A 72,089-nucleotide genomic window follows, 5' to 3' on the forward strand; every position below is an offset into this window, starting at 1 on the left:
GTTAACATAATGTTTTTAAGGTTCATCCTTGTGGTAGCACGTGACAGGGCTTTCCTTACGGCTGCATAATATCCCATTGTGTAGGATATGCTGCATTTGTCTGTTAGTTTCTGGGTTGCTTCCACTTTTTGGCTATTGTGATAGTGCTGCTGTGGACCCTTTTGCACAAATTCATTTGAAGATCTGTTTTGAGTTCTTTTGGGTATATACCTAGGAGTGGAATCATATGGTAATTTCTGAGTCATACAGTGATTCTATTTTAACTTATTAAAGACATACCAAGCTATTTTCCACACTGGCTATACCATTTTACATTCCTACTGACAAGGTGTGAGAGCTCCACTCTGGGCACACATGTAGCCTTCTAGATTCCCAGGTGTATGTAGAAGATTTTTGAAACTCTTATTCCTCAAAGTATCTCACTTCCCAGCCTTTCTCTCAGGCTTTTTTTTTCCCCCAACAAAAGTGACTCAACTTTACTGCAGGGACACTAGGGAAGAGCAGAGCTAGTGAGGGTCTCAGCAGGAACTCCCATCACTGAGCAAGACTGCCAGACCCCAGGTCTGTCTGGAAGGCAGAAAAGGATTAGTGTCCTGCCCTCTTTGGTCCATCTTGGGTCCAGGGGTCCACGCCCTTGCCCTCACTACTTAGGGCAGAGGTAGGAAACAGCCTTTCCTGTTTTCCCCATGGTCTCCAGCAGAGTGTCTATGCTGTGCTCAGAGTTTATGCAAACCTTGTTGGGCAGGGGAATGTCAGACTCAACTCCTCCCAGCTAGTTGAGCGCCTGACTGACTGCATTAGAGTAACCTTCACAGGTCACATCCACAGACAACTCGTGCTTCAGCAAGACTGTGGATGTGGTGGTGGAGGCAGCGGCTGCAATGACGCCTCTGCCAGTTCCAAACACAGGTGCGGCTCTCTCCCAGGCTTTGTGGAGTGTCAGTTGTTTGCCTCAACTGATATCCTTAGTGCCAGAAAGTAATAATTCTGCCTGTAAGTGTTTTTGAAAAACCCCTCCATGTTGCAGCTTCTTTGCCCTTGAGAGAGTTCTAAGTTAAGCAAAGGAAAGGCAAACTTTTGTCTAGACCTTCAAGAACAACCACAATTCTTTGAGAACAAGGTCAGCTCTGCTCCCTCCATGGGCTGAGTCCTCCAGAGCACCACCGAGCAGGGGAAGTGGGGCAGTTTTACCTCAGGGGCAAGGGTAGGTTAGAAATGCCACAAAGATTTCCTACCAGGTTTCAGTTGTTTTTTCTTGATTAAGTGTTTGCTTGGTTGCTGTAAGCCACTGACTGATTTCCAGAGTTCCTATAAAGTTCATTCTGACATTTTTGGTCAGTTTTCAGTGTTTCTGTTGAGGGTCAGGGCCTTGAAGTTCCTTACCGTGCCATTATCCCTGATAGAATACAATAGAAATAGAATCACATGGGGGCTTTCCATAAGTTACAAAGAGTTATTATAAAGCCAGAGTAATGAGAGAGTGTGGTTTTATTTTAGGGTTGGTCCAATTGATCAGTAGAAAAGAAAAGAAAGTGCATAGGTGAGCGTTAGTGATATTGTTAATGCTCCACTTTTTAGTTTTGTCGATGGGTGCTGACTCTTACGTAGAGTCTATCGAATGTATCAGATATTACATCATGAAATGTGTTTACATTCCAACCACTTGGACACTGAGAAATACACTTTTAAATAATCAGTGGATTTCAAAACAAATTATGAACTGTTTAGACAGCAATACAAGGAGACCACTTTACATCAAATCCTATGATGGGCACCTGGGTGGCTCAGTCAGTTAAGCATCCACCTCATGATCTCAGCTCAGGTCTTGATCTCAGGATCATGAGTTCAAGCCCAGCACTGGGCTCTGTGCTGGGCATGGAGACTACTTAAAAACAAAACAAAACAAAACAAAACAAAACAAAACAAAACAACAACCTATGAGACACTGCTGCAAAAGCCACAGTAAGGAATGAAAGTATAAACCTTAAATACTTTCATTATTAAAGAAGAAATAACAAAAAAGGAGTAGATTCTTAGCATACATCTTAAGAATATTAAAAAGTTCAGCAAAATTAACAAGAAGCACTAGAAAGATGGGATTTTAAGGTTAGGAAAGAAAAAATTAATAAATGTAAAGCTAAAAGTTTTTCAAAGGACAAATCTTTCAAAATAGAAAAGATCAATGAAATTAAATTCCTCTTGAGTCTAATTGAGAAAAAATAACATAGATAAATCAGGTTATGCTCAATTCTAATAAGTAAGCAAACAAGGTACTGTGATGAAAAATTAACTCACTTGAACTAATAATGATAGCATGGTGGTGGGGGGGGGCAGTTTTCCTAATTGAAGGATGAGAAGGACTCAAATGGTTTAGGACATTTGGGAATGGCAATGGGAAGATTTCTAGACTGTTCTCAAGGTTAGATAAGAGCATGGTATGCTGAACTCAGTTTCCATATCCAGGACTCAGTAAACCAGGAGTAGTACACGGGGTAGTACAATGCCCAAGAGAACGAATGATGTTACAGAATCTTTGTTTGCAAATAGCCACAGGTTGGTAATAAGATGGAAAAATAAGAAATACATTTCATTGTTAAGATATATACTATTAAAATATTGTATGTAGATACAACTGGATAATCAAACCCTGGAAAATACCCGAAAACTTATTCCAAAGGGGAAAATTTTTTCTTTATTCCTTGTAAGTTTTCAAATCAGGGAAATTCTACTTGCTTTGCTTATTTCTTCGTGGACCTTAACCCCTGTGTTAGTCACTTCCTGTGTGTCCCATCAACTGAGTAGATAAATTGGATCCCCAGCAACCAGGAAGTATATGAATAATTTCTGTGAAGCTCTTACCACACATTAGCAATTTGAATACTAATTAGTGTTTGTAAAGTAGGAGGAGAAATACAAGTGAAGTGGTGGTTGATTTTCATTACCTGATAGTAATGAACATATCATAACATTATTGTAAAGAATAACATCCTACTGTCCTTTAATCTTACCAATTTAAAGAAAATGTCTTTACCTACTCTACACAGAAAGATTTGGAACAGACAAGGATCATTAAAATGTGGCCTTCAAAAGGCATAAATATAATAGTCAAACCTATACTTCCACTCCTAATATTTTCCTAACTGTCAAACCCGCATATATAAGGACTTATTCAGTAGATTCTGCTAGATGTCCACAACTCAAACATGTTCAAAATGCTAGCCATCATCCTACTCTCAGCTCATCAAGTGCACCACGGAATTCTCCCTCTTGCCCTCCAAATGCACTCTTCCATGTTTTCTATCTTCATATTCAACACAAACATCTACCTGCTTCCCCAATTCAGAAATCTGGGAGTCATCTTATCTCTTCAACTCTTGCCACATCCATAAAAATTAAATCTCCCTGTCCTGTTGATTCTTTAAGTCCCATATTTCCTCCATCTCTACTGCCACTACTTCAGTTCAGTTCAGGGGCTCATAACAGCTTTCAGATTCCTGTGATAACCTCTTAATTGTCTCCTGACTCAACTCTTACCCTTATCCAATGTATTTGGTACATATTCGTGCCAAGTGATTCTTATAAAATGTAAATCTCATTGCCTTTCTCCCTGGTTTAAACTGCATCATTGTTCCTATAGTATGTTGGATTATATATAAAATTTTTAGTTTGGTTTCTAATGAACCGACCATTGCCTTTCTCTGATACGTACCCGACACAACAGCCATGCTGAGCTACTTGTATTGACCTACATACCACACTGTTTTATTCCTCCTGGCCTTCTGACATGCTGCTATTCCCTTTGCTTGAAGCACTTCCCCGCTTTCTTCTCCTCTCATGTCTCCAACACTCCCCAAGCCTGGATAAATTGTATCTGACCATCAAGATTCAGTTCCAGCATCACTTTCCCTGGGAATAAGGTGTTCTCGATCTCCCACCTCCAGTAGTCTGAGTTAAATGGCCTGCTTCTTTGCATTTGCACTACCCTGTAGTAAAGATTGGGGATTTTCTTCTGAGGAGGGCTAAATAATTAGTATTTTAGGTTTTGAAAGTATAGGTAGCCCAAATGGTAGACCCTGGAGAGATCCATATCTTCTTTTTCTAAAAGTTTATTTATTTTTGAGGTGGGGGACGGGCAGGAAGAGAGAGGGAAAGAGAGAATCCCAAGCAGGCTCTGTGCTGTCAGCACAGAGTTCAACATGGAGCTCAATCTCAATGGTGAAATCACGACCTCCGCCAAAATCAAGAGTCAGACGCTTCACAGGGTGAGCCACCCTGGTGCCCCAAAAAGATCCATGTCTTTTAAAAAAAATTTTAAATGTTTGCTTTCCGGACCTGGCCGAGCAGGAGGCGCCATCATGGGAGTCGACATCCGCCACAATAAGGACCAAAAGGTTCTGCGCAAGGAACCCAAGAGCCAGGACATCTACCTGAGACTGTTGGTCAAGCTGCACCGGTTTCTGGCCAGACGGACCAACTCTACCTTTAACCAAGTTATGTTGAAGAGATTGTTCATGAGTCGCACAAACCAGCCACCTCTGTCCCTTTCCCGGATGATCCGGGAGATGAAGCAGCCTGGCCGGGAAAACAAAACCTCTGTGGTTGCCGGGAGGGTAACCAATGACGTGCGGGTCCAGGAGGTGCCCAAAGTGAAGGTGTGCGCATGTGCGTGCCGCATGTGAGCAGCCTTGCCGGGAGCTGCATCCTCAAAGCTGGAGGCAAGATCCTCACCTTCGACCAGTTGGCCCTGGACCCCCCCAAGGCTGTGGCACCGTCTTGCTCTCTGGTCCGCGCAAGGGCCGAGAGGTGTACAGGCATTTTGGCAAGGCCCCAAGAACCCCACACAGCCACACCAAACCCTACATGCGATCCAAGGGCCGGAAGTTCGAGCGCGCCAGAGGCCACAGGGCCAGCTGTGGCTACAAAAACTAACCCCAGACCCTGCCTTGTTATTAAAAAGATTTTCACTGCTTAAAAAAATTTTTTTTAATGTTTATTTGTTTTTGAGAGAGACAGAGAGAGCACAAGTGGGGAGAGGCGGAGAGGGAGAGGGAGATACAGAATCCAAAGCAGGCTCCAGGCTTCAAGCTGTCAGCACAGAGCCTGACGGGGGCTCAAACTCACCAACAGTGAGATCATGACCTGAGCCAAAGTTGGACACTCAACCGAGTGAGCCACTCAGGTGCCCCAAAAAGATCCATGTCCGAAAGCCAGGAACCTGAGAATGTTACCTTATTTGAAAAAACGATCCTTGCAGATGTAATGGATCTTACGATGAGGAAAGCATCCTGAACAAGCTGGGTGAGGCCTAAATTCAATGACAAATGTTCTTATAGAAGACACACAGAGAAGACAGGGAGAACAGGAGGAAGCCATGTGACCACAAAGACAGAGATTGGAGCAATGAAGCCAGGAATTAAGCAATGCCAAGAGAAGCTGGATGAGGCAAAAATTGGATTGTTTTCTAGAGTCCCCTGAGGGAGTGTGGCCCTATCAACACCCTGGACTTCTGACCTTCACAACTGGGAAAGATTTAATTTTTGCTACTTTAGCCACCCAACTTGTTACAGCTGCTGTAGGAACCTGTCTAGGTAGGGAGCTCCACGGTGGCAGCCACAGCCATGAAGCTCTGCCACAGTAGTGTCAAAGCAGTGTGGACAAGATGTGAGCACGTGGGCATAATAGTGTTCTAATAAAAACTTTATTTGCAAAAAGGGATGCTAGGACAGGTTTGACCCACAGGCTGTAGACTGACAACCCATGTTATGAGGTGGTGATCGTCATACCTGATCATCACCCTCTAGAACATACGTGTACTGAAAACAAGGGGTATGTCTTATATCTTAGAATCTATAACTGAAGGGTCTCAAATTCTAATTCTAATAGTGACCAGGCAGGTAAATTAAAGGAATGAAGTGGCCTGGATGAAACAGTGAAAGTGTCATCTAATGAGGGCAACTTCTACTCAGCTCCTGGCGATTATTGCCATGTAACCCCCCGCCCCAACTTGGCCAAATAAATAATATCTGGGGTTCAGATTTAGTCTCTGGGCTACAATCTTCCAAGTTAGCACAACCAATGCCTGGCACAGCACACAGTAAATACTTTGTCGAATGAATCAATGTACTCACAAATACCAACTTTCTAACACCAAGTAATGAGGATATTGTAAGTATATTTGTAGGCATAAAAATTCAGCATGTGACAGAGACAAAAATATTAATGGTTATAAAATTGTACACTTTAAATATGTGAAGTTTATTGTATGTCAATTATACCTCAAGAGAACTGTTTTTAAAAAGAGATAAACTAAGGGCAAGAGTATAAATGGAAAAAAAAGCATTAATGGTACAAACCATAAAAATATAAAAATGAAGTTTCTGTCTCAAATCAAATTCTGAGCTGGCATGGTGGCTCTGCTCACTAAAATGTGGGGACGAGCCTCCCCCCCTTTTCCTAAGGAGTTGCCTTTGTCCATGTAGGACAAGAGGGCACACTACCACGTGTGTATCCCAAACTGTGGACGGTGGAAGGAGGGAGGCAAGAACAGATCCCTTTTCTTTGAAGATACCACCAGGAAGTTGTCCACAAAATTTCTTCTCACATTCTAAGGGAAAGAAGACCTACACCTCTCTGCAAAGGAGGGTGGACAATGTAGTCTCTACTCTGGGAAGCCATGTCCCAGGTAATGGTTGAGGGTTCTTTCACTATGGAAGAAGGGGAGAATGGATGCTGGGGGACAACAGAAAGTGTGTAGTGAAACCATGACATAATTTACATACTGAGAGCAATAGAAAAATCTGGCTTAAAAACTGCAGCAAATCAGACTTCCGTTTCCCACTGGGACATAATAGGTCATGTCAGGCTAACGCTCTACCGCAACACCTAGAAAAGGCCAAATAAATTCTAAAAATCAGATTTTTAGAAACCTCAGTGAACCATGGGAGCAATAAAAACTGCATTAGTCTTCTCAGGCTTCCATAACAAAATACCTTAGACCTGGTGGCTTAAACAACAGATATTAATTTTCTCACAATTCTAGAGGCTGGAAGTCCAAGATCAGGGTGCCAGTATGATCAGGTTCTGCAAGACATCTCATTCTGTCTTGCAGATAGCTGCTTTTTTGTTGTGTGGTCACATGACCTTCCCTTGGTGCATGCTCATGAAGAGGGAGAGGAAGAGCAAGCTCCTTGGTGTCTCTGCTTATAAGGGTAAAGTAATCTCATAATGAGGGTCCCACCTTCATGACATCATCTAACACTAATTATCTCCCAAGCCCCATTTCCAGATACTATCACATTGGGACTTAGGGCTTCAACATATGGATTTTGTGGGGAACCAATCATTTGGTTGATAACAAGGACTATGTGAATAGGATGCATTTATAGAGAGCAAAGAAATTACCCAGATGACTGCCAGCCACCAGCTCTCCTTTCCTTGGAAGCATTGCTGATCCTGGGTTCAGGATAAAGGTCTGGCTTAGCCAAAAGGAGAGCCTCTGCTCAGGGAAAAGGAAATGAGTAAGCCTTTAAGATCACGGGGGCTTAGCAACAAATTGGAGATGTAGAGAGCCCCAAAGGCACGGGGAATTCTGGGGCTATCTGGACATTTGGGGAGTTAGGCTCCTACAAAGCAAAGCAAAGTCTCCTGCGGTTTCACACACTTGGGAAGCACTTAGCTGGTTTCCACATCATAGATAATTTGCTGTACTTTGAACAGGGGTCTTCTTCCAAGGGTGATTCCTGAGGAGGGACCAAACTATGTTCTGTCAGCATGAAATACTCCCAGCAAGAGGAAGGTAAGTATCTCCGTTCTCAAAGAAGAATCTTGGTACTACACTACACCTGCCCCCCCCCACAATAGAAGTTAGAAGATTATTGATGAAATCTTTAGAGAACTAACATAAAATGACTTCCAACTTATAACTCTATATTCAGTGAAAATATCTTTTAGCAAGGATGATGAAACAAGCACATTTTCAGACTAACAAAATTAAGGGAATTTGTTGATAGAAGGCATTCCCTAAAGGTAAATTAAAGAAATATCTTCAGGCAGAGAGAAAATGATCCCAAATAGGAACGTGAACATGCAGAAGGGAATGAAGAACACTAGAAAGGGAAACTAAATCAGTAAATACAAATATGAACTCTGCAAAATAATAATCATAACACCACATGAGGTTTGCATTATATGTAGAACAGTAACACAAAGTGAGAGATAGGCAACAGTCAACATTACAATTTGTATTAGTCTATTGTAAGGTAAGAATGTATATCGGATATCTAGGAGAATCAGTATATGAATAGTTAATGACAAAAATTACAAGATAATAGAAGGGATAAGTGGAATAATACTTTTTAAAATGTCTGATTAGTCCTAAAGAGGGAAATAAAATAGAAAAAGAGTAACATAATACAGCTTTAATAGAAAATGAATGGCGTCATGGTATATATAAATTCAACCATGCAAGTAATTACATTAACTATAAATGAACTAAATACACCAAGGTTTATGGTTGTCAGGTTGGATTAGTCAACAACTATATTTTGCTTAAAGAGTCACACTAAAGATAAAAAGAGACCACAGAACGCAACAGAAGAGTTGACAGCAAAAGAGCAACAACAACAAAAAGCCACGAAAACACTCAATGAAAGGTAGTATATCTGTACTAAAATCAGACAGAGTAGATGTAATGCAAAAAAGCATTACCACAGATAAAGACAGAGATTTCATAATTATAAAAGGGTGAATCCAGCAGGAAGTTATTACAGTCCTAAATTTGTATGTACTCTGTAACAGAACTTCAACCATTGAAGCAAAATGGGCAGAATTAAAAGCAGCAATGGACAAATCCATACTCTTAATGCAAAACTTTAGCATACTTCATTAGCTCATAAAATAGTCTAACAAAAAAAAATCTGTAAAAACATACCACAATTGACCAACTTGATCTAACTGGCTTATATAGAATATTACATCAAACAATGATAGAATGCACCTTCTTTTCAAGTGCAAATAGATCTTTTATTGAAATCATAAAGAAAGTCTCAACGAATTTGAAAACAATTAAAGTCATTGATAGTTTGCTATTTTTCCACTATAGCATCAAAGTAGAAATCAATAATAAAAATATAACTAGAATAATGCCAACTACTTGACAATTCAAACACTTCAACAACAATTAACTTGACAATTTAGGTGAAATGTATAAATCCCTAGAAAAATACAACTTATCAAAACTGTCAGAAAATCTGAATGGTTCAATATCTATTAAAGATGGTCAATCCATTATTTAAAATCTCCCCCAATGAACATTCTAGGCCCACATGGTTTCACTTGTAAATTCTTGAAAAAATTTACGGAGAAGAAATAACACAAGCCTTGCACAAACTCTTCTGGAAAACAGAGAGACAACTGTTTTTCAAATGCAATTTTTATAAGACCAATACAACCACAATTGCAAAACCTGACAAAGGCATTTCATGAAAGGAAGAGTTACAGGTCAGTCTCTCAAATGCCTCTCAAATGATCTGCCTCAGGTCTTTAACAAAATTTTAGACATTTGAATCTAGTGACATATAAATTAAAATTATTCTGGAATTCCAGATTCGTTTAACATTTAAAAATTAACCCACCCATATTAACTAAAAAAAGGAGAAAGTTTATATGACTATTTCAATAGTTGCAGAGAAACAATTTGACAAAATTTATCTCTCCCTCATTTATAATATATTAAAAAACAAACAAACAAACAAACTCTGAGCCTGGGTGGCTCAGTCAGTTAAGTGTCTGACTTCGGCTCAGGTCATGATTTCACAGTTCATGGGTGGGTTGGAGCCCACATTGGGCTCTCTCTGCTGTCAGCACAGAGCCTGCTTCAGATCCTCGGTCTCCCTCTATCTCTGCCCTTCCCCCACCTGTGTACTCTCTTTCTCAAAAATAAATAAACATTAAAAAAAAAAACTTCACAAACTGGGAATAAAAGACAACTTTGTCAAACAAATAAAGAATATTACAAAAAATCAACAGCAAACATCATACCAATAGGTGAAATACTGAAAGCTTTCCTTCTAAGATTGGGAACAAGACAAGAATGCCAGCTATTACTACTTGTATTCAATATTTTTCTGGAGGTCCTAATCATTGCCATATATTTTAAAAGACATTAGAATTTGAAAGGAAGAAAACAGGCTGTCAGTATTTGTAAACTGCATGGTTATATTCCACGAAAATTCAAAAGAATCCATAAACAATTTGAACTAAGAATTGAAATCTGCAATGTTGTTGGATAAAAGATTATTTAAAAACCATTTGTATTTCTATATACCACTCACAAGGAGGAAATTATATTTTAAAAGGTATTATTTATAATAGTATCAAAATATAAACTATAGAGGAATAATTCTAACAAAAGATTTACAATGAATGCCCAAACATTAAAAAGTATAAATATTCTTGAGGGAAACTAAATATATAAACACATTTAGAGATTAACTTTTAGTATTTAAAAAGCTCAATATTGTAAAGATGTTAATTCTTCCCAAAATAATCTATAAATTAACACTATCACAGGGCACCTGGGTGGCTCAGTTGGTTAAGCATCTGACGCTTCATCTGGCTCAGGTCATGATCTCAAGGTTCCTGGGATGGAGCCCTGCATCGGGCTCTGTGCAGACAGTGTGGAGCCTATTTGGGATTCTCTCTCCCTCTCCCTCTGCTCCTCCCCTGTGCTCTCTGTCTCTATCTTTCTCTCAAAATAAATAAATAAACTTCAAAAAACAAAACAAAACCACTATCCCAATTAAAATCCCAGCAGGATTTTTTTTTTTAAGAGAGGCTAACCAGCTGATTCTAAAATTCAGATGGAAATGCACAGGGTCAAAGATATCTAAGGTAACTGAAGAGGAAGAGCAAAGCTGGAAGATTCATTGTATCTGAGAACAAAACCCATCATTAAGCTACAGTAGTGAAGAACTCATGGAATTGACACTAAGTTATATTAAAGTAACCAATGAACTAGATTAGAGAGCCCACACATAAATGGTCACCTGATTCATGACCAAGGCCATAATGCAATGGGTGAAAGAAAAAAATTTTCAATAAATTTTGCTGGATGATTTGGAGATGTGAAAATATATATGTATGGACTCCTTTCTCCACTATTACTCAAAAATTAATTCTAGATGGATCTCAGAATTAAATGTGAAAATTAAATAAAGCTTTTGGAGGAGAGCATTGGAGGACATCTTCATGACCTTGGAGGGGGTGGAGATTTCCTAAGCAAAACACAAAATGCACTAACCAAAGAGAAAAATCCCCATATGTATATGTAACAAAGGACTCATATCCAGAACACACGCAAACTTCCATTAATCATAAGGCAGACAACCCAAGGGTGAAATGAAGGAAAGATATGAACAGATGCTTCACAAGACAATATCAAATATCCAAAAAAACGTGTGAATGAGTGCTTCCACCTAGTTGGCCACTGGCACTTGGCAACTAAACCACAATGAGGTTATCACTACTGTGAAGTGCACAGAGTCCGGCCTAACCAATTCTGTTAGGATTCGGGATGCTGGTTACCCCAGGGGGGGAAAGGACGAGTACTTGATAGGACTACAAAGGAGTGTTCTGGGGAGAGGGAGTTGCTGTTTCTTGATCTGGATGCTGGTCACATGAGTGTATCTAGTTGTGAGAATTCATAACGATTTATACTTACAATATGAAAAATTACTACCTGTCTATTCATCTCTAATAAAAAGTTTAAACTAACCTAACAACTCATTTTTAGAGAGGAATTACACTAGACAGTAGAGACTGAAAAACACTACTTATTTTCACCTTATTATAGTCATGTTCCAAAGAAGCTGTCTTTTAAAAAAAAAAAAATGTTCATTTATTTTGAGAGAGAGAGAGAACGCACAAGCAGGGCAGGGACAGAGAGAGAGAGAGAGGGAGAGAGAGAGAATCCTAAGCAGGCTTCATGCTGTCAGCGCAGAACCTGCCTGGGGGCTCGATTTTACGAACCATAAGATCATGACCTGAGCCAAAATTAAGAGTTGTATGCTTAACTGACTGAGCCACCCAGGCACCCAAGAAGCTGTCTTTTTCAATGACCTTATGATTACGAGCCACCTAGCAAAATAAATCTTTTAGCATAAGTCCTGTCTTCCTGGGGTTGGGAGGGGTGGAGGGAGAGGGCAAGGAGGGAAGCAATCCTTCTTCCTTATAAGAAGTATTTCTATAGCCAGGGCACCTGCATGGCTCCCTCAGTTAAATGTCTGATTTTGGCTCAGGTCATGATCTCACTGTTTGTAAGTTTGAGCCCTACCTTGGGCTCTGTGCTAACAGTTCAGAGCCTGGAGCCTGCTTTGGATTCTGTGTCTTCCTCTCTCTCTGCCCCTCCCCTGCTTGCTTGTGCTCTCTCTCTCTCTCTCTCTCTCTCTCTCTCAAAAATAAACAAGTATTAAAAAAAATTATTTCTATAGCATATATTTTATTTTCAAGTTCAATTCTCTCTTGCCTATAGTTATAAGTGCTCTCTTTTCCCTCTTTGCTTCTAAAAACAAAATTTTGCCTAAAATTGTAGAATAAAATTGCCTATGTATTCTAGGTCCTAGAAAACAGGCCCTATTTTGACAGAACATCAGTTCCATAATTGATCTGTCACATAATTACATAATTCAATCTCATTATCTAACAATCCCGCTATTTTAACTGTATCTTTTTCTGTATATTTTATTCCATAGCAACATGCTTTCTAGCTCTCCCACAACCATTTCACTTAAGGGCGATGTCTCAAAGGTTTCTCTTCACATAATAAACTACCAAGAAATAAAAGGGCTTTGGGGCGCCTGGGTGCCTCAGTTGGTTAAGCGTCTGACTTCGGCTCAGGTCATGATCTCGCAGTTTGTGGGTTTGAGCTCCAACTCAGGCCCTGTGCTGACAGCTCAGAGCCTGGGAGCCTGGTTAGGATTCTGGGTCTCCCTCTCTCTCTGCTCCTCCCCCACTCATGCTCTATCTCTCTCTCTTTCCCAAAAATAAATAAACATAAAAAAATTTAAAAAGAAAGAAAAAGGCTTGAAGCATTCAGGCACTGAGAACCTTCTAGCATACTAGTCATTTATTGCACATTCAGCAATTCGTTTTTGAGAGCCCTCAGGGTGCCAGACAACGATGGAGGCACCAGAGATACAATGGAATCATGGGCAAGCATGTTGATTCTGTATTTAGGCAGTTCCGAGTTTGAATCCTAGCTGCTTCTGTGGAAATGATCTGTGTACTTTACCTCTCTATGACTCAGTTTACTCATTTATAAAATAGGGATACCAGTAATGCCTTTCTCCTGGGTTTGTTGGGAAGGTAAAATAGCATATTATGTGAAAATCACTTAGGGCCATCCTTGGCACAGTTGATACACTTGATACTTGTTAGTAAGCACTTGGTAAGCACTTGATACATATGACATGCTATTACCAGAAGAGATGTCAACTGATGATTTTTGCCAAATTGCCTGTTGACAAACTTCACTACCACCATGACTGCCTGCCATGTCTTCTCCCCCAGCCACCCAACCCACGTTAGCAAGGAAATGACCAACACATTGGACTAGCAGCCAGGACTGTGGCACTGGAAAGTCCTTAATCCATACCAGCTCCCTGTCCTTTACGAATGAGGACACTAAGCCCAGAGATGTTGCCCAGCTTGAATAGAATCTCACACAACTAATAAGGGGGGTGAAGTTGGCATTAGCCCTTGGGTCTCCACATTCCTAGTCCAGGCAGTGGGCTGGAAAAACCCACACGCTGGAAGGCTGGTGCATTCTCTCCTACCGCTCACGTTTGACCCCACCAAGGGGAGCAAGTAAGTCATAATCCTCCTAGGTGGTGGGGGCGCAGGGCACCTTGCTGTAAATTGTCTATTTTTAGCCTCTATATATGGCCTCCTCTCAGCACACTCACTCAGGCTAACCGGCTGCTGTGGGATTTAAGGCACTCTCCACAGTGTTGCTTGGTGGTTGCCATGCCAACAAAATTTAACAGAAATAGAGTTTTCTAGTAGATTATTCTGGCAGAGGCTTTAAAGCCAGATTAGAGCTCCAACTCTGAAGCTTTAATGATGCAAGCGATTAGTGATGGAACATAGTAGGCATGCCTCTATTATAGCTGTTGAAAAACAGAATACATAAATGCAATGAGATGCATTAGGGAGATGCAAATGTAGCAACAGAGAACTTCTCTGCTACTTACAGTCAATACTTAAAGTCAGTCTGGAGCAAGTTTACTCATATCATCCCTCGATTTTCATAATTACTTGACACACCGTGTGAAATGATTTGTCTGATGGCAAAGGACTGCCTCTGATTTCAGGCCTCTTATTAGCTCTGCAACTCAGGGGCCCAACTGCACACAGATGCTTGTTGCAGACATGGAAAAGGTAACAGGAATCTGATCTGGGGTCCTGCTTTTATCTGGGCAGCTTATTCACATTTGAGACGGTCTGTGTCTGGTCCTTCTAAAGTCACTTTTTGGCAAATGCAAGCACTGTATTTAATAAAATGCATTTTTCATTTAAAAAGCCTCTGTGTTTCGACAACCCTGTGTTTGAAAGGCTGTCCCTCTGGCCACAATGAGTGAATGCTATTAGATAAAGTGAGGGGCAAGGCAGCTCGTAAATCTCTATTCCGTTCCCAGTAAATTCCCACTCCTTTGCGGCAAAGATTCTCTGACAACCCAGCCAGATCGTAGTCTCTTTCCCTTCTCTATGAAATCTGTTTTCCTTATTACTCATTTGGCCTTATTCCCTCCTTCCTCCTTGCCTATTCTTCCATTCTGCCCATCCTCTTTTCCTCTACCCATCCCTCCCTTCTTTCACAATGGCACGGAAAGAGTACAGGCTTTTGGAGTCAAAACAATGCAATTCCTTATTATCTCTGATACTTATCAGTGGTGTGACCTTCAACAACTTTCATTACATCTAGAGTAGCATTTCCCCTTGTGCTACCCATGTCTGTCTTGAATGCTTATTTAGTAGTGGATTGTGTCTCAGACTTTAGTGGACATAAGAGTCACCTGGAGATAGGTGCAGATTCTCAAGACCCACGCCCACAGAGTCCAAGTCAATGGGTCTAAGTCCCAGGCATCTGCGTTTTAGCAAGCTTCCCAGACTTCAAGGGCCCTACTTTGAGAAACCCACTGGATATGCTCATAAACACTTAGTAGCATGAGACATGTTGTAAATATTCCAAAGTTGGATGCCATATGATCATTATTCATTCACGAGACATTCATAGAACATCCACTGTGTACCAAGCAAGATACCAGGCCCTGTAGATATGTCCCTTTTAATTCCTCTTACTATGAATTTAACTTGCCCTATATGTATGCCTTGTCCATCCCACTAGTTGTAAGTTTCTGAAGGACAGAGTAAAGCAGCATAATGTGGTATAAAAGAACATAAATATTAGAAGACATGAATTCTAATCCTGGTTCTATTATTTACTAGCTATATGACTTCAGGCAAGTCATTTTATATCTCAGAACTTTATTTTCTTCTTCAGAAATTGGAAAGTCTATGAGAATAGTGGCTAAAAGTCTGGAGTTTGGAGTCCCGGCTCTAATACCCTCTAGGTGTGTGATCTCAGGAAAGTTACTTAACTTTTTTGAGCCTCAGTTTCCCCTTAAGTAGATAAGGAATTCAACATTCATTCCTTCAACAAATAGTTACTGAGCACTTTGTATATGACCAACACCATGGTAGGTACTGAGAATACACTGGAGAGTAATTCAGATGGGGTCCCTGACTCATGTAGCTTATGAGTCAATAGAGGATACAAATATTAAATAGGTAACTGTACAAAAAATTCCACTGTGATAAATTCTGTTGTGATAAATTTTACTAGCAGGAGCTAACCCAGCAGGATCAGGGAGGACCTCCCGGGAGAGGGGACACATAAGCAGAGTCCTGAAGGATAAGTAGACATTAGCCTGAGAAGAAGGACCTGAGATAGAAAAACTGGACTCAGAGAAGTAAAGGGATGTCAATGCGCTTAAACTGAGTGTACAAGGTTCCCCCTCCCTCACAGGTGTTGGAAAGATAAAATGAGATTATAAAGTGCTCAGCACAGTGCTCAGCACAAACATAATGATCAGGGAGATAACAAACCTTTTGGTTTGTAGATAATGTATGAAAAGTACTGTGTAAACGAGAGGTTCTCAAAACTAGTATTCATCAGAATTACCTGTAGGACTTGTTAAACCACAGATTGCTTGCTCCCACTTGGGAATTTCTGATTCAGAATGTTTGGTGTGAGGCACATGATTTGCATTTTACATCTCTTTTTTATTTACTTATTTAAATGTTGATTTATTTTTGAGAGAGACAGAACATGAACAGTGGAGGGGCAGAGAGAGGGAAACACAGAATCCAAGGCAGGCTCCAGGCTCTGAGCTGTCAGCACAGAGCCTGAAGCGGGGCTCAAACTCCCGAACCGTTAGATCATGACCTGACCTGAAGCCAGACACCCAACAGACTGAGCCACCCAGGAGCCCCTACATTTTGCATTTCTAACTAGTTACCTCAGGCAGCTCAGGCTGCCATTGGACATGCAAGGACACCCCCTGAGAACAACTGGTGTAAACTAGAAGGTCCCAAATGCCTTCCATCAAAGTTGAATCTCCCACAATGCTCAGCTCTACATCCTGTGTAGTACAACCTCTCCACAATTATCTGATACTATTCTGGGCACTTTTAGGGTGAAAAAAAGGACCTTGAAAATCCCCATCCTTTTATTTTTACAGGGAAGAAACTCAAGGACCAGAAGCCAGGAAGCTGCCTGAGAAATGGGAGGAGCCTGAACCCAAGAGATTTTTTTTTTCTCAAGAGCTACTTTTGGCACATTTTGTTGTGGGGCGCTCACAAGGAAGCCCCTGAGAGAGGCTCACCTGTATCTCCCTCGCATCAGCTAGATGACCAAGATGACTCCGCTTTCGCTTACATGTACATTTATTTCACCCTTACAAATGTTTTACTAAGTGACTCGATTTGGGGGATAAACATATTAAGAGAGTCACCAGATAAATTCAATGCAATATAACCTTTTCCAGAGAGAACGCACCCCAGCACAACCGCCTCTATCACCCTTTAGGTGGAGATGAGTCCACATTCGTTCCCCTTCCTTGTAGGCTCCTCTCTTGTAAGTGAAATAGCAGCACTGATTTTATCTGTGTAGGGTTGTAGGTCTGGGTCAGAGAGTGTGCTCATCACCTCGTTTCAACCTCATCACCATATTCAGAGGTAGGTCCTCATTATCTCCATCTCACAGATGAGAAATCCAAGGCACAGAAAAGTCCAACTTGGTGCAGGTCTTAGAAGTCAGGCTTTGAATCCTAGAATTAGGACTTGAATCATGTCTGACTCCAGAGCGTGGGTTCTTAAATACACTGATGTGATGATTCGTTTGCCGAAAGTAAATAAACAAAATCTAAGATACTTACTGAGATGTTTACAATGCAAATAAAATCGGCGTGGAAAGCACTAAGTAAGCGCCCAGAACAGAGACACCCTTAGGAGTCAAGAAGATGCATTGAAATAACTCTACAGATGAACGGAATCTCTTTGCGACAAGAAAACTCAGCAGTAACTCTTATCCTGGTTTCACATTTCAAGAATTTGCCTAGGAATACACCAAAACAGGCTTAAAAAAAAAAAAAAAAAGCTGAGTCATCAGGGTCTTTCAGAAGGAAAGAAACCTCTTTAGGTTGGGAAATTTTGGCTCCTGCGGGGAGGGGCGAAGACTGAGTGCCTGGGGACTAAGGGAGGGAGGAGGCGTGTCCACCAGAGATTGGGTGCGGGGGCAGGGGGGCTTCTCGCCTTATTTCTTCACAACCTTTATACTTTACTAGATTTAGTTCTGCCGGTTAACTTAGCACCAGAACGCTCGGCTGGTACCGCTAGAGTAGATTAGGTTATTATTTTGGGACATTCTCGGCCCCGTTTTTTAGGACGAAGAGGTCCTAAAACGAATACCTGGACCTTCCTGCGGGCAGATCCGCGAACATACCCAGCCATGCCTCATCTTCACCCACAGTCTCCCGCTCCCCAGTACTGTAAAGTGCAAAAAAGCTTGCCAGGGCCTGCAGAAAGCGCAGCGCCTCGGAGCCTGGCACGCTTTTCCCCGTCCCTCCCCCGGGGAGTGATCCCAGCAGCTCCCCGCGTGATGTCAGTGGGATCCTGAGCCCCATCCGCTCCACGGCTGGGGGGCGGGCAGACCGTGCTCCCGCACGCCGGGCAAAGCGCTCCAGGCCTCCCACCCCCCCGCCCCGGGGTCCCCGGCAGCCGCGCGCGCCGCCCCCGCCGGCCCGCGCCACGCTCCGCCCTGGACGCCGCTGGTCCCGGCGCGGGGGTGCGCGGGGGGTGGGAGCGGGCCCCGGCTCAGCCTGATTTACGGCTCTGCTGAAAACCGCTTCGCTCCCGCAGCAGCAGCACCGGCCGCGGCGGCAGCAGCAGCGGCTGCAGCTGCAGCAACAAGTCGGGTAAGTGGCCGCAGCTGGGCTTCTGCGCCTGCGGCCCGGCCCGCGGGGCGCGGCGGAGGGGGCCGGCGGAACCGTCCCGGGCTGGGGAGGGGGCCTATCGCCTCCACGCGGCCGGGAGTTGGGCGCGCGGCCCCCACTTGCGGAAACTCGTGCGCGCATGTATCCACTCTGGCGCCTGGGGCCGGCCCGCGGCGGAGCTGGGGCGGGGGGAGCCGGGACCCTCCGTGCAGCGCCTTTGCCAGCTGCCCGGCTCAGGCAGAGGAAATTGGGGCTTTTCGGTCAACCCTGTGGACTGGGGTTCCCGCTGGGCCCTTGAAAGCAGGAGTACTCCCAGAGCGCGTGATAACCCGGTTCCCCATTCAGGGATGCCACCCCTTTCCCATTGCCACCTGGAATCCAGACTTCCCTTTCCTGGGCCTTTTGGGCCAGTCTGTGCATCCTGTGTCCACAAAACTGGTCGTTAAACAGCCAGGTGTAGCACAGGAAGAGGTTCCCCTCTCGAGGGGGCCAGAGGCTTATTAACCTGGAGGCTTTGCCTAGCTGGCTGGGGACCATTTGCGCCTCTGCTTTTGAGGAGGTTGAGGGCCCAATAACAACACTTTACAGTGTTGACCCTTAGCTGAGCTTCCTCTCTTGGGGGTCCAATGCTTGTTACATTTAAGCAGAAACCACTCCTGAAGGGAATATGTGTGCCCTGTTTGCAGAGTAGGGTTGCTACCAGTCATCTGTTGCTAGGGCTAAGATAATAAATTCCTTCAACGAAACAAGAACTCACTAAAGAGTTACGCTGATACCTGCATGTTTCAAACATTGGTCATCTCTAGAGGTTATCCTATGAAAACAGGATCACAGAGAAAAATCCATTGAGCGCATGGTATTTTTATAAAGGCTTGGCCACGGCCATGGCCCCACTTGGATCAAAACATAGCTGATATCTTGAGTTCCCAAATGTCAGTAAATCTGGAATATGGGGGACAATGATAACATTTTGGTTTATGTCATCACAACAATAACTAAAGGCGAAATCTCAGGTTGAAAAATTTCCAGCTCATTGTGTGCTTAATGCCACTACGTCTAGCTTGAGTGATATTTTTCCTATGCTTGAAGAAAGATCGCTGAACTTGCATTCTCAGGACAAATGTTGACAACTCATGTGAGTTTTCCTCACGTTTGGAATTCATGCTTATCAGGATTGTATCCATAAAATAGGGCACAGGTTTGCAGTTAGCGGTACTAAATTCAGGAGGGCAGGAAACTTGAATTCCACTTCTGGATCTGTCATTTACCATCTGGCTTTGAATTAATTACTTTACCTCCTTGCTTCAGTTTTGATATCTGCTAAAAGAGAATGTTACCCACCTTTTTTTTCCTTTTTTTTTTTTTTTTAATCCTGGGTGGGGTTGGCAAACTTTTTTGTAAAGGTCAAGTAGTAATTTTGGCTTTACCAAAATAGTCTCTGTCTCAACGCCTCACTCACCTTTGTCTTTAGTGCAAAAGCAGCATTAGACAATACAGAAATGAGTGAATGTGGCTGGATTTGGCCCACGGATCACAGGTTTTTATTTTAATATAAGATACTATATGCAAAAGTAATTTGAAGCCAAAAGTTCCTGCCCTCATGGACATGGGTGGCAACAGGCATTTCAGTAGGCATTTTTTTAACAGACATGTAAACTACCTGTTTCATTTGGCCCTGCCCAGGACTTGAAGAGTAATGCAACAGAAGGCTTTTGAGGAAAGCAGATACCCCTGGCAGGAGTCCTTTGAGAATGTTGCTGTGTGCCTGCCATTCCGCTGTCCGAGGTGTGGAGACCACACCAGATTTAGAAGCCTGTCTTCGCTGAGGGCCCATCTGGAATTCAGTCACAGCTACCAGGAAAGAACCCTCTTGACAAAATGCAGCCTCTTTCCATCCCTCAAAGACACAGACCTAGTCACTTCCGCAGAACCCCTGAAACAGGGAAAATTGCAGAGCACTGGCAACGGGGTGAAGCAGAAACCGAGCTATGTTAACTTGTATAGCATTTCACACGAACACTCCAAGGACAGGAAGCCATTTGAGGTGGTGGCAGAGCGGCCAGTGTCCTACGTGCAGACCTACACCACGGTGGACCTGCGTGCGGACTCACTGGAGGGGCCACGGTCCAGTCCCGGCCTGCCCACCTCGGACACCAAGGCTGCTTTCGAGGCTCATGTCAGAGAAAAATTCAACCGGATGGTCGAGGCCGTGGACAGGACCATCGAGAAGAGAATCGATAAACTCACCAAAGAGTTGGCCCAGAAAACTGCCGAACTGCTGGAAGTTCGGGCAGCCTTTGTGCAGCTGACACAGAAAAAGCAGGAGGTGCAGAGGCGGGAGCGGGCCCTGAACCGGCAGGTGGATGTGGCCGTGGAGATGATTGCCTCGCTTAGGCAGCGCCTGACCGAGTCGGAGGAGGAACTGCTCAGGAAGGAAGAGTAAGTGGTGCTGTGCCATCGCTCTAGGCACCTCCCCCCAGCTTACAAGCACATCTAAGGCGAGGTTTGGTTTTTATTACTTGCAGGTACCTTGGCTGCATTTCTCACGGATACAGTTGAACTTGGGAGGCACAAGGCTTTTTGATAGTATATACCCTCTCTGTGTAGAGTCTGCAGTCCAGCAGCAGGAAAGTCAAAATACTTAGTGCTTTCTCGCCTTAGAAGCTACAGAACATTTTTAGCGAGAGCAGTAGCACTGTATCCATGGTGGGATCCAGCACCAGCTGGGGAGTGGGGGGGGAGTTGAACGTGAAGGCAGAGAGGGCCCCTAGGGGAGCCAGTCCTCCTTGATAGGCTCCATGCAGTCGAGTCAGGAACAAGAGATGCTGTCTTACTCAAGTGTAAAAATATGCTGTAAATACCAGTGGTTCTGGCTTCTTTGCCATTTTGGATTATCTGCTAGTGTTAATTAACTGAGAATCCATTTAATTATAGTTTTTATTTGGAAGAAGCAGATATTAGGAAACCCAGAGGAAACTTCCTGATACTACTGACTTCCGTGACTTAAGTTGGAGAATTTTCTTTTTGGAAAATGGTACGTGATACTAGAGTAGGTCAGGCCTGCTTGCAAAGAGTTGACAAGCTATTACTTTAAAAAACATCATACTTGGGAAAGCATTTCCTTATCATTAATTATGGCATTCACTCAAACTAGAAAAGCATACATAACAGTGCAGTGTATTTCCCAAATGCAGAGTGTTGGATTTAAATTTAAATGGAGGTTCAGAATTCGTAGAATCAAAGGGCATACAAATTGGCACTCTAAGACAACCTAGAAGGAAGATTTCAAGTAATTTAGATTATATTATAGAGGTGGACTTAATTTCATACTCTCTTTGCCCACTGGCACTCTTCTATCATGCATTGCCTCTTAAAGTGTAGTAATTAAAGCTTCCTTCATTTGGCAAGAGGATAAGAAACCGTGTGTATTAAAGAGATCATCACCCGGTATCACTAAATGCCTACATTTGACCTACAGGGAAAGCCTGCTCTGATCAACTAGAAATTTTTTAATTACAGAGTGAGGACAGATTTGAGTTAGCCACTGATTTATTTGCTTTTAGGGAAATGATCTCTAACAAAAAGTTTCTCTCTTGGCATGGGGAGTTTCCTGGTGGGAAGTCAGTGCCAATACCCATTATGGCCACCAGGGTGATTAATACTGCGTCACTGGAAAAATGGCAGATGGGTTCCCCTATGTGCAAAGAAAAGCTTAGAATTACATTTGTGGTATTTCTGTTTGATTGACGAGCAGTGAATTTAAAAGGAAAACAAACTAATTGCACATATTTTTTGTCATGTTTTATTTGTTAATTACACAAGTCAAAATGAATGTAGGATTTGGGCCGATGGTTGCCTGGAGGGAAGACAGAATGATGGCAGGGAGGATCAGATAGTTAGGTCTAGGTTGTTGGCAAGGTTCTAACTTTTATTTTGGGCTGTGGGTTCAAGAGTGCTTTCTTATTAAAAATATGTGGTTAACTGACTTGGTGTAAAGTGGGCCATGCATGGATTAGTTGTAGTAATGTTAATCCAGTGTGGTCACCTGAGGACCAATTGAAAAAGTAATCCATACTTGTAAAAAAAGATTTAACAGGGTGGAAATGCATGTACTAAAAGTCTCCCTCTTCTCCAAGCGTACCCTACTCCTTCCTCCAGAGACAGCCACTGTTTAGCTCTGTGAATGTCCTTCCAGACCTTTCCTGTGTACATACAGCCCTTTGTACTTTATATGCAGAGAGAATTATTTTCCCAAACAGAATCATGGCACATACTGTTCTACCACTTATGTGTGGAGTTTGCTTTTAACATAGTATGTTGTAGGCATCTTTCATGCACTAAATATAGGATTATGTCATTCCTTTTGGCTATTGCATGGTATTCTGTGGTGTGGCTGCTTCATGGCTGATTTCATCAGTTTGCTATTAATGAATACACGGTTTTGTTCCATTTCCCTGGTATTAAAAATAATGCCTCCCTTAACATCCTTGTACATGCATCTCTGTTCACGTTTTTGTGAATATATTTGGAGATAAATTATGAATTGGTTTTTAGTAGGTCATTTTGGACTATCAGGAAAAAAACCAATAACATTAAAAAAAACTTTAAATGAAAATACAGTGCAACTGCCTTACACTCTTAAACATAAAATTAACAAAGTCTTCATTTTTTTAAAGCTTTTATTTGGTCTGTCGTATCAGTTTCTGTATTCAGGCCTCAAATAATCACTCTTTCTGTACATAAAATAGCACTGAAAGGGTCTTGTTTCCAGAAAGGACACTGGAGCTCTTGGTCTGAGAGGGTGACTGTGGCCAGCCCCCTCGGAGTCTATAGTGTTCAGCCTCCCTGATGCCCACCCCTGCCCCCAAAGTGGGGATGCAAGCCAGCTGCGCAGCTGCCATACCGCTGAAACTGCGTTAATTTGACTGGATTTGCCTGGCTAGGATGTGTGCCTTCCCTCCTCACCATCCCTCACAGAGCTGTGCCTTCCACCGGAGACGTGACCTTTTAGATATGAGAAGACCCTATTTGGCTGTGAACTAACCAGGAACTGCACTGCCCTGCTAACCCCCTCCGAATGAGCTCTCAAGACTCATTTGTGAGAGGAAGTAGGCGGTTACAGTCCGATTCGAAATCGCCTTAAACTCTGGGGACCCTTCGAGACACAGATGGTGTTTTAAAAAAATGCAAACATCTACATGAGGCTCTCTTGCTAATGGATTTCACATGAGGCTCCTCTGCTTACGGATTTGTTCTCTCAACTTTAAAATCCTCTTTTTTTTTTGAACTGAAATAAAAGACTCCAGGGCTGCTTCTGCCCTGCAGCCGTCTGCAGGCTGAACCCCTTGGACTGTGGAAGTCCTGTGTATACTCGATGACAGAGGAGATTGTTTGAATAGGCAGCATCTTACACTCTGGTGCTGGTGAGTCTCATTACACGTCTGTAGAGAGGTATCTGTATGTTTCTGGAGTGCACATCGAAAAAGGTGTGCCTTGTCTTCACAAAGTCTCTGCCACTTTAAAAAGTACTATCGAAACAGGTACTTACTTATTCAGGAGTATTCAGAGCTATAGGGTAGCACCGCCCGTAATCAGGTAAATCAATCCCAGCCAACCTTGCTGTAAGGTATCCCTTAACAAGAAAGGATAAACTTGGATACTAGCTGATTCATGGCCGAGTTGGTCACCCAAAGTTTGGAGGACATCAGTGGAATAACAGTAATCCCAAGTTTTCTTATACCTCCTTCTGCAGGTAAGGCTGGAAAGTCCTAATTGAGTACCCGTGATGTGCCCAGCACCGTGCTAGGTGTATATAGGGAATATGAAATTCATGCTGTTTTTCCCTGAGGGGCTTACACTCTTCCTGGGAAGAGTAAAACATATCTGTGAACATGTCCGTGTTCAGCCCCAAGGTAGTTTGAACAAGTGCTTAAATAGAAGCCATGGTTTCAAGTTGATAAACCATTAGAGATAAACCATTTTGTGTGGCAAGGCCACACTGGGGAATGAGGAGGAAGGCGAGTATTTGCATCAGTGGCCGGGGTGACCAGGGGAGATTGACATTGAAGGGAATAGCAGGGAGAAGGGAGACTATTGGAGATGGCCCCTGAGGAGATCATGTGGTTTTGGAACTAGAAGGTACTCCTCGTCTCCTTCAAGATAACACTCTCATTTTATAGAGGCAGAATATAAGGACCAGCACAGTGGAATGACTCACCCAAAAATTTAGTGGTGGAGCTGAAATTGAAACCAGTATTCCCTGTGTCTCTGCTGAGTGCTTTTTTCCATTAATTCACTGTCTCAGCCAGACTTTTGAAAATGTGGTATTTGCCCAAAGCGTCAAGACTTATGTAATAATGAAGCTGGTCCATTTTGGAATGAGCTTGCTTCTTTGCTGTTTTGAGAGAGCCGCAATGGTGACATCATGTATTTTTCTGATGAGATTAAAGGAAATGTCAGCTGGCATCAAAGGTGGTGGGAAATAGGGAAATGCTAGCGTCATAAGTGTGGTTATGATATTAAACTTCTGGAGCACCAGCCCAGGGCTTTTAACTTGCCACAAGGGCTTTTAACTTGACTCTCTGGATGTCCGAGGCCAGTCCAAATGGAGCATGTGCCCCTGCCAGCCCTTGATTATGGTGAGGGGCCTCTTTGTAATTCTACCTAATTTCCATCCTACTCCCTTGCAAGTTACGATAGATATAATCTTTCCCTTCTTACTTCATTATTTGCCCTGTTCTCGGCTGGGAGTTGGCCAGAAGACAAACCTTCCACCAAGTGCCTGCTGAATGCCAGGTGCTGTTCTAGGTCATACAGTAGTAAACCAAATGAGTCCAGTTTCTGCTTTCATGGCAGGAAGAGACCAGGAGGTAAAATTACACATTTTGATATGGTAAAAGGGGCATACAGGGGTAGCCTGAGCCAGGTAATGTGCATTTAGGTTTCTATCCAAATAGGTTTCTATCCCAAAGCCGGCTGTGGGATGCAGGCCTTTTAAAAGTAAGTTTGGAGGTGCCTGGGTGGCTCAGTCGGTTAAGCGTCCGACTTTGGCTCAGGTCATGATCTCACGGTTCGTGGGTTTGAGCCCCGTGTCGGGCTCTGTGCTGACAGCTCAGAGCTTGGAGCCTGCTTTGGATTCTGTGTCTCCTCCTCTCTCTGCTCCTCCCCCACTCATGCTCTGTCTCTCTCTCTCTCTCTCTCAAAAATAAATAAACATTAAAAAAAATTTAAAGGTAAGTTTGACTTGGTAACTTGCTTTGCAGAACTAAACCCTCTTGCCACTTAATTACAACATTCCTATTTTTGATCAGCTAAAGCAGTGAGTAGACAACTTGGTCTCCAGATGGATCCATTGCTAGGAAACAAGCCAGGAAAAATCATGTTACACGTAGGGTTCAGTGGGACAGGAAGGGGTCTGTTTGCTCCACATTTTAATGTGTTTAGATAAATGAGGTCCTCTCTTTCCAGGCTGTTTCCCATGAAGATTTACAAACTAATATAGGAAAAGCTAGATGTCAAACATGCCCTTTTATGGATGGTAAAATTTGGAGACCAAGGAAAATATTCAGTTTTTCTGTGTGTCTCACGTTAGTCCATCTTTTTTCTCTCTCTGGACTGAGGGGCTTAGAATGTAGTGTTGACCTACTTATTACCAATAAGAGTAATTTGACTTACTTAGATAGATCTTAATGAGAACTATATACCTTTTGGTTTAGTCAAAGAAGCCGAAAGAGAAAGATGAGGCAAAGGGTCACCAAAAGTAGGGATGACGTGACTTCAGACGGGCTGTGGGTGCGGATTCCACCCTGTGGGGGGCTCCATGGGGTACATCGGAGCCAACCCTGAGCTCCCAAGGTTGCAGCCAGGCTCCCAGCATTGGAAAGGGGTTGACTCCAGCTTCAGGATTTGCCTCGTGGCTGACATTACGGTCTGTCTGAAGTGCTCTGTGATCAATAGCTAGACTATTTTTAGCTAGAGGTATTTTTACCATTTCACATACCTCCAAAGAGGTTCATAAATCAGTAATGTAAAATGAAATTTAAATAACTTGGTAGGGCTTTGCCTTTGGGAGGAGAATATGATTTTAAAGTGTTGTTTAAGAATAGAAGAGAGGCATCAATTTTAGATCCCACCCTCAGCCTTGTGGGAGGTGCCTGTATTGTGGATTACTTTTTGGTTTTATGCCCCAGTACTTGTTTGGAAAAAGGTAAAAAGAAACCTCGGGATCTTTTCGTCAGTTACAGAGTTTCAACTAGAGATGTAGTTTTACATTTTGTGCATTCAGCAGGAATTTTTTGCACCCGTGTTGTGTGCTGGGCTCATGTTCGATACTGGGGTAGCACAGCGGAAGGGCAGGCAAGGTCCCTGACCTTACAGATCTCACAGTGGAATGGGACAAATGGCATGACTAACCCTCTCTGTAGTGTGCAGTGTGATAGGGGGCAGCGTTCTGCGGGAGAACACAGCAGGAGAACACAGCAGGTTACCTACCCCACACCTAGGCATGTGTGGGAAAGCTTCCTAACAGGAGAGCCCTGAGGTTAGAAGGCTCCTAAAGAGTGGGGACTAGGGAGACGCAGAGGAAGGGACCCCAGTGGAAGAACAGCATGTTCAGAAATAAGAACCTGGTTCACAGGCTGAATGAAGGGAGTTCCCTGGTGCTGGAGCAGAGAGGGAGGTGCTGTGCATTTATGAGGCCCAGGGGGAGCGTGAGGCTACAGGGTGGGTGGCCATGAAAGCTGGACACATAGGGAAATAACTATAAATTATAATACATGATGTGATCAGTGTGTTGCCTCTTATTAACAACGCATGGTTCAATGCCTATGTAAAATTGCAGTGAACACTGTGGTGCATTAATGCACATTTCCCTCTATTGCTACATCTGCTTCTGATGTTTATTTTTGAGAGAGAGACAGAGCATGAGTGGGGGAGGGGCAGAGAAAGGGAGAGACACAGCATCTGCAGCAGGCTCCAGGCTTTGGGCTGTCAGCACAGAGCCCAATGCAGGGCTCGAACTCACAGACTGCAAGATCATGACCTGAGCCAAGTTGGACGCTTAACCAACTGAACCACCCAGGTGCCCTTCTTTACACCTGCTTCTAGAGTGGGTTTGTCACATGATAGTATATCTTTGATTTTTTTGAATTATTTTGCCTTTAACCCACCTCAGAAGTAACTGAGGGGTTCAATCTTTAAAAAAAAATGAAATATTATCTGTGTCTCAGACCTTATGGCCACCCTGTAAATGAATGAGCACATGAGGGAACAAATAGTTTTTCTAAATAAAGCTTTGATAGCACTGAAAGGGCTTTTTCACTCATTGCCTCTTTGTTTCTGAATCTCAGGATACTGACAGATTGCTTAGCTCTGTGAATCATTCTGCAGTAAGCTTCAGGCCAGTTTCTTATCCCGTGCTGATACTTTTTCCTTTAGTATCAAATAGTGATTTAAATAAGCGTATTTTCTGCTGAAGCCTAAAACCTTGTATCCTATCATATTTAACTTTTTTTGAGAGAGAGAGAGAGCGCACACAGACATGCATGTGTGAGCAGGAGAAGAGCAGGGGGAGAGAGAATCCAAACAGGCTCCCTGCTGCTAGCTCAGAGTCCAATGGGGAGCTCAATCCCATAAACCATGAGATCATGACCTAAGACGAAACCAGAGTGGGACGCTCAACAAACTGAGACACCCAGGTGCCCTATATTTAACTTTTTAAAAAACGTGTATATGAGAAGCCAGCAATGGGCCTGTAAGTGGCCTAGAGTCTGCTAGTTTCCCTGAAGCTGGTTTGTATCCACAGCTTGACTGGATTTCATTCAGGTTTGCCTTTATCTTCTCTCCCATCTGGCCTTCCAGCCTTCTCACTGTTCGAAGTCACAGGGTTTAAGAACCTAAAATAAAACCACACAAGTCTCTTCTTCTTCTTCTCTCTGATGGCATCGTATTATTCTTTTTCTTGGTTATTCCGCTCAGCTTTGTAATTACATATTTATTTCAGTATTTGTTTGCTTCTCCCGGGGCGCCTGGGTGGCTCAATCGGTTAAGCTTTTGACTTCGGCTCAGGTCATGATCTCATGGTTCATGAGTTCTAGCCCCATGTTGGGCTCTGTGCTAATAGCTGAAGCTAATCTGCTTCAGATTTTGTGTCTCCCTTTCTCTCTGCCCCTCCCCTGCTCGTGCTCTTTCTCAAAAATAAATACACATTAAAAAAAATGTATAATGTTTGCTTCTCCCACCATATCAAGGGTTAGTATACCACCAGCCTGACCCAGCCTGCTAGCTGTTTTTGAGGAGCTTGTGAGCTAAGAATTTTTAATTTGAAAAAAATTGAAAAGAAAAAGAATAATTCATGACATACGGAAATTATATGAAATTCAAACTTCGGTGTCCAAAAATAAAGTTTTATTGTTTTACAGTCTTGATGTATTTTTTGTGCTAGGTGGAGTCGAGTAATTGTGACAGAGACCATATGGGCTGCAGAACGTAAAATATTTACTCCCTGGTCCTTTGCAGAAAAATGGGCTGACCCCTGGGTTAGGCAGTAAGCTTTGTGAAGACAGTCATGGGTTCATGAGTGCCTCACCACTAAGCCCGGTACGTGTTAACATTCAATAAATGCTTGTTGAATTACTGAATAGTGAAATAAATAAGTGTATGGTCTGTGACTACATCTTACTAGTGTTCTAGCCCTCGTTGCCCACCCTCACCCGAGTTCTGAGGCTCAGGATCACATGTACAAAGCCTGACAGCACTTCTCAAACTTTTTGACACAACTTCTCCTTATACTGCTAAAAAAAAATATCTGAGGACCTTCAAAAGTTTTTGTTTGTGTGAGTTTTATCTATCAATATTTCCTTTATTAGAACTTAAAACTTACAAATTTAAAAAGACTTATTATTTAAAAGTAGCAATAAAAAAACCCATTACTGGTTAACATAAATAACATATTTCTATGAAAAACAACTATTTTCCAAAAACAATTTGGCAAAGAGAGCAGCTTGGTTTTATGAGTTTTGCAAATATTTTTAATATCTGGCTTAAATAGAAGGCAGCTGGACCTTGTTCCGTATGCATTTAGTCTGTTGCAAATTTGTTGTTTGGTTGAAGTAGATAAAGGAAATCCATCCTCTTGTGTGTCTGTAGTAAGAAGAGGGAGGGGTACTTTAATAGCTTTTTCAGAGAACAGAGGATATTCTGCTTCGATACTGTGCCATAAGTCAACAATTGGTAGTTTCTTCAAGAATACTTGAGATATGGAACCTGTACTCATATTAGTGCATATTTTGTTCTCCCTTACATTGAAATCCATTGGTCTTCCTTGCACTTTGAATGGATATTTTACTGTTTGGGGTATAATTATTTAAAAAAAATTTTTAATATTTTTATTTGTTTTTGAGACAGAGAGAGACAGAGTATGAGCAGGGAAGGGGCAGAGAGAGAGCGAGACACAGAATCCGAAGCAGGCTCCAGGCTCTGAGCCTGACGCAGGGCTCGAACTCACGGAGGGCGAGATCATGACCTGAGCCGATGTCAGACGCTTAACTGACTGAGCCACCCAGGCGCCCCTGGGGTATAATTATTAAAGAGACTACAAACGCAATATAGTTAAGCCTCTTCCTTTTTCATTCAGGAAATTCCCAAGATTCCTTGGGGAAATATGAGGTGTTTCTGGATATTGTTAATCCAGATTGAACAGGATGTGAAAGGGGAATCTGAACTTGTGCACACATGCTATACCATAATTAGCCACTGGGTTTTGTTGCTGTTTCTATCTAAAACAGACACCCAAACATATTCTTGGTATGAGGAACTTTTCCAGCCATTGTCTTGTATAACCTCTGATTTAAAATTAAATCATCAGACTTGTTTTAACTGTCTTTTCTTTTTCTTTGTCTTTCTTTTTTTTAGTTGATGTGAAACATTCATAAACTGAAATTAAGTTAGTATTGGTGCCAGGTTGGTTGAAAAATACAAAGGGTGTTAACTTCTCAGCTTCAGGGCACAAGGTAATTGGGTGAGGGAGAGGTTAGAAAAAGACATAACACTCCAGGATCAGCTAGGAGCATGAATGTTAGTTTGCAGGAGTTTTAAATAGAACCAGTAGCAAAACATTACATGATTTAAAAATACAGCTACAGTCATAAACTATATTGCACTTAGATTTGTTTTCTTGCTTTTGGGATGTTAATCCTATGGGATTAAGCTGTCAAATATTGCTGTTTTACATTTTAAGCTTTATAGCCTGAGAGCCCCAAAATAGTAAATATGCATAGAAAAAAAAAGACTAGAAAAAATATACAAGGATATTGATAGCAGTTACCTCTGGGTGTTGGGATTATGGGTCATTTTTTGTTTCTTCCTTGTCTTTTTAAAATATTCATTACAACAAATATATATTGAACATTATGTTTCATGTATTATATTGAATGATGGGCTTAGAACAGAGAACAAAAAAGCTGATTCGCCCCTTGCTGAGTTAGATCTTCTAATAGGTCAACTTTTATGTTTCCCATAATAAATGTAAAATATTTCTGTAATGAGATAGATATAGTAAATATTATAAACCAAAATGAATTGAAAAAGAATTCACTGGCTCATTCTCTGTGTTTTTCTTTTAGATGGTGGAGAGGGTTGTGGGTTTTGGTTGCTTTCCCTAAAAGTACAGTTTGGAGACTTGTGTCATGATTCAGGTATCCTAAATATCACCTATGAAGTATCTACAGTGGGCTTGACTCTGAACGAATGGGCACCTTAATGTTAGAAAGAGGAAGGAACAGACGTTTCCTGGGCTGTGTTTTCTAGCCATACTTTTGCGCTCCATCTCAGCCATTCCTAGAAGCCGTGATGGATCCAGCATGTAGCATGCTGGATGTAGCACCTGAATGGACCTTCCGTTATTTTGCTGCTAGTTAGGGTTACTTAAGAGGCAGATCAAAGCTGAATGAGCCATGGTAGAGCTTGAAAATTGGCTTGTGTCCGTGGTCTGAACAGCTTGGAAAGTGCACATCTTCCGTTCAGGCCTCATACAGAAACATCTGGAAATAAACTTGAAACTTGATGATGGAAGAAAACTCCTTTCCAAAAGGACTCATTTCTTTTATGTGAATATTTCTTAGCTACTGAAAGATAATAGAATTATCGTGGGATTGGGGTTTATATTTGATCCTGGATGGGAAACAAGAAAAAAGGGGGCTACTATAATAAGCAATTCTGTGATGCATCATGTTAGAACCTGTCTCTTTTCTATTTTTATAAGTATATAATTTCCAAGGTTTTACAGAGACGTTTGACTCTGTAGGAAATGTCAGACAAGTTTCAGTATGACCAAGTGTGACATATTTGTGAGAAAAAAAATCACAACTAATTGTAAAAGTGAGTCACTGACTAGTTGTACAGAATAAAGGAGCTGGAAACCACTACCAAGCTCTTTTGTAAAGATCTTCTACAAAACTTCCTGGGCCAGACCTACCTGAAGTTCTACTCTCAAGAAATTATGGCACTGAGTGGAAAGTATAGAGAAGACCATGAATTTCATCAACTGTCTAGAGCAGCTGCATGAGGTTAGATTTTTTTTATTATTATTTATTTTGAGAGCAGAAAGAGAGGGAGATTGAGAATCCCAAGCAGGGCTCCAACTAATGAACAGATCATGACCTGAGCAGAAATCAAGACTCAGACCCTGAACGGACTGAGCCACCCAGGCACCCTGAGGTTAGATCCTTATTAGTAGGATTTCTTAACCTAAAATGAAAGAGGCTGGGAGGATGATGATCAGTCTTTAGAATCTTGGTTCTGCATAAGTTGAACATGGCCAGAAAAATGAGGGGGCACTCCTTGAAGGTCGAGAGAGATTCTGAAGACCTATAAAGGAAATACTATATCCAACAGGTAGTAAAATTATAGAAATTCATTGCCTCTCGTGGGCGTGGCAGGGCATACAAAGGGAAAGGCTGAAAGGATCTTCATAATTTCTCACTAAGTAAGGCAAATTGGATGGAGTTGTGATAATAAGCATCTGTTGGTCGTGTGTGTGTGTGTGTGTGTGTGTGTGTGTGTGTGTATTTGTAGAGTTGCTCATGAGAATGGCTACCAAATTGTTACATTGTTTCAGAATAATGGGGTTTCTTTTACATTTCTGATGTGTTTGAGTTTGTATAAAAAACTGATTTATTATAAATCAAAAATATGGTTTTCATACATGCATTGGAAATAAGAAGATACAAAGTAGTAATAAGGTTATTAAAATTTTTCTTTGGATGGAACTAAAGTATATTATGCTAAGTGAAATTCATCAGAGAAAGACAAATATCACATGACTTCACTTATATGTGGAATTTAAGATACAAAATAGATGAACATAAGGGAAGGGAAGCAAAAATAATATAAAAACAGGGAGGGGGACAAAACATAAGAAACTCTTAAATACAGAGAACAAACTGAGGGTTGCTGGAGAGATTGTGGGTGGCAGGAGGGGCTAAATGGGCAAGGGGCATTATTAAGGAGGACACTTGTCGGGATGAGCACTGGGTATTATATGTAGGGGATAAATCACTGGAATCTACTCCTGAAATCATGATTGCACTATATGCTAACTAACTTGAATGTAAATTAAAAAAAATTTTTTTCTGGATTTGTGAATCACAGTTATGTGGATAACGGAATGTTGTTTTAGGTATTTTCCTCAGCTTTTTAGGGAAGGGCACCCTGCACATTGATTGTCCTGTGTCCTCTAAAATAGCTTTCCAGCGGTCCTTGCATCTGCCTGGGGATGGCATGTCTTGGACTGTTTCACTTTTAGCTGAAACACACATTTGGTACAAGGTGACTCATCTTATACACTGAAGTGCTCAGCCTGGCCTTTTGTTTCCTCTCTGTACTCTTTTCTCCCCCCAACAGCTAGACTTTTAAAATGTAAGTCAGAACATTTCTCAAAAGCGTCCAGTGGCTTCTGATGTCATTTATAAGAAAATCGAGCATCCTCATGGTGGCCCCTACTTGGCCTGTCCTCCCCCTTCCTCCCTGTGCTCCAGCCACACAGGCCTCCTTGCTGTACCTCAGTCCTGTCTGCATGTTTCCACCCAAGGCCTGGCTTGCTGTCCCTGGATATCTGCCTGTCTTACTCCTTGCTTCCTTCAGGTATCTGTCCAAATGTATCCCCATCCAGGTCGTCCCTGACTCTGCTTTCTAAAATCTCACTCACACTCTCCCTCCCTCTGTTACTTTCTGTCCCTTTGCGTCCAGTGTCCCTGTTTTCTCCCTAGCACTTACCACCACCTGACATATGTATTGATTTGTATATTTTATAATGACTGTCTCTTTCTACTAAAATGTAATCTCTAAACGTAACCACGGAAATGTAGCATTATCTCTTGTCATGGCCGTGAGCATACTGCCAAGGGCAGTACCTGACGCATAGTAAGCACTCAATAAATATGTGCTGAGTGAATGAATTCCTGTCTCATTTCTCCGCTCTGTGTTCTGACATTTTTGCCTTGCAGAGAAGTTGTTACATTCAACCATTTCCTGGAAGCAGCAGCTGAGAAGGAGGTTCAAGGGAAAGCTCGGCTCCAGGACTTTATTGAGAATCTGCTGCAACGGGTAGAAGTGGCAGAAAAGCAGTTAGAGTACTACCAAAGCCAGCAGGCCGCTGGCCTCTGCCGGGACATCGGTGAGCACATGGTAAGTCACACAGGTCCAGCCACCAAGCTGTGGTCCTTGGATATGGCGAGACTGGGTCCAGGACAGAGGAAGAGGGAGCTGGGGAATGACTTACAGGAACCTTCTAGGCGTCATTTGAAAGCCCTGCACCAGCCATGCCTGTGTTACGAAGTGACACCAGGGGATCCAAGACGAGATCCAGGATGCACAGTTGTCTTCAGCCTGCGACTCCACACCGAGATAAACAGGCAGGAATAGTTTTATATTATAGAGTAACAGAGTTGGAAGTGTCCAAGCAGATCATCGGTGTCAACCTGGGCGATCAAGTAGATTGGAAAGTATTGTCCCATTTTGGAGCTCTTCAAGAGAATCTTAAGAAAGCTTTGGCCTTTTTAAGTAACAGTGGGATCTAGCCACGTACCTCTTTTTTCTTTAGCAGGAAGGACAGCACCTTCTGATAGTCTCTATAGTTGAAACATTCTTTAAGTAGATTTTGAAAAGGTCTTAGAAAATTTCACAAGTGACAGTTCTATAATAGATTTCTGCATACAAGTTTACGTATCGTTTCAGGGACTTAAGAGACCCCCAGAGCCCAGATGAGAACCGTGCATACGGCTGAAGGTCCAGATTCTCCTCAGGGGCTTGATCAAGATTCTCTGGTCTCTTTGGGGGTGGGAGGAGATACAACACCCGTGCTCCAGATGAGGGAGATGGTTGGGCAGATTGGCCCTCCAAACAGTTTTTTTTTTCTTATAAGCAACAAAAGCCAAAGAAAGGATTTTTGAAACCCCAGAGTGGTTTACTTATACTATTTTCATGATCTATTCAACCTTATTTATGCTTATCCCCTTCCCAAAAGATTTAAAAATGATTCTTCACTTCCCCACACGTGGACTGTCCATGTCAGGAGAAGAAAAATAGGAAACATTTATGCTAACCAGAATGTTGGAAAAGTTGCTATTGGCTGATTAAAAAGTTTAGTTTGAGCATTCTGGAAGCCAAGAGTAAAAGGAAACATGTTAAATTAAAAAAGAAGGAATGAGATGAAAAGCAGGTGGAAAAAGAAGGCAAGAGGGAGAGACAGACAACAGGAGAAAAAGGGAGAGAGGAAGGAAGAAGTGAAGAAACCTTCTGCCGTCTTACTGTAATGTACACTCAGCCTTAGAGCAGTGAAACAATGGGGGCTCTAGAAGTTTCCGGTCAGGAACAAAAATAGACTGGAAAGAAGTAAGTTTGTTACTTCTGTGAGATTTCAGTTACTGTAATCAAAGCAGTTGCAGCCATGTGCGTGTTTATTGTTTTCCTGTTGGTGTCTGTGGTCTGAGAGGGAGCCTATACTTCCCTCCTCTGTAGAGTCCAGTCATAACTCATTGTGGCTGGAAGGACACACTGAACCCTTTCCTGCTTTTTTCCCATCCTGCCCTCTATCGGGAGGGAGTGCAGCATGAGGTCATGGAGCTCACATGTGAGGTGAAAAGGCCTGGCTTCCAGATCATTAGCTCCCCTCTCCTGACTAAACGAGACCATTTGTCTTCCTGGACCTGTAATGCTTCTATAAAATGAAGCAGTTGGGGGTGCCTGGGTGACTCAGTCAGTTAAGTGTCCAACTTTGGCTCAGGTCATGATCTTATAGTTCATGGGTTTGAGCCCCATGTCGGGCTCTGTGCTGACAGCTCAGAGCCTTTTGCCTGCTTCAGATTCTGTGTCTTCCTCTCTCTCTGCCTCTCCTCCGCTCACATCTGTGTCTATCTGTCTCTGTCTCTCTCAAAAATAAATAAACATTAAAAAAGTTAATAACAAACTAAACTAAAATGAAGCAGTTGGACTAGATGCTCGCTAGGGTCTTGCGCCTCTTAAATTCTCTGATCATCACCTGACTTTGGTGGGTAAGAATTCTAAAATAAAAGTGTAGCATTAACAGCTTGACTATTTAGGCTTATAAGTAACCCAGAGCTAAGAAATGTGTAAAATTTTACTATACTAAGCCAAGAGGATCTTAAAGAAAGAGAGAAAACAATGGAAGGCAAGGAGGAAGAGAGGAAACCGAATAGTTCTCTCTCTTACTTATATTTCTGTGCTCACTTTCCTCTGCTTATTTTTCCACTTTGAAAATTAAACATCTTTTCAAAGACATTGCTAGTCATTATTTTCATCACAGTGGCACCACATAGTCACAAGTTGGACAGCATCTCCGCGGCTCTAGTCAGCTATGTATATATGAAGTTATGTACGTGTGTGACTGCCTGTACACACACAACACACACGTATGATACATAAATACGTAGATCTACAGGCACACGTTTGTATGCATACATATATATACAAACACAGCAGGAACTTGATACGTAGTTGTGTTTATGCTTTCTGTGTCCTAAACATGGCATGATCTGCCTTCATCAGACTTGATCTACCTAAGGAAGAATTGACTAATGGAAAGAAAGTAAAATGCAGTTAAGATGATAGTGGGGAAGATAGAAGTGAGCACTGACTGTGAGTAGGACATGGTCAGGCCACAGTGAGGTGGACTGTGGGACTCCCGTGGGGAGGACACATTGCCCTGAGAAGACCAAGAATGAGGTGCTTTGTTTCTGAAAGGATTGAGTACTTTCCCTGTTTTCATGGAAGTCCTCTCGACTCTGCATTGGACCATAATGCACCGCATCACAGTTCAGTCTTCGGTCCTTCAGACCGTTTCTCCCTTTTCCTTTCATCTATGTCATCTTAACACTATACATGCACCTGTGAAATTAGGAACAGTGTCTTTGATGTAAGGCGCTGCTAAGTCTGGCCTCCCAGGGTTCCTGTGGTGGTTGTACATACACAGAGGAACTTGGATGCTTTTGGCAGGAAAAGCTCTGAATCATAGCTTTATTGACTTACTTGGCCCACCTTAGTGAAGGTACCAGCCCAGGCTTCTGGAGCCTCAGCCCCACCCAGGAGAGCTCCTTGCCCCAGTGCACCCTGGGAGGGAGCAGAACATCCTGACCCATTCCCTCCACACCTCAGCTCATGACAGCCTGGCATGCCACCCCAGTTAGTGCCTTTTCTGAAATAATGTTTTCAGCCTCTGTGTTTTCCCCTTAATTCCCTTGAGCATTTGTGTTCCTTTTTCACCTGGCTGATTTCTAAAAATGTAACATGCTTACTCAGATCCTTTGTCTTTATGCTCTGAAAAATGCTGTTGAATTAGACCTAAAGTGACCTGATATCCCATCTGCCAAAAACACGCACAGAACTGCCCAAATGGAAGGTCATGAAACAGCTTGGATAATCTTATTTTAAGTGTTGCATTTATTTCCGGTAGGTTGCTAAATTAGGACTAGCCGCCATCCACTTAATACATGTTTATTGGGGACACAGCTCTTTCTGGGTGCTGAGGAAACTGGGTGAATGAGGTGGGTGAGGTTCCTGCTCTCGTGAGGAAGGCGACGGCATCAAAACAAGTAAACATGCAACAAAGATGGTTTCCTGCGGTGACAACCCCTTTAAAGGAAAAAGTAAGATGATGTGTCTGAGTGGTCCTTACGGTCAGGAACAGCCCTGCACGGGAGGCCACATTTAGACTGTGACCTGAATAACCAGAGGAAGGCAGCTCTGTGCACACTGGGAAGTGGCTTAGAAGGGAACAAGCTTGGCATGTTTGCGTGAGAAGAGTTAGTCAGAGATTCAAGAAGGATCCAGATCATGCCGGGGTTTCTGGGTCACATAAGGAGTTTGGACCCATTCTAGAACAGAGAGAAGCCGTTGATTGGACAGTTGTGAGCAGGAGGTGAGCTGTTTTAGCACAATCGCTCTGGCTGCGGGGTGGGGGAACAGATAGGTGCAGGACTGGGAGACAGGTTAGAAGGCTGTTGTGTGGCAGATGGTAGCTTGGTGAGAGCAGAGATGGAGAGAAATGGCAGGTATGGGGTGTATCGTGGGAATAGAATTGACCAAACCAGTTGGCCTTGCTGAAGGATTACTTTTTTAGCAGGTGAGGGAAAGGGAGGAATCAAGAATGAATCTAACGTTTTGGCCCGAACAGTTCAGTTTGCAGTGCTGCTATTTACACCAAGCGGAGGTTGGAGGAGAGCTGGGTGTCCAGTTTCTCTAACCCAAAACAACCCGAGACACCATGTTTGAGTTTTAGAAGTACATAGATTGGCTCTCAGTACAAATTTATTTATATTTTTCCAACATGGAACCTTCCTTAAGGACTCTCTCGATCCCCATCCCCAAACTCGCCTCTTCCCTAAACAAAAAGAAGGCAAAATAGTTGGACGGGGAGAAAACGGAGACAGTGAAGTGGGTTAAGGAGGAAGAGCGTTACTGTCTGCCTGTGGCTGTACGGCCAGAAAGAACAGTGGCCTCTTGTGTTCACAGGGAGGAGAGCATGTGAGGTTCTGTGGGGACTGTGATAACGGCCCTGCCTCCACCCAAGGCCCCATGATCTATAGGATCACTGGAGAAATTCCAGCCCAGCTATGGATTCCACATAACTTTTGTGTACAAACTGCACACTTTTACACAAACACATACTCTTTGAGAAGGCTGAGCCGAGTGAAGTCTTGTTTGGACTTGGAATGTGCTCACGTGGGTTTGAAGCCCAGCTCTAACACTGGTAAAGATTGAGGCTTCAAACCAGCTGCATCACTTTTGGCCTTGTTTTCTACATCTGTGAAAGGGGGATGCCAATGCTTGTCTCATAAGGTGGTTTTGAGGGTTAATTGTGGTTATGTAGTCCGTATTTTATCCAGTGGGTGATGTACAGACATGCACAAGTTATGGTACCTGTACATATGCGTATATGTGAGGCTTATCGCTCATTGGCACCCACACTTGTGCATTTCCCTTTATGTAATATACAGTAAATTCTTTTAATTTCCTGAGGTCCCAGCAGGGTCCATCAGTGACATTCATAGGCACCAAGGTTTTGGTTCTTAAAACGTTTTGGAAGTCAGGGACCCCTTTGAACATTTGATAACATTGTTCGCCTTTTCCTCAGGGAGGGAAGTATGTATGTGTATGTAAACACACACACACAGTTTTACATAAAATCCCAGAGTATTACATATACATATACAACATATCATCAAACTATATGCTTACATACATAGATATAGTAAAGTGAAAAAAATTTGTTATGCCTTAAGAGTAATTTTAAAAAGTAAGAGGCACGTTATTTATTTTAAAGTTTATTTTTTGAGAGAGACAGAGACAGCGTGAGTAGGGGGGGGCAGAGAGCGAGAGAGAGAATCCCAAGCAGGCTTTGCACTGCCAGTACACAGAGCCTGATGCAGAGACTGAACCCACAAATCTGTGAGATCGTGACCTGAGCTGAAATTGAGTCAGATGCCTAACCCATTGAGCCACCCAGGTGCCCCAAAGTAGGTGGCAATTTAGAGGAAGAAAAACCCTACACGTTCTTGTTTGTTTTTACGGTTTACGCATATACTAATGTCTATCCAAGGAGCCGGGCTGAGAAGCCCTTACTGGTGGCTGTGGGGCCATGGCTCATACTGCTGAGGTTCCCAGAAGCTGCCAGCCTGGTGTTTGCCTGAGCCGTCTGTCCTGTCTTCTTTATATATTGCAGAACCTCACGACCCTCATGCAGGCAAGGTGCCTTTTTCTGTACACATTGATTAATCTCGTGTTGAATCCAGCCAGTGTGAGCAGGGTCAACCATAAAGCTCACTTTTGACTGAATCAGAAGGCAGATGCCAAGAATCCCATCTTGCCCTGCTGGGCACATGACCCTCAAAGGTTTAAGAAAGCTGCTTTCTGGGGTGCTGGGTGGCTGTTGGTTAAGCATCCAGCTTCGCCTCAGGTCATGATCTTGCAGCTCGTGGGTTCGAGCTCTGCATCAGGCTCTGTGCTGACAACTCAGAGCCTGAAACTGCTTCAGATTCTGTGCCTCCCTCTCTCTATGCCCCTCCCCTGCTCATGCTCTCTCTCTCTCTCTCTCTCTCTCTCTCAAAAGTAAATAAACATTTTTTTTAAAAATTAAAGAAAAAGCTGCTTTCTGATTTGCTTCTGACTAAAGCTCAAGCTTCAAACAGATGACCCAGGGTAGTGACCCTGCTATGCTGAACTTAGTTTCTCTGATTATTTGAATACAGTAGGGACTCGTGTGTTGGCCATACTGGGCCCCAACACCAAGATGGCCCTTACTACATATTTTCTTTGTGCTCCTCTTCTTCTGTTTGTCTGCCTGCTGATATGACACCACTACTTTGAGTGAAGGCTTACCCCAGGGAGATCAGGAATTGAAGGTTGGGAATACGCTGGGTTTGCCTCTAAAGTGGATGGTGACATCTGGATCACAAAATGATAGTTATCAATTTGTTTGGCAAATGATATTTGAGCCCAACCACAAAAGTGCATATTTTATGGGCAGTGGAAAATAATCTCAGTGATAGATGGCCTCAGGGACAGTTGTGGAGTTGGTCTTCATATGCTCTCACTTTAGAAATGATGTATTTTAGGCAATAAACATTTTATGCCAATTTTCCCTTTAGTTGATAACACTGTGACCAACCACAGCTGTGGTAAATTAGCTGCACATGCAGCCTGAATTAATCGGGAAATAATGGCATATCATTCTAGTTTTATGAAACATGTTTCTTCAAATGTTGCTGTATTAGAGGACTCTTCAACGTTTTGAAATTTCTTAGATCTACTGATAATGGCTTCTTGGAAATCTCAGAACCGGGAGCACAGAGGCTCCCAGAGTCAGCTGAGGCTGAACACGAGACGAGACGTTCTCGTTCAGTGCTGGGATAGCAGGTGCCATGGGCCGTGTTACCCATAGCAGTTACTGGCTTCCTTAATGGGAACAATTTCTTAAAAATAGAAGCGAGAAAGATTTTTAAAGTCAGTTCCAACGTTCAAGCGAAGTAATGTTTCTTCTTATTTGTTTTCCTTCAGCTTACAGATATCTCCTCAAATAGGAAACCCAAATGCCTGTATGTATATCTTTTTATACTTGGGCCATTTGATAATGTTTGCATAATGTATTTTCCTGTTACGTTTTATATGGTATCTATATTATAAGTGGACTTGGAAGTCTTAAGTGAAAATGTACCTGCCCGTGTGCCTAATTTTGTAAATTGTGGATATGATTTTTAATGATGCTGATAGCCTTATATTAAATGCCATAAGGCAGTATGATAGTATTACTGGAGTACTTTTACAGTATTCTGTAGTGTAACTTTCTCTTATTGAAGTACAGTTATAGTCATAATAGCTCTACAGTGCTATTAATGTGTGTGTGCTACATTAGATATCTATAATATAAACAGATGTGTAAATTTATACTATGATTCATATACTTTGTAATTGCTATGCTACTACTATATACAGTCACTTAAAGAGTCCAGGGCTATGGATTCTGGTCCCAACTTTTCCAGAGACCAGCTGTGTATGTTTTATCCTAGATAGTCACTTAAATTTTCTATGTCTCAGTCTTATTACTGGTGAATAGAGCTAGCAAGATCTCCCTGGGAATTTGACATCATGAGGTCGTTTCATGAAGCCCACAGGAATTTTTGAAGGAAAAATACCAATTTATATTTGACTTAACTGGTGGGATTACTGCCACTCTAGCATGCCGGAGTGATTGTGCCAGGGATGGGTTTTCTCTCTAAAGGTTCTAAACAAAATATTTCTTTCTGCTCATTTCCCTCTGTGCAACCATCTGTAGAAGTCGAGGGCACCCACATTCTGTGTGTAACCACGCTGATCTCAAGATCCATTTTCATCCAAAGGGAAGGAGCTACCTGAAAAAAGCCAAGGATGACAGAGCCAGCATGCAGCCCGCTAAGTCCATTCACGAACAGGCTGAGTCCCCACGAGAACTCTGCAGACCATCGAAGAAAGGGGAGCCTCTGGGGTTTTGCCGAAAAGGCAACATCAGGCCCAAGGTGGCCAAAAAAAAGCCCACAGCAATTGTGAACATCATCTGAAAGGGGGGTGGCCCTGGACCACCATTGCTGGACTTTGTGGAATGTTGTTCTAGGGGCCAACAATAATGCCCTTTTGGATACATCCCATAGTAAGACACATTGGGAAAAAGAAGGGCATAACACATTTATTTTGTGTCCATACAAGCACCTGGATTAACCAGAATTTGACAAACGGGAATCTCGGGGAACCAGAGTTTTATTATAGGCCCCTTTTAGAACCAAGAGGCAGATTACAGAAAGAATTGAAAAAAAAAAAAATGAAAGCAGTTTTATTCCAAAATGTTAGTAAAAGCTCCAACTTGTAAAATAATTAGACCACTCTCCAGTAATTTCTGTACCTGGGGTTCTGTGCAGGGGTGATTAAACCTAGGACCCAAGGCCACACAAACCAAGTATTCTGGTTAATCAAGATTTCAGTGTTTGGGTTGCTTCAGGGACTCGTTCAGTTAGACTTCAGTTCTCATTTCTACTTTGTTTGATTCAGGTTTGTTGTTTCTCTGGAAGCATGTTTATTCAGATTTGGGGGAGCCTCTGCTTTCTTCTTTGGCTGCGTATTCTGCACCCTAAGACCAAGCCACAGCCTCTGTCTTCATAGCCGTTATTATTGCCTGTGGTTGGGGCCGAAAAGCCGATTAAAACCGTAAAACCCTTTGATCAGCATCCGTCACCAGTTCAGGGTCTGAAGGTTGGAATGCCAGCAGATGGCACGTGTAGTGCATTGAGAGCCAGCCTGGGACACTGTTGATGTTACTCAGCCTTTCCCGAGACCTATTTCCCTGGTCGTGTGGGCAGCCTCCGTGAGCTGCAGGCGTGACTTGTCTCCTTGCTGGCCTCACTCTTCACCTCCTGCTGCCTCTGTGCCCTTTGATAACTAAATATACGTCCTTACCTTTCAACCAGGTATTGGAAGTGTTCACTGAACACTGCTTTTTAAAGTAGTTTCTGAAACAAACAGTGCACGTGGGATCCACAGTCTGAGACTGTCCCTCTTCCCTCCCTAAAATAGCCTTTGTTTCCACAAGGAACCATCTGTTAAGAACCTTCTGCTTTATGATTTCCCTCAAGAATGAATTTCCATGTTCCTTTTTTTTTTTTTTTTTTTTAAACGTTAACAATATCATCAGGTCTTCTGCAGAGTTTACAAGTGCTGACATCCTTCTGGAAGAAAAGAGTAGTTATGTCCACAAATATATACATATATATATATATATATAAAACAAAATATATATGTCAAGTATATTAATAATTTATTTTTAAATACTCATGCAAAAGGTGTGTGTTTGTGGTGGGTGGTTTTTAAACTATATACATTAGTTCATGTAAGTTGAATTCTCTTCTTTTAAAAATTAAAATTGTAACCTAATTAACATTAGTAGAATGATTGTTATTACGATAAGCATCAGATTAGCAATGCATTAAAAATAGGTATAAAGCAGTTACTTAAAATTCCAATAAATTGAAAAGTGTAACTTATCATTATACAAACATTTTGAACCTATCATAGTGAAAATGTTGATTTTTGAACCTTCACTTTGACATCTGGCTCACGGGGGTGGGCCATTCGTATGATATACAGGCAACTATCAAGTGGGGAAAAAACATTGCTGTGAAGTGAATATCACTGTTTAGGCTAACACTGTAAAAATTGTAATGTTATAATTATTGTTTATTTGGAGAATTAATCTCCTCCAAAGTTATTTATTATTGGTGTTTATACCATGATTGCACTCTAGCCTTTTACATACTAAAAAACTGACTTGTTGTATTGCATGCCCTTTGTCCCGTAACACGTGTGTGCAATGACAACAACTTGTTTTTAAAGGTAGTATAGCCAGATTTGGTTTTGTTTATTTAATGTGACCTACATTTTCGATTTTTATTTAATATGCCTAGAGGGCATGGCAGCGCTCTTTGACAGTGGTACTCTGTGATCTCCAGAAAGCACCATAATGTCATATCTACTGTATGTACATTACATAAGACAGATGATTTTAAGATTTATTATATTAAAAAATTCTTTTTAATTCCAACTAAATTCTGACCTTCATACAATGAAATGCATTATAGATGTTGTGCTTCCTTAGAGACATAAATTTGCTGTTGAAACATGGGAGCTGGCTCACTCCAAGGGATATTCCACCTACATACCATGGCCCAAGCCATGTACTGTGTCCAGCTGGGGTCTTATTTTTAAATATATATATTTTTTGTCCACATGGGCAGTCAACCTGCAAGTTGATTTTTGAAGAAATTACCAAAGTTTCTGGGAAAACATGTTCAAGGTTAAACTGAAGAATGGATCTAATTTTTATGATTTGTTTTGTAAGGAAGAAATTTTTCTTTGAACTAGTCTTTCATTCTTTCTTCCCAAAGTTATGGATTCTCAAATGCTAAATTCAGGTTGCTTAGACACTGTTTTCCAGTATTCTGCAGGGTAGATCAGTTGTATGTAAGTTGGAATGTTCTTTTCCCAGAATTGATAAGAAAAAGTTTTTAGATTACGAAATATTATAATAATAAAGCTATATTTATGACTAATGTGTTGGTATGTTTTGTCTAGTTGAAATGTTTCTGGGGACCCAAGTGTACTGGTCCATTAACAGTGAACAAAATAGTTTTTAGTGAATAAACTGTTCACTGCACATATAATCACCATGATCTTGTACCTATAAGCTTTCTTAAAAACTAAGCTTGATTGTTTTTGTTGATCACAATGCCTATATCAAAAAGTTCTTTTTACATATGTTCACACTGAGAAGGCCTCACTAAAAGCCCATTTGGTACTTTTCTCCCATCTTCCTCCACACTATGAGTAATTTTCCTACACTCTATTTTTAAACTTGGCAACTCTTAGCAAAAACCATGAACAGATTTCACAGTGTATATCCCAGCTTATATAGGCTATACATCTCAGTCATCGCAAGACCCAAGACCGATTACAATAGATAACAGAGAGAAGTACTGTATATCATCAGGTGATTACTCAGCCATTTGGTCTTTTAAGAACCATGGAATTAGGAAAATCGAGAGGGTGCCATTTGTTTAGGAGTTGTTAGAGCTTTTAGGGAGGTGACCTTAGTCTGTTCTTCTACTTATTCGTGTTAAGGTTGATGGATTCACCAGGTCATAATGTTCTTGAAAAATAACGGTGACATTCTCCATGATCTCTGGGCAGGAGAAAACATAAATAAATCCCAGTGTCTCGATTCTGCTTAGGCTGGATCCTTGAAAAGTGAATTCCAGAGATGGCGTACATGGAGGGATAAGCACAAACCTTGGAACCATTTCAAAATTTAAGTAATGGAGAGCTTTAGATTGTAGGATTATTTTTTGTGGATTTAAGGTGGTGAATTTTTTTTTTATTCTTTTCTGTCCATGTTCTGTATCAATAAAATGGACACATCTGAAAAGTTCATTTAAGAACGGGATCTTTAATCTGTAGCACTATAATGTGTTTACTCTGCATTTGTAGCCATTATTCTAAGATATTTCAAGCCGTTCCAAAAATGAGTTTTTCTCTTAGAGGAACCTCACATAGAGGCGGGCCTGGCTCTCCTACCCACACTGTAAGGGGACACTGGTAAAGTTTGTATATGTAAGGATAGGTGTGTGGGAGGGTGAAGGAGAGCTTTTGGTACCCATGATTGCTATCCCAGAATATCTGAAGTGCTGTCACACGCAAGAATGCTTCTTTTGTGTGGCTTTCAGTCAGTGAAAGTTCTACAAAAGCAGACTTTTAAGTCATTGAATGAAAAATGTCTAAGTGCAACACAGAATAGGTCACCTTGTTGAAAAGTGAGCTCCCTGTCTCTGTGCCACTCTTTCCTTTGTGGTTGATGGGACTCTGCTTTGGGTAAGGAATTGTACTGGATTCTTCAAAGAACATTGAGCCCTGGGATTCTATCATATGTATTGATACTACATTATTGTAAATGTTGGCTGCATCAAACTGAATGTTGATGTGATAAATTGATTTTGGAAATTTTACTTCATTGACTTGGACTTGGTGAAGTTTGCTGTGACATGTTTCCACAGTTAACCTCAGAAGATGCTTTTGAGGTAGGTAGGGATGAGATATCATTTTCTTCTCTTGGCATGTGCAGAAACAGCATCAGGGGACATGGGAGATGTACACTAGCGTTGTTACCTCAGTCAGGACCATGTGACTCTGGGGAAGCATCTCACTTCACTGAATGTGTTTTCAGGGTTTAAAGAGAAAGTATGCTTTTTTTGTTACAACATGGTTCCTGAATACAAGCCAACTACTTCATCTGATGTTAGTTGCGTCAATAGCAATTCTGTCCAAATTGGGGGGAATTGGCAATATTTGACTTAGTAAGAGATGACGTGTGACTCCAGTATCATACCTTTCTCAAGAATTTTTCAGGTGGTTTTGATGATACTTGACTTTTGCCTTTCTTTTGATAATACTTAAGAATGTGACTTAACATGTCACTTAATACTTAAGTGACTTCATATTTTACAATGAAGGTGGGGCTTAATAATTGTTGGGAAGAGTTGCCCATGGCCCAAGACCTCCTTCATGACTGAGCGAGAGTGAGATTCAGAATACCATCTTCCTGAATCTCAGCCAGTGCTCTTTTCGCCACATTGTGCCATCTCCTTGACAAGAGTTCCAGAACATGGCCCTAAATGTGTGCATTTGTTGATTGCACAATGGTTCCCAGTGTCGTAAAATTCAGTTTAATATTTATTGTTAATGATTGCACCTATTTAATGCAAGTTGTTGTGAGGGGATATAAATATCACCACTTGGCAATCTGTAGATACTCTCCTTATAATAGAGCCACCCTAGGTTGGCAAGGAATTCCTGAGTTTCAGATCTTTCAGAATTTAGGGCACACGTTTTTAGACACTTCAAACTTGCAGTTTGCAAACTGATGAGAGGGACACTGCATTTACCTCACTGGATGTATAGAGAAACAACTGGTTATATATCTCAATCCCTGGTCTTTGTTCAAGGCAAGGTGTTCATTTCCCTCATTGTCAAGAATGCACCCTTTTAATTTCATCCCTATTTAAGTCTACCTGTAACTTGACAGCATAGTTGAAATTTCTTATATAATCCTAAACACAGGGCTGGTGGAGGGAACTAGGATTCTTATTGGGTGAGGGGTAACCTATCATAAACACAGAGGTTTGAGGTGACGGGGTGGGTAAGAGCAAATGAGTAGGGATGCAGTAACCAGGATGCAGAACAAAGCCCAGAGCTTGCCTTCGTGCCCTGGCTCTGGCCTCCCTCTCCTATTTCCTCTAACCCTGCAGTGCTGACTTGCCCCATGCCAGCCACTGACTCCCTTTCAGAGCCTCTTGACAACCTGCTGTCCCTCTACACAGCAGCTATATCCCATTATGCCCTCTGCCTGGAATGCCCTTTTTCTTCTCCACCTGGTTAATTTCTACTTAGCTTTCAGATTGCAGGTCGACTGTCACTGCCCCAAGGCAGCCTCATAACTTTTACAACACCATGTACTTTTGCCCTGTAGGACTAATCCCAGATGCCCCTTTAGACCTAATGGAATGATTCCTTGACTCACATCTGCTGACTCCACTAGTCTGTCATTCCATGAACAAGAGGCCATGTCTACATCTTTTATCCCCAGTATGTCCCCAGTGCCAGGTGCAGTACCTGGCACAGAGTGAGTCTTCAGTGAGTGAGTATTTGCAGAGTGAGTGAACATTAGTACCCTCAGATATGTTTTTTTTAAAAAACAAATAAGAGTGAGAAGGTATATTTTCTTTTAGCTGGGAAGGATCAAAGAGGAAGTGGCATTTAGAGGATGAGTACGATTGGGGGCAGCAGAAGAGAGAAGACATTTTAGAAGTGTGAGACCAGTGAGCCCTGGGAAACAATGTTATTTCACCTTCTGTGGCCATGTTTGCCTGGCAAAATCACTTGAATTTATACACATACAAAAATCCATCCATCCATGCATCCAACCAGCCACTCACCAGTATTCACGGGGGACTGTGAATAAGCCAATCACTGTAGTAGGTATAAGAGATATAGGGTGCCTCCTGACCACATATATTTGAGGTAGCTGGTGAAGTGTTCTGAACTCAATCAGTCACTGTGGCCTCTGGAATGGTGTCTACATTACCCTGACTGGTCTTAGGGCTTTTGTAGTCTTCCAGGACCACAGTACATAAACAGAATCCCAGACCCAGTCATTCTCTGTCCTGTGACACTGTTTATCTTCTTCATGACATCGATTGCTATCTGAAATTATTTGTTTAATTATTTATTGTCTGTCCCCTACTGCTGCCTCATGGGAGTGCTTTGCCTGTCTGTTTCACTGAATACTGCCAAAATCCTGATTGATGATTTGTTCAATGAACAAATAAATTGATTCTAGAGAGAATCCTTCTTAGGAGATCTGATTTGGAGCAGGGCTAAGTAATATATCTCTCCCTGTTGACTGGGAGGTTACAAAAGAAGAAAAAAGACTTGGAGGAATCCCTCCAGTATGTAGAATAGAGGGAGGAATCTTTGGGGTCCCACATGTGGTCTGAATGTTCTTTCTTAGATGTCAGTAGTTCATCGCTAATGTTGTTCCTCGCTGGATAGCCTAGGCTTCTGCAAGATGGAAACTGGGCTCACAGCTAGGCCTGTGTCCCCAGATGGTAACAAACTCTTCTGAGATTACTCCACACTAGTGATTCCTAAACATTGGTGGGAATCATAATCACTTGGGGAATTTGGTAAAGATACAAAGGTGGTCTAGGACCTATCCTACTTAAACAAGCCCTGGCACCTGTGTTCTCTATCAGCTCTCTAACTAATTCTAATACACACCAAAGTTTGAAAACTAGTGCTCTGTATGGCTGCATTTCCCAACGTTTGTTCCAGGAATAGTAATTTCTCAGAATGTTAATAGTTAAATAAATAAATAATCAGGTTAAACATGTTACCCTACTGCAGATGGTTCAGAATCATTAAAATGCAAATGTGCATTGTAAATCTCCTAGAGGGGGAAAAAGTATACAAATGCTTCTCAAACTTATCAGACCATGGAACTGTTTAGTTCTAGGGAACATGCATTAACATCTTTTGCGACTGCAAAAATAATGAGTGCTCAGAATATACTTTATTTTTTTATTTTATTATTTTTTAATATGAAATTTATTGTCAACTTGGTTTCCATACAACACCCAGTGCTCACTTCAACAGGTACTCTCAATGCCCAACACCCACCTCCCCTCCCTCCCACCCCCCCATCAACCCTCAGTTTATTCTCAGTTTTTAAGAGTCTCTTATGGTTTGGCTCTCTCCCTAACTTTTTTTTTTCCTTCCCCTCCCCCATGGTCTTTTGTTAAGTTTCTCAGGATCCACATAAGAGTGAAAACATATGGTATCTGTCTTTCTCTGTATGACTTATTTTCACTTATCATAACACTCTCCAGTTCTATCCACGTTGCTACAAAAGGCCATATTTTTTCTTTCTCATTGCCACGTAGTATTCCATTGTGTATATGAATCACAATTTCTTTATCCATTCATCAGTTGATGGACATTTAGGCTCTCTCCATAATTTGGCTATTGTTGAAAGTGCTGCTATAAACGTTAGGGTACAAGTGCCCCTATGCATCAGCACTCCTGTATCCCTTGGGTAAATTCCTAGCAGTGCTATTGCTGGGTCTTAGGGTAGATCTATTTTTAATTTTTTTTTTTAATTTTTTTCTCAATGTTTTTTATTTATTTTTGGGACAGAGAGAGACAGAGCATGAACAGGGGAGGGGCAGAGAGAGAGGGAGACACAGAATCGGAAACAGGCTCCAGGCTCTGAGCCATCAGCCCAGAGCCTGACGCGGGGCTCGAACTCCCGGACCGCGAGATGGTGACCTGGCTGAAGTCGGACGCTTAACCGACTGCGCCACCCAGGCGCCCCAATATTTTTAATTTTTTGAGGAACCTCCACACTGTTTTCCAGAGCGGCTGCACCAGTTTGCATTCCCACCAACAGTGCAAGAGGGTTCCCGTTTCTCCACATCCTCTCCAGCATCTATAGTCTCCTGATTTGTTCATTTTAGCCACTCTGACTGGCATAAGGTTATATCTGAGTGTGGTTTTGATTTTATTTCCCTGATGAAGAGCAACGTTGAGCATCTTCTCATGTGCCTGTTGACCATCCGGATGTCTTCTTCGGAGAAGTGTCTATTCATGTCTTCTGCCCATTTCTTCACTGGGTTATTTGTTTTTCGGGTGTGGAGTTTGGTGAGCTCTTTATGGATTTTGGATACTAGCCCTTTGTCCTATATGTCATTAGCAAATATCTTTTCCCATTCCGTTGGTTGCCTTTTAGTTTTGTTGGTTGTTTCCTTTGCAGTGCAGAAGTTTTTTATCTTCATGAGGTCCCAATAGTTCATTTTTGCTTTTAATTACCTTGCCTTTGGGGATGTGTCAAGTAAGAAATTTCTGCAGCTGAGGTCGGAGAGGTTTTTTCCTGATTTCTTCTCTAGGGTTTTGATGGTTTCCGGTCTCACATTCAGGTCCTTTATCCATTTTGAGTTTATTTTTGTGAATGGTGTAAGAAAGTGGTCTAGTTTCATTCTTCTGCCTGTTGCTGTCCAGTTCTCCCAGCACCATTTGTTAAAGAGACTGTCTTTTTTCCATTGGATATTCTTTCCTGCTTTGTCAGAGATTAGTTGGCCATACTGTTGTGGGTCCAATTCTGGAGTGTCTATTCTATTCCATTGGTCTATGTGTCTGTTTTTATGCCAATACCATGCTGTCTTGATTACAGCTTTTATTAGAGGCTAAAGTCTGGGATTGTGATGCCTCCAACTTTGGTCTTCTTCTTCAATATTACTTTGGCTATTCGGGGTCTTTTGTGGTTCCATACAAATTTTAGGATTGTTTGTTCTAGCTTTGAGAAGAATGTTGGTACAATTTTGATTGGGATTGCATTAAATGTGTAGATTGCTTTGAGTAGTATTGACATTTTAACAATATTTATGCTTCCATTCTGTGAACACGGAATGTTTTTCCATTTCTTTATATCTTCTTCAATTTCCTTCATAAGCTTTCTATAGTTTTCAGCATACTGATCTTTTACATCTTTGGTTAGGTTTATTCCTAGGTATTTTATGCTTCTTGGTTTTATTGTGAATGGGATCAGTTTCTTTATTTGTCTTTCTGTTACTTCATTATTAGTGTATAAGATGTAACTGATTTCTGTACAGTAATTTTGTATCCTGAGACTTTGTTGAATTCATGTATCAGTTCTAGCAGACTTTTGGTGGAGTCTATTTCGTTTTCCATGTATAATATTATGTCATATGCAAAAAGTGAAAGCTTGACTTCATCTTTGCTAATTTTGATGCCCAGAATATACTTTAGTAAACACTTCAAAAGTACAATCACTGGGCAACCCCCCTGTCTCTTTAGGAGAATTTCAAACCCTCTATCTTAAGTCAGCTTGCAATTAACAGCTGGGGTGGCCAATTTTTAGGTTATTTTGAATTTATCTAAAACCTTGCTTCTTGAAATCATCTGTGGACCAGCAGTCTCCAGCATCACTTAGGCATTTGTTAGAAATCCAGAATCCCAGGTCCCTCCCCAGAGTTATTGAATTGGAGTCTGAATTTTAATACAATTCCTAGATGATTCATTTGCACGCATATAGAGAAGTGGTTCTTCATCAGGGGTATATAAATACATGGGGATCCATTTAATATCCGATTACTGGCCATCTTCTCACCATGTCTTATCAGAATTTCTGATTTACTCTTGTATAAAGAGAGAAGGGGGAAAAGTGCCCAGCTAACAGTCATATGCTCTAGATATTCCCTTCTTTGGCTCAGGTTTTCCAAAGCTGGACTCCTGGCTGAAAGAGTCAGGGATAGTAGTCCTAGATGTTTAGGATATCCAGCAAAAAGCAAACACTTCCTGAAACTTACAGTGTTTCTCAGAAAATAAATTACATAACTTACTTTATTGGATATAATAGAGAAAACACTGGTTGTGATTCACAGTAATTAGTGCAAAAATTGCTTGGGATTTTATCATTGTTTATAGGCTTCTTGACACAAGTGAAGCTCAAGGTTATCCAGTCCTATTCTCAAGAGCTTTCACCTCCATCTCTGAAGTAGCCTGCCAGGTGTACCACTCAGTGGGTCATTCAGGTAATCCATCCTCTTTTTTCCAGACTTTCCCCAGTTTCTGGCCTTCACTATGTACCTGGATTCTCTCCCTTGCCTTGCCTTTTGGTTTACAGCAGTTTTATCATAATGTGCCTCAGTATGGTTTTATGTTGCTCATGGTTTATTCTTGAATCTGTGCTAGATATTCATGAATTTGTGCGTTGATATCCTTTTTCAAATTGGGAATATTCTTGGGTATTATATCTTCAAATATTATTTCTGCCTCATTTTCCTCTGTCATTCTAGGGATCCATATTATACATATTATACCTTTTCACAGTGTCCCACATATCTCTTGTGCTTTTTCTATTACTTTTCATATCTATTTTCTCTGTGATTCAGTTTGGATATTTTCTATTGGTCATTCTTCCAGTTCATTAATTTGTCTTCTGTGTCTAATCTCTACTAAATGCATAATATCACATATATTTTAAAATTCTGATATTTTCATTCGATTCTTTTCTTTTGAGATTAAAATTGTCTGAAAAATTCCCCATTTTTAAATGTTATTTTCTCTAAATTCTTGAACATATTAATTACAGTTTTTTGTTTTTTTTTTAGAGAAATACAGAGAGAGAGCATGAGTGGGGAGGGGCAGCGAAGGGGAGAGAGAATCTCAAGCAGGCTCCACATTCAGCATAGAGCCTGACATGGGGCTTGATCTCACAGCCCTAAGACCATGACTTACAGTCAAGAGTCAGATGCTTAACCGACTGAGCCACCCTGGAGCCCCTAATTATAGTTATTTCAAAGTCCTTGTCTACTAACTGCAATATCTATGTCACCTGTGGTTCTATTTTTATTGAATGCTTTTTCTGGTGGTTTTCATAATATGGCCCTGACTCACAGCATGTCTAGAAATTTTTTTTACTGAATGATGGTCATTGTATATAATAATTATATACACTTCCAAATATCTTTTTCTTCCTTCACAGTGGGTTCATCTTAGGCAAATGAAATTGGGACTGATTATCTTAAGCCAGCCAGAGATTGAACTCAGTTGAGACTCACTTTTGGTTTTGGCAAGGTTTAGTATACCTCTGATTTGTTACTGAGCTGTTGTCCATCAAGGTTTTCAACTGAATGCTTGGTGATGTGTTCACTGGCCTCCCTATTCCTAGCAGGATCTAATCTTTGTCTCTTCAGCATTGTGAAACAACAGAAAACTTCTCTCTGATTTTCGGAGATTTTGGTTTACCTTCCAAGTCCTAAAGTCTACTCTTTGTTTTCCCAGCAGAAAAAGTCCATGGGGGAAACATGTTACTTTGTGTTTCAGAGGTTTTATGTTTAGAGTTTCAATCACCTGCCCTTATAGCCTCAGAAATTAGCAAATGTCTTGAGGGATTGTGTGTTTGAGGTCCCTCAAGCCTTTAATTACATCTCTACAGCCCCCCAAGACCATGAAAATCTCTGCTGGTTTTTCTTTCCCACAGCTATCTGGGAAAATCTCAGACTGCCAATCTCTTAGAATCTGCATATATCCCAAAGGAAAAAGTGACTGTGGGTTGCCAGAGAGCTGAAGTTCTCTCCTCTTGAGAAATTTAGCCATTCTTCCTCTTTAATTCAGCAACGGTCTGATGTTTTTAAACAAGTGAATCTATATGTTACATAGTACTTGTAGCTGTTCTTGAAGGAAGCATTGGTTAGCCGCATTCCACCCAGAATCGAATGTTCTCATCTTGCCTTTTGGATTGACATTTTGATCACATGGTTTCTCTGGTTTTTCATTTTGGCTTCATTCTGGTTTCTGTTTCTTGGATTACCCTCAGCTCTGGGAAGTGCAAATCTGTCATCCCTCCCCAGCACAGGTCTCCAGCACAGATCAAATATCTTAGGCTTCCACCTGATTAAATGGAATATTACAAAAAAAAAACAAAAAACTATTATGAAACTATAACAGTGTAAGCTGAATGCAGAGTGAGCCAAATGCAAGAAATAACTCTTGGTGAAAGAATGATTATTTGTACTCCAGTACTGTTCTCCTAACAAAAGAAGGGAAAATGTTTTTTCTAGGTATTCATTCTCTGGAGAATTATTTTTATCTGAAATATTCCCATGTTTTCCTAATAGTGAATCTAAAAAACACAAGTCTGATATCTTGAAGAGAGAGCCTGTTACTTCCAATTTCTTGATGATAAAAAATAGAAAATATAATGGATTAAATATTTTTGAAAAGCTATATATCCTGAAATATTAGGTGACAATTTACAGCTCAAAATAAACTTTTTCTATTCACATATAAATATTATGTGAGAGAGGGAAAGAGAGTGAGAAAAGGAAATTGAGCAGATATGTAATCATTTACCATGAGGTTATTACTGTGATTTGATGTGCTTCTCCAAACAATTATAAAAACCCTTGAAGGCAAGGCCTCTCTGTAGCTCGGTAACCCAGAGAATTTCAGAATTGAGATCTAATGGACCTGTTTTATTCACAAGAGTTATTGGAAATATTAAAGTATGTATTTCTTTCAAGAGAACCAACCACAAAAAATGTACTTTCTTTGTTTACCAAATGACCACTTACATTGTTCCCCCAAATTTCCAACATTGGTCATCAACTCCTTGAATCTACTTGAGCTAAACACACTTTCTCCTTATTTTGCGTCATTATAGTGTTTATTTATACATTATCCAAATGCTGATTATTACTGGGCATCCTGTCTGAAGTGCTTAGAATGGGTTATTTTAGTACTTTGTGCCCTGGTACTCATTTTTAAACATACCGGTAATGATTCCAGTGGATAAAACATTCAATAGTCTTTCATAAATAGAAACTGCCCTAAACATGAACAAAATGTCCATGCTCTTTTTGTTGTTGTTGTTTTGCTAATGTCATGTTTGAGTCAACTAAACTTCTTTTCTACAGGCTTTACTTTTGAAAGGTTGGCATGGAAAGTGAGAAAAAATGAAAATCAGCTCATAGTAATAAAAACCTTGGGACCTTTGCTAATAGTTGTCACATCTATTGTAGAGGAAGAAACAATATTTGTCCTCCTACTTTTCTAGGTTATTGACTGTGACATCCCTCCTCCCCATAGAAGACAGATTAACAAGGGGCATGGCTGTCTCGTTTGATAGAGCGTGAGACCCTTAATCTCAGGGCCATGAGTTTGAGCCCCACATTGGGCATGGAGCCTACTTAAATAAAAAAAAAAAGACACATTAACAAGAGAAAAGCAATTTTAATTACATATGCACATATGTATATAGGGGAGTCTCCCGAAGATAAGAGACTCAAAGAAGTGACCAAAAGCAGGAAGCTTTGATACTTTTTAGACAAAGAAACAATAAGTTTGTGAAGAATTGACAAAACAAAGAAGTTTGGGCTAGGAGGCAATAAAATGGTGACTAAGTAACAAGATTTGTCCCAATAGCTTTATTGGCCCTAAATTCTCTCTCTGGTGGTAAGGATGCCTTCCACCCTCCTGCTGCAGAGCGGGTAACTTTTACATGGGACATTGACAGAGGAGGGTCAGAGTATCATCCTTCTTGCACTGGCTGTTCTCAGGTACCTTTAATTCAAACTGATCAATATACCAAAGGAGCATATTTTGGGGTGACATCCTTAATCCCTGTGCTATCTAACTCAACCTCGATTAGCTTCATCACCCACAACTCAGACATTGTGGCCTTTTTTCTTGAAGATGGATAGGACTCTAGAGATCATTAGTCTCCTTTCTTTTTTATACTTGGGGATTGATAGTGTGATTTTTTTTCCAAGAACCACGTGAGTTAGTAGCAGAGAAAGAACTATAGCCTGAGTCTCTTCATTTTCTTAAACTTAGGACTCCTTGAAAACAAGTAACAAATATACTTTTGTTTAGAAACTTACTTTCCTTTACAGTGCACCTCTATAAAAAAAAAAGAAAAAACAACAAACTTAAATCAGAATCCGTGTGTACGTTGTGTGTTGTGTGCTACCCTTGCACAAAAAGGGAAAGCGAAGAAATAGGAAATGTGTATTTGTAAAATGAAACAATGGAAAAATAAACTGGAAACTAATAAAATCAGTTCTCCTTTTAAAGGGAGGGAGAGAATTGGAAGGAGGTGACAGGGATACAGCTAAGATTTCTTTGAATTACTTTGTTTTATGATATTGATTTTGGAATCAAGTAAATGTTTTACATAATAAAAACTTTGAAAACAACGACAAAATACACAAATAACTAATGGGAAAAAAAAGTAGAATCCAACAAGGTTACAGTCAAGAATGACTTTAAGCCATCTATCTTCTAGTGGTGATATTTGAATATAACACTAAAAGACTCACCTCTGGTCAGTATTTCTTATGAAAGGAAAGCCAACAGCAAATGTATGCATCCCGTTTAGATACAGATTATTCCCAAAGATTGCATAATATATGTTTTGTGACCAATCTCAGGACTGTGTCGTTTTTAAAGATGGTATATGGCACAAAAACAGACACATAGACCAATGGAATAGAATAGAAACCCCAGAACTAGACCCACAAACGTATGGCCAACTCATCTTTGACAAAGCAGGAAAGAACATCCAATGGAAAAAAGACAGCCTCTTTAACAAATGGTGCTGGGAGAACTGGACAGCAACATGCAGAAGGTTGAAACTAGACCACTTTCTCACACCATTCACAAAAATAAACTCAAAATGGATAAAGGACCTAAATGTGAGACAGCAAACCATCAAAACCTTAGAGGAGAAAGCAGGAAAAGACCTCTCTGACCTCAGCCGTAGCAATCTCTTAGTCGACACATCCCCAAAGGCAAGGGAATTAAAAGCAAAAGTGAATTACTGGGACCTTATGAAGATAAAAAGCTTCTGCACAGCAAAGGAAACAACCAACAAAACTAAAAGGCAACCAACGGAATGGGAAAAGATATTCGCAAATGACATATCGGACAAAGGGCTAGTAACCAAAATCTATAAAGAGCTCACCAAACTCCACACCCGAAAAACAAATAACCCAGTGAAGAAATGGGCAGAAAACATGAATAGACACTTGTCTAAAGAAGACATCCGGATGGCCAACAGGCACATGAAAAGATGTTCAGCGTCGCTCCTTATCAGGGAAATAAAATCAAAACCACACTCAGGTATCACCTCACGCCAGTCAGAGTGGCCAAAATGAACAAATCAGGAGACTATAGATGCTGGAGAGGATGTGGAGAAACGGGAACCCTCTTGCACTGTTGGTGGGAATGCAAATTGGTGCAGCCGCTCTGGAAAGCAGTGTGGAGGTTCCTCAAAAAATTAAAAATAGACCTACCCTATGACCCAGCAATAGCACTGCTAGGAATTTGTCCAAGGGATACAGGAGTACTGATGCATAGGGCCACTTGTACCCCAATGTTCATAGCAGCACTCTCAACAATAGCCAAATTATGGAAAGAGCCTAAATGTCCATCAACTGATGAATGGATAAAGAAATTGTGGTTTATATACACAATGGAATATTACGTGGCAATGAGAAAAAATGAAATATGGCCTTTTGTAGCAACGTGGATGGAACTGGAGAGTGTGATGCTAAGTGAAATAAGCCATACAGAGAAAGACAGATACCATATGGTTTCACTCTTATGTGGATCCTGAGAAACTTAACAGGAACCCATGGGGGAGGGGAAGGAAAAAAAAAAAAGAGGTTAGAATGGGAGAGAGCCAAAGCATAAGAGACTGTTAAAAACTGAGAACAAGGGGCGCCTGGGTGGCGCAGTCGGTTAAGCGTCCGACTTCAGCCAGGTCACGATCTCGCGGTCTGTGAGTTCGAGCCCCGTGTCAGGCTCTGGGCTGATGGCTCAGAGCCTGGAGCCTGTTTCCGGTTCTGTGTCTCCCTCTCTCTCTGCCCCTCCCCCGTTCATGCTCTGTCTCTCTCTGTCCCAAAAAAATAAATAAACGTTGAAAAAAAAAATTTAAAAAAAAAACAACAAAAAACTGAGAACAAACTGAGGGTTGATGGGGGGTGGGAAGGAGGAGAGGGTGGGTGATGGGTATTGAGGAGGGCACCTTTTGGGATGAGCACTGGGTGTTGTATGGAAACCAATTTGTCAATAAATTTCATAAAAAAATAAATAAATAAAGTTCATGTAAGAATTAAAAAAAAAAAAAAAAAGATGGTATATACCGGGTCTGATTTAGGCTGTGCAGTCAGATTAATATCAGATCCACTATTTACTACTTTTGTCACCTTGGGCAAATTACTTCTCTAAGCTTACATTTGCATGTATATAAAGTGCACATAATAATAGTTCTTACCTCAAGGATTTGCTGTGAAGATTAATACAGATAATCCACATAAAGAGTTTAGCACAACCTCAGGTAAATAGTGAGAGCTTAGTAAATTTTAGTAATTATTTAAAGAAACACCACTTCAACAACCAAATCAAGGGAAAAACAAATAGTCCCATTTTTACATTAAAAGCATGAAGTACATTATATATACAAAAGAGTATGTACGATATATGAACCAATTTAAAAAAAAACTAATAAAATGAACACTCAGGTATCCCTACCTAGCTTAAGATACAGAACATTTGTAAGGAATTTTCAAGTCTCTGCAAATGATATTCTCTTTAGTTTTGTTAGTTTCAGAAATTTTTAAAAATGCTATTTTACTGTATCATTTGTGATTGTTCTTTTCTTAATATTTCCTTATTTGAGATTCATATGTATTACCTGCATTTCACTCAGTTTCATTGTTGTGAGATCTTCTATGAATGCACTATAATTATTTTTTAAAAATCCATTTTACTGTTGGTGGGTATTTGGCTTGATTACAGTTTTTGCTATAACTAACATCAAATGACAAAATAATCCAATTTAGTAACAAGTTTGATGCCCTTTATTCAAGAGAAAACAATCCATAAATTGGGGACATCTGGTGTCTCACAGGGAGTGGAACATTATTTCCCCAGGGGATTTTGGGCAAAAGTGAGTTTTATAGAGCATTAGAAACAGTGATGCAGAAGGAAGGCACAATTGGTTAGGAAGTTGGGGACTCCTTTATGCGGCTAGCTGAAGCTGAGTTGGAGGATGATGATGTGTGTATGTTAGGTTTCCTTGACAGTGAGGTGTTTCTAGTAAATGCAGACTTAGGTTTAGATTTGTGAGGTGGACGGGGGCACTGGGTTGGTCTCCATTTTGTGGGTTCTGTTACATGTATTAACTTTATCACTTACAATGCTGATATGAGCATCCTTATACATTTTCCAGGTGCAAATGCAGAAGAGTTTCTTTAGCACACATCCCTGTGCATAGAATTGCTCCGTTATGAAATGCACATTTAACTTTGCTGGTAATTATAAACTGATTTCTGAAGCAGTTTACTAATTTTTTTAAAGTTTATTTATTTTGAGAGAGAGAGAGCACAAGCAGGGTAGGGGCAGAGAGAGAGAGAGAGCAAGCATCCCAAGCAGGTTCCAAGCTGTCTGCATGGAGTTGATGCTGGGGAGCTCCATCCCACAAACTGTGAGATCATGACCTGAGGGGAAATCAAGAGTCTGACACTTGACTGACTGAACCACCTAGGCGCCCCATCTCTCTCTCTTTTCAAAATTAACCTGCAGAAGATCTTTATCTTGTCTGCCTTTCTCACAGTTTTTTGTTTGTTTGTTTGTTTGTTTGTTTGTTGTTTTTATTATTTGTGCTTAGGTGAGCAGGTCAAAAATGTTCATGTAGTCATTTTTCCATAGTCTTTTCCTTTTACACTTACTATGTTCTTGTTTCTTTTCCTACTCAAGGTCATGGAGATATCCTAATATATTAATGTTTTACTATTATGATAATTGCTATAGGCTTTAGGAATGTACCTTTTCCAGGCTATTATAGTTCCTTTCAAGTCTTAGTTTGTTAAGGGGTTTTCTTTTGAATTGTGTATACCACAAATACACATAAATTTGAAGGGATGTTCTCTTTTATACTTAGTGAGATTTATTTTATTCTGTTTTTCTGACTTCTTAATGTAGGAAAGTATAGTAGCTTATATTACATTGTTGTAATATTAACTAAACCTGAATTTCTGGATAAGCCATATGTGGTCATTATCTATTATCTTTATAGACTTTATTGCATTTAGGCAGAGATGGATTGGCCTGTACTTTTCCTTTCTAATGCTGACATTGTCGTATTTGGGTATCAAAGTTAGATTAGGATTTACTATTTTCTGGAGCAGTTTGTGCAAGTTTGAAATCAACTCATAATACATATTTTTTTAGAATGTGTCTGTAAAATCACCTGGTTTTACATTTCTTATTTTTTATTTTTTTATTTTTTTGTTTTGGTGTATTGTGTGAGTGTGTGAGAAGATTTAAAAGTACTGATTCAATGTTGTATTGGTGATAGGATTATTCAGGTCCTTTATTTATTTCTTAACTTTTGTCAACTTTGGTATGCCTCATTTTCCCCTACTAATTTATCCATCTAATTAAGTTTTCTAGTTTCTTAACTTGCTTGTTTTTTCTTCTCTCTTTCGTCCTTGGTTAGTCTTGCCAGAAGTTGTTTTATTAACCTTTTCAAGGAATAAAGTCTTATCTTTATTGTTTCTTCCTATTGCTCTTTTCCTTTTTATATTTCATTAATTTTACTTTTGTTGTGTTTCATCTTCTACTTTATTTGAATTTTTTCTGTTATTGCTTTTCTAACTTCTTGAATAGTAAATTTAGCTCACTGTTTTAAGCTTTCTCCTTTTCTAATACAAGCATTGAAGGCTACAATCTTCCCTTTTAGTACTTCTTTAGCTTTATCCCACAAACTTCCAGTGTGAAATGTTTTTATCATGTTCAATTCTAAGTACTTTCTAATTTGATTAAGTTTTCTTTTTTGACCCATAAATACTTGAAAGCATATTTTCAAAACTTCCAATTGAAAGGGTTTTTCCCCTATTTATCTTTTGCCATCAATTATAAATTTGTTACATACTAATTAGAGCACGTGGTGCTTTGATGCCAGTCCTTTGGATTTGTCGGTGCTAACATTATGGCCTATTATATGATCAGTTTTTATATGTACTCAAAAATATATACAGTAGAACCCTACAAGTAACTTGTTCTGTGAGTGTTCCGCAAGACATTTCTAATAAATTTTAACTTGATAAACTAGCAATATCTTGCAATACAAGTAGTCTGTGACACTGAATGCCACATGATCACAACTGAGCCAATGGTTCTTCTCTCTGTCTCTCTGTCTCTCTCTCTGTCTCTCTCTCTCTCTCTCTCTCTCTCTCTCTCCCCTCACTGTGGGATTGTGGGTGATCATCTCCCATGCTCCATGCTTGGACGCTCAGTCTCAGGCTGCAGTGTTTGGCAGAAAGCAGTGATTTTTCAGCACTTTGGAAGGTGCCCGCAACTGGTACTAGTGTATTTTTTGTCACTTCAGAGCACCTGTGGACAGCCCCCTGCTTTTCCATACGAGAGTAAGCTCAAGAATGCTTTGCTTCATTCTAGGTCAGGGTGCCTGCAGATATAGACCCTTTTCTCTGCTGCCTTATTGCCAGTTACATTAAATACAGTATATGACAAGGGCTTATTAATACTGTACTGTAGTCAACATCCATGCAAGTATATGCAATGGCCCCCATGCAGAAAAAGATTCCATTGTGCCAATAGATGGCAATGATTCCCTTAGTGATAGTGAAAATCATACTTCACAATAACCCTCTTTTCTCTTGACTCCCTCACACCAACCACGAAGGTTTTCAAAAGTAAATGCAGATTAATTTATTTTTCTCTATATTTTGTATTTTCTTTATTTTGTATCATATTATAGTATTGTAATAATTTTTATATGAATATTTTGGGGTTGTGGAATGAATCATCTGAGTTTCCATTATTTCTTATGGGGAAATTTGCTTTGGTATACAAGTGCTTTGGATTACAAGCATGTTTCTGGAATGAATTATCCTCGCAAACCAAAGTTTACTGTATATTCTCCTAATGTTGGCTGCAATGATATACCTATATATATCATGTACATATAAAGTAAGCTAACTTAATTGACTATTCATTATATCATCTATTTCCCTACTGAATTTATTTTGCCTTTGTGATCTATTGATTATTGAAAGAAACTGTGCTAAAATCTCTTACTGTAATGTTGTGTGTATCAACTTCACCTATTAGTTCTGTCCATGTCTACCTTATATTTATTTTAGGCTCTATTATTAGGTACAAAAAATTTGGCACTTTATGTCTTCCCGAAGAACTGATTCTTTTATTGTTACATAATGGTTCTTCTTATCTCTGTTAAAGTTTTTTTGCATTAACATCAATTTTATCTGATGTTTATAGAACTACAACAGCTAATTTTGGTGGATATTTGCTTGGTTCTCTTTTTATAGTATAACTTTTAGTCTTCCTTGTCCTCCAGTTTTGGGTATGTCTTTTGTAAATAACACATAACTGAATTTTTTTCTGGTCTGATTACTTGCTTTTTTATTTTAGAGTTTAATTATGCATAACGATTATGATGATGTATACATCTATATTAATCTCCCTGTCTTCTAATGTAATTTCTATTTGTCTTGCTTTAAAAATTTTCCCCTTTTTTGCCTTTCATTTTGATTTTTATCTTATTCTTATTTCCTCTTACTTGTTTGGAGGTTGTCCACTCTGTTCCCAATCTGTATTAAATTCAGTTTTCATTTATCTAAACCACTTTATTCTCTCTCATTCATGAAAGAGTTTCATTGCACATTGAATACTAAATTGACAATTCTTTTCTCTCTGCACAATGGAGATATCATTCATTCCATTCTTTTCTTATTTACATTGTTGCTATTCAGAAGTCAATTGTCACTCTAATTTTCCTTCCTTGTGGGTGATCTTTCAATTCTTTCTGGCCATTTTTAAGTTTTGGGGATAGGGTTCTGAAATTTTACAATAAGGGGACTGCTTGTGGATTTTCTTATATTGTATACATTTCCAGATTAATTGGGCTTCTTGAATTTGAGACTGGATTCTTCCAATAATTCTGGGAAAATTTCAACAAATGTATTTTCAGGATTGTTTTTCTCTTCTAACTTATCTACTTATGGAAACTTGAGAGATCATGTATTAGTCCTCCTCATTCTCTCCTCTTTCCTTCTTAACTTCTTGACATATTCAATTTCTTTATCTCTCTGAGTTGAATTTTGGATACAGTTTTGGCACTCTCTTCCCATTCAATAACGATTGCTTTAGCTATATCTAATCTGCCATTCCATCCAGCCATGAATTTTCCATCTCAATTCTTATGTTTTTAAATTTTTCCACATTTTGTTTTTCTTTTTTTCCAATCATTGCAATTTTTTATAATTTTTTGTTTTGCATTTATATCTTTAAGTTACTGTTTTTGTGTTTATATATTGGTTTGTCTGTTGGTACTCAGCATCATCTTGCCTGTTTTCTTTGTATCCCCATATAGCAGGGACTAGAAGCCTTGAAACTATTTCCCAGAATTTCCTGCCAATTGAGTCCCAATTTATTTCTGCCAGTGAGAGATACTCATACACAGTTTATGGAAGGCAGAGGGAAGCAGAGGCTGTTATTCTTTTTGCAACAGCAGGCACATACGTTAGTTTGGGCAGGTCTGAAATTTTGCAGCAAGCTCCAGATTACCTGCAACCTGTTACTTCAGTGCTGTAGGCAGCTGTGACCACTAGCATCTATATTAGTCAGCATACCCAGGTTATTCTTCAGCAGCAAATTAACCCTGAAATGTAAGTGCTTATCATAAAAAGGATTTTTTTTTCATTTGAATACCTGATGTTCACCGTGAGTTGACAGGGTACTTTGCTCCACAGTTATTTAGGCATCCAGGCTGATGGAGCCTCCACCATCTTTGTGACTGCACACACCAAAGCTTGTATTCTTCTGGATAATCATGTCACAGAAGTAAGGAGACTAGAGAATTGCATGTGAGATTTTCTCTTTTCTAACGAAGAAATGATGTGCCTAATTTCTTACATTTCAATGACCCCACATAACTGCAAGGAAGCAAGAAATAAAGGAAAGCAAATAGAATACTTGGCAGTCTTTTCTGTCTCTGGCAGCTTTTTGAGTTCTTGGCCTGGATTGTAGAAGTAATATCCTGATTCCCTGAAATTTGGCAGTGAACTTGAAAACAAGCCTTCCCTGACTTTCTTCTGTCCCTTCCAGTGGTTTTATAAGAACCTAATTCCCTAATTAGGTTTTATAAGCACTTAATCCCTTCTAGAGTGATTTCTGTTTTTCTTACTGAACCCTTATTGAGAAGCGGTTCCAGGAAACAAACTCCCAAAGATGGGAATGTGGCCTACTTAGGTTTAAGGGCATTGATAAGTGGAAGTGGCAGTTCATGACATTCAGTGGCAAAATGTGTATTTATCTATTTCATTTATTTTTTACTTGGAATGAAATGTTTATTAGAAGGGAAGTCTTTGAGAAACCAAGTGGCTGTTACAATTAATTGTTGTGGTAGGAATAATAAAAAGGGCTACTGTAAATATCAACTGAACTTACAAGCTCATAATTTTAAATTCTTGGCTTTAAATGTAGTTGAAAAATCATAATTATGACTGTCCTAAAAGAGTACCTTATCTCTTATAATTATGGTATTAGCATGTTTTAAAACTACATTAAAGTTTGATCCTTCACATTGCTGAATTATAGTGCAAGTGTAGATGTCTTTTACAAAAATTAAAGCATTGCTAGAGACCCTGAGAATTGGAATAGGGAAATTTACATGAGTAAATCCCTCAAATCCCACTAAGCCTTCCTGCTTTTCTGATTTCCCCTTGCTTGACGATTCTATTATGACTTTCCCTTAGGCAATTATTTTGAAAGGGATGCTGATCTTTCTTAAGACCCATCCACCCCACACTGTCTCTAGACTGGTAACCACAGTGAAATCCCCAACATTTTACAGGGGAACAATGACAAAGTCTAACCCATAGGGAATAGCTTAAATGCCATAAGAATTGCATGATGTAGCTGACTTATATTGGCAGAAACTTGGAGAATGTGTGTGGGAATGGATTACAAGTATACTAGACCAGTTAGGAATAGGCCAACATTTTCTGTTGAGGTACTTGCCAGAAATTCTGGACTCATTGTGTTAACTTAAGCAACTTAGAGTAGCTTTATTTAGTTTAGTTTGTTGGTTTAAACTGAAATCAGTGATGACCTACACTAAATGAAGTTGAATCGCCAGAACATTCTTGATATAATACAGAGGTATGAATGTAAAGGCTTAGGAACATAGAATCTCCGAGTAGATATATCATGTGTGTCCTGCTCCCCACTCATTCACTATATTCTCTCAGAAAGGCCATTGGACGCTTTCATAACCAAGGCAGTGAGAAAAAGAATAAGTATCCTTGGAAAGCTTTACACTAGCTGTCTTCTGCAATTCAGAGATAATGGTGGGAAATGCTATCACTTAAAAAGGCTCTACTCTTTTTTTTAATTATTTTTTTACATTTGTTTATTTTTGAGAGACAGAGAGATAGAGCATTAATGGGGAAGGGGCAGAGAGAGAAGGAGACACAGGCTCTGAAGCAGACTCCAGGCTCTGAGCAAGCTGTCAGCACAGAGCCCAACATGGAGCTCGAACCCACGAACTGTGAGATCATGACCTGAGCCGAAGTCAGACGCTCAACCGACTGAGCCACGCAGGCGCTCCAAGGGCTCTACTCTTTAATTGTAGTGAGGATGAGGGGATCCTGAAGTGGGAGACACAGAGTGGCAGCACTTAATTTCCAGAAACAAAGTAGATGTGGTTACTGTAGTGAGTGGTAGAACCGGTGCAGTATTCAGAATAATTTTACCCATAGACATCTTGGAGGAGCACCTGATTTATTATGATGTTCCTTGGACTGAAATAGATAGGCAGCCATTTAGTTTGATAACAAGAGGCCTTAGTCATTGACAATTATATTCCTATCCCCTATTTCCGATCTGAGCCACTTCATAGGGCTCTGTGAATGGAGGGAAGTCTAGTTAACTTGATGAAGGAGCCTACAACATTGGCACAATTATGTACTGTAAATCTGTTACCTAGCCTCTGTCAAAGGCTAGGTATGGTCATTTACCAGGATGAATTGGGGTACATAAAGTAAAATACACCAAATTTTCAGAAATTGCTTCTCATTGGTTCTGAGCCAATGCAAATCTGTAAGGACCCCAAATGCTCATATAGTCCATTAGTTAGAGTGGGGACTTTGGAGTTTAGGTAGAAAATGGAATATTAACCAAGGTTCATATCACAGCAAAACCATATTGTGTTCATCTCTAGAAGTGTAGTTAAAGTAGATTTAATTCGCTACTGGCCAGACCCCCACATTAACATCCTCACCACTGGAGTAAAGACTTTTTTGATAGGAAAGACCAAGAGGAAGGCTGTGTCTATTATTTGCTTCCCCCAAATAGTAAACAGTAACTAATACTGCCTCCCTGAAGTAACTGCAAGAATCAGTGCCATTATCAAAATCCTGAAAGCTGCAGGGCTATTGATTCATTTCACATCAACATTAACTCATCTGTGTGGTCCATGAAGAACATAGATGAATCTGGAATACTGACAGCAGACTATTGCAATTTCAACTGCAGATATTACAAGTATGGACTCCTTGCTGGAACAACAGCTGGCACTCAGCTATTGATCTAGATAATGTTTCCCCCGCTCTTTTTTTTTTTTTTTAATTTTTTTTTTCAACGTTTTTTATTTATTTTTGGGACAGAGAGAGACAGAGCATGAACGGGGGAGGGGCAGAGAGAGAGGGAGACACAGAATCGGAAACAGGCTCCAGGCTCTGAGCCATCAGCCCAGAGCCCGACGCGGGGCTCGAACCCACGGACCGCGGGATCGTGACCTGGCTGAAGTCGGATGCTTAACCGACTGCGCCACCCAGGCGCCCCTCCCCCCCTCTATTCTTAATAGCAAAAAACATCAAAGGCAGTTTGCTTTTATCTGCGAGGGACAGCAGTATACCTTCATCATTTTCATTCAGAGCTGTATCCACGTTCTGGTTTGGGGCAATAATCTAGTCCACAGAGACTAAGATTGTCTGACCATTCTACAGGACGGTGTGTTAGTCCATTTTACGATGACTCACACTGATTGCACCAGGTGAGTAGAAAGTAACAAATACTTTAGATGCCTTGGTAAAATGCTTGTATACTGGAAGTGGGAGAAACACCACTTGAAAATTCAAGGCATGTCTTCTTGGTGGAATTTCTAGGGGTTGAGTGGCCTGGGAAATATGATATATCCTAAAATAATGGAAGACAAATTGCTATACTTTTTACCTTTATTACTAGGAAGGTACAACGTTGAATGCATTTCTTTAGATTTTAAAGGCAATATACACCGTGTTTGAATGTACTGCTCTGACCCATTTACCGGGTAATGCCTGTCAGTTGGCCAGTTTTGAATGGGCCTAGAGTAAAAGAGTCGCTGTAGCTGGTCCAGACTGCTATGCATGCTGCTCTGCTATTTGAGCCTTATGACCAGGCAGACTGGCAGCCACAGATACTGTATGGAGCTTTGAGAAACCCCGATAAGATAATCACTGTGCAGATCCATAGGATTTTAGGGCAAAGTCACGCCCCCATCTGAAAGTTTATTAAATAATTCTTAGTATTCCACTCAGTCCTACGGAATGTTGAATGCTGAAACAGGTTACTGTATGACCATGCAACCTAAGTAGTCCATCATGAGTTAAACCATCCACAAAACCATAAAATTGAGTGTTCACAGAGCACTCCATAATCACAAGAAAAAAGAAAGAGCTATCTATGAGATTGAAACCCAGCACATCTCCTGGCTTCTTAAAGATTTCCCTACTAGTAGTTGTCTGAAGAAGTGAATATTTGGACCCGGTTAATGGATGATTTCATATAGTATGCTGGCACCAGCAAAGAAGGGATTTATTATAATGTTAAATTAATTTGTTGTGAGAACCAGCACATATAATAGATGATGCACAGATGTCAGTCCAGCTCTGCAATTTCCAAACTATGTTCTGTAGGATGTCACTAAATAACACACTCCAAACGAATTTCTGGTGTAATGAGTTTGAAAACATGTGAATACAAACTTAACCTGCAGGAGCCTTAAAGAAGATAAGACACTAAGATATTTTGTGAATTTCAACATTATCTAAACTTTTTTGACCCTAAAACCTCTCCTTCACAAAGCACTTCACAGGAGTAGTGCTTTTCAGAACCTGCTTTGGTAACTGTTGTTTTCAGTGAATCAGTTTTTGACTGAATATTAGTTTTGATGGCCAGGAATGAAAGTGTTAAATTTTATACTGGCTAGGATATAAGATGTGCTCATCTTGATTATTCTAAATGACTAACATTCTTAGTTCAGAAAGAGATTTTAATAGAAAATCCTTGCTATGAGGGTAATGTAGGTGACACTACCCAAAAGGAGTGTATAAATCAAACTTAATGATGATTTTTCCATTCTGTAATAGGGATTAGGGTTACAAGGAGATCATAGCTCTGTGAATCCAATTAGGATATAATGAATTGCACTCTTTGAGCTTACAAACCAATTGATTTAGAAAGAGAAATAATTATAATAGTAAGCATGATATATTTGGCACTATGATTACACATTAGTTTATTCAGATTATTGAAACCATTCTTATTTTAAAAATTGAATGTATCTAGTTTTGTACAATGCATTGAAGTTCATGGTGGAGGAAATCATTGTAAACAAGACAAAGGCATGAGGTTAGAAAAAAATAGATCTTATTACAAATAACTGTGTTATTAATGAGCTTTAATAACAGACCATATCAAACATTATTATGTGTAGAGAGAACAAAAGATAATTGATCAGGCCCAGTCTCTGAGAACTGTATTAATTTGAGCAGCCATGACTGAGTGTGCTGGCCCAATGAAGTTTAGTATAATTTTGGCCCTATTACCCATCTTTGCTACCAGATTCAACATTTAGTGTTGTTTGTAACGGAGATGAGGTGGTAAGATATATGGGAGTAGATTTTTTTCCCCCTGCAGGAACCATATATAGCTGTATTGCATCTAAGACATGATATTGTAGACCAGCTCTTTTCAAACTGGGTTTGGGGAAAGAATTAAATCACAATGCCCTCAGGAATTTATTATATGCAGTGAATTAACTTCTCTCCTATGCATCAAGAACAATGCTAGCTATGTCCCATCCTTGAGACAATTGAGAAAATAGTCCTTCAAATAATTTTCTGTAAGGCTATTTCTCTAGCGGAACCTTGTTTGATAGAGGCCACCCTAGATACTGATTTCCAAACACCAGCCAGCGAGAGCTTAAAATATTTCTGCATGTCGTCCTTACTGATTCTGAGTCAGTGGAACAGGCATAAGGTTCAACAGTCTGTGTTATAAAAATCTCTCTAGGTATTTCTGATGTAACCAAGCCTGGAACCACTGCTCCAGGTAGAGAACACTGGTTGCCAAGATGCCTCACAATACAAGGGTTTCATAGCCCAAAGTGATCCTTTTGGAAACTCCCAATGATATTAATGTGTTAAAGCATCTCGATCGCCCTAAAGTTAAAAACATGGTTCAAAATTTTCCAAACTTATTTTTTATGTATGTATGTAGGTAGGTAGGTATTTGAGAGAGGGGAGAGAAAGAGAACACATGCAAGCTAGGGAGGGGCAGAGAGAGGGAGAGACAGAATCCCAAGCTTGCTCCATGCTCAACGCAGAGCCAGTTGTGGGACTCAACCCTGTGACTCTGGGATCATGATTTGAAGCTGGTATCAAGAGTCAGATGCTCAACTGACTGAGACACCGGGCGCTCCCCAAACTTATTTTAACATGGGAAGTTTTTTTGGCTGAATACCTTTAGTCATCTTGTAGAACTTGAGTGCCATAGGAGCACTTTAGGAAATGAGACTCAAGAGAATGGCTGGTGGCACTGGAGAATGTAGAATTTAGTAGGATCTCTTCCAATTAATTTCAACACAACCCTGCCTGCTATATCACATTTAGAAATCCAGTTTTTTGGAGCGTGGAAGTTTTTTTAATTTCAAGAGTCCTTTGTTTTGTAAACAGTGAACCCTATTGTATTTATTACAATATAAGTTCCAGAAGATCTGAGTTCTAAATGTTTTTTTAATTTAACCATAAAATTAAAAGAAAAAAGAAGTAAATTTTTCTTTATGCTCAGAGTGGGGATGAACTTTTTAAATCAAACACAAAACCTAGAAGCCATAAAGAGAAGATTGATAAATTTTATTACATAAAATTTAATACTTCTGCATAGCAATCATGTCTAAATATGATACACACATATATGGTAAATATATGGCAATACACCTACAAACATAAATGAGGAAAATATTTGTAACATATATTCCAGGCAAGGGCCAATTTTTTTCTTTTCTCTTAATTCCATTGATGGATGAATGAATGGGTAAAGAAGATGTTATATATAGAGAGATACATAGATATATAGATATATATATAGGCATATATACTCCACAACCACCATTCAGTCTCCCCTCCTAAACATGCACAGCCCAACATACCAGAATTCTCTTACTTTATAGTTGTTGTATGTTCTTTTATGAGATGGTCAGTCAGAGATGGCCATAAGATAGGACACGGGATAAGTTCAGGAAAACAAACTGTGTTATAGTCACACATCCTGGAGGCAGAAGGCACACCATGCCAGGCAGGGCCACATGAGAAACACCAGATTGTCAGGTGACACAAGACAGGGGCCAGGGGAAAGCCTAGATGGAGCCTTTCTTGGAGTTGCTGCAAGAGAAAAAAGGCAGGGCAGGGTAAACCGTTTAGGATTGGCTGCTGGGAATCATTTCCAAAGGCTGTAAGCCTTGGGGTGGTCTCTAGCTGCCTGGCCCCTGGCGCCTAGGGTGCACTGGCCAGATAGAGGAGAAAGGGCTCTGGATTGGTTACTTTGCATATCAAAGGCATGGTCCCAGTTGGCCGGTGCTAGCTCTAAGAATTGATTTGTCCCAGGACAGTCAGTCTCTCTCCAGCCAGAAAGGTTTTTAAGATGTCAAAACATCATCATACACAGCAAATAAATAGGATTAGCAATAAAGTACTTCTGCCTAGGCTGTCTTCACGACCTAGAATACTTTCTGCCAAACACTCCCTCCCCTTCCTCCACATCTATTATTGAAAGGCTACTTAGCCCGTAAGTCCCAGTTCAAATATCAGTTTCCCCCTGGGAAGTTTTCTGATTTCTCCCAGCAGGAAACACTATTTCCCAGTGTGCTCCCATAACACTTTGTAATTTTCCTTGGTAATTCATGTACTTGCGTTACTTGACGGCATGGTATTAACCCAGAGGAATGCTGACCCCTGCTAATTGCCCTGCGTTTGCTCATGTCCAGTCTGTGAAATGGCATCTGTCCCTCCTTGTTGACACTCTTCTAGATGCTAGAAGGCAGCTCCTGTGTTTGGGATCTTCTTGGTTCTGTTGCTGTAGTAGGTGCCAGTGCTTCTTGTAAAACAGCCTTCAGGGTTGCTGAGAAATAGCCACGGGAGGCTTAAATATATGGGAAAATTCCATATTCGCTGTATTTCAATATTACAGAGGCGAGTAAGATGAAAAAGTGAGAGGGGTACAGGACTCTGTAGCTTCAACCACAGGTTCCATCTGAGACCATTCCTCACCTGGCTTGCTCCGTAATTGATCCTATATGATTAATTTCCTGCTTCGTCTTTCTGGAGACAGGACCTAGTGGGAAACATGTCAGGACAATGGATATTACAATACTCACTTTTATGTGGCCTCTCCTACCACAGCTCTTCAGCAAGAGTTCTGATAGTACGACTGGTGAGGTTGGAAATATTA

The 72,089-nt window shown here is 40.7% G+C and overlaps 1 protein-coding gene and 2 pseudogenes across 1 annotated transcript; 2 read left to right on the forward strand and 1 right to left on the reverse strand.

Annotated features, from left to right (window-relative positions):
- Nucleotides 1–475: 475 nt before the first annotated feature.
- On the reverse strand, nucleotides 476–952 carry LOC122492792 (annotated as a pseudogene).
- Nucleotides 953–4,181: 3,229 nt separating this feature from the next.
- Nucleotides 4,182–4,967, forward strand: LOC122492793 (annotated as a pseudogene).
- A 12,943-nt stretch (nucleotides 4,968–17,910) lies between these two features.
- ZNF365 (zinc finger protein 365) lies at nucleotides 17,911–44,692 on the forward strand. Its single transcript, XM_043596438.1, has 5 exons — nucleotides 17,911–18,533; nucleotides 20,235–20,990; nucleotides 34,052–34,232; nucleotides 41,118–41,155; nucleotides 41,893–44,692. Exons 2-5 carry the CDS (start codon nucleotides 20,248–20,250, stop codon nucleotides 42,152–42,154), a joined length of 1,224 nt encoding a protein of 407 aa, XP_043452373.1. The 5' UTR covers nucleotides 17,911–18,533; nucleotides 20,235–20,247; the 3' UTR covers nucleotides 42,155–44,692.
- Nucleotides 44,693–72,089: the final 27,397 nt, after the last annotated feature.

The sequence above is a fragment of the Prionailurus bengalensis genome, chromosome D2 (assembly GCF_016509475.1).
Source record: "Prionailurus bengalensis isolate Pbe53 chromosome D2, Fcat_Pben_1.1_paternal_pri, whole genome shotgun sequence".
NCBI classification, from domain to species: Eukaryota; Metazoa; Chordata; class Mammalia; order Carnivora; family Felidae; genus Prionailurus; species Prionailurus bengalensis.

What these genes read in the sequence shown, in the direction of transcription:
- ZNF365 (XM_043596438.1), top strand. Translation starts at nt 20,248, where the DNA reads ATGCAACAGAAGGCTTTTGAGGAAAGCAGATACCCCTGGCAGGAGTCC. An exon ending in GAACTGCTCAGGAAGGAAGA is followed by an intron (nt 20,991 to 34,051) that starts GTAAGTGGTGCT and finishes TTTGCCTTGCAG; the next exon opens with AGAAGTTGTTACATTCAACC. An exon ending in AATAGGAAACCCAAATGCCT is followed by an intron (nt 41,156 to 41,892) that starts GTATGTATATCT and finishes AACCATCTGTAG; the next exon opens with AAGTCGAGGGCACCCACATT.